We start from the raw sequence: 72,089 nt of genomic DNA, 5'->3' as shown, positions 1-72,089 counted from the left end.
GAATTGCCATTAGCCTGGTATGAAGAGCTTCAATGATCCTTTCCAATAGAGTTTCTTTCTATCGTCAATGTGTTGGATGAAGATCTCGAAAGCAAGACATCAAGATCAATTTGATGCAATGAATCAACACCTTCAAGAATGCAATGGATCATGAAGATTGTGTTCGCTTTGTGTCCCCTGTGTCTTCTTACCTCACGTCTTGAATCTCAGGACGAGATTCTTGTTTAGTGGGGGTGATTTGTCACAGCCCTAGAATAATGCTTGTAATTAGTGGCATTGCATCCATGCACCATGTCTAAGTTTATTTGAAACTTGAAATGGGGATGATTCAAAACCTAGCATCAATAAAATTCAAATAGTTTCAACTAAAATATTTTTCAGTGAACCCAAAATGTCTTTCAAAAATGTTCATTATTTATGGAAAAGGGTGAACACCCTAAGAAGAGATGATGTCCATTTTTCCTTGACATTTATGGTCATTGAATTAAACCAATAGGTATTTGAGTTGGGGTTATAAATGCTTATAATTGTTTTTGTAACTCAAATAATTTTGAAATTATTGTGAGGCTTTGGATTAATCCAACTAGTTCACACGATAAATTACAGAAGCAACAAAATTGAATTTGGTGGTGAAACTAAATTCAAAAACAGACTACAGAAAAACAGAAAATGGAAAAGAATTAGAAAAGGTTAAAAAATAAAAAAAATAAGGTAGCAGACCTGGCCCGACTTACCTAGCGGCCCAGCTGGCCAGCCCAGCCCACCAGGGGCGTTGTGGTCTTCTTCAACCTCTGCCAGTAGGCAGAGGCGAAGCCATGCACACGCGCGCTGCGAGGTCACCACCTCCTGCTTCGCGCTGGAGGCTCATCCTCTGCCTTCTCCGCTCCTGGAGACATCCCGTGACCCCCTGCACCTCTCCCCTCTCTCTAATCATTCTACCTCCTTCCCCTCGTGTTCCCGCAGCCACCCGAGAGCCGTCGCCGCCGTGCTTCGCTCGCGTGGCCGCGTCGTCACCAAGAGCCACGGGCCGGCCCCAGAGATACACCGTGCTGAGCTACGTCCCTCCGCCTAAGATCACGAGCCCGGAGGCCCTGCATCCTCGTCTCTATCATCATCCCCTTCCTCGGGCGCCCGAGATCGCCGTCGTCAGTTTGTTTCGCTCGAGCTTTCCCCGAGCCCGCTGAGACCTCCGCTGACCTCTCTATGAGCTCCTCTACCTCTCCCCTGGGTTCCGCTCTCGTTTGGCCGCTGAAGCCGCCGTTCCCATCCTGGCCGAGAATCACCACCGCCACGGACTCGTTTCTGACGAGCTCCAGCGACCCCGCTCCCAGCCGCCTGCTTCCCTAGATGCGCGCGTGCTCGAGCTACCCCTGGTGCCCTTAGCCGCCGCTCTTGAGGCCTAAAACATGGACTCCGCCGCGACCAGTGGTGGCCGGCGATGAGCCGTTGCCTGAGCCACTAATCAGGGGCCCCTTAGTGACACTAACGGGTGGGCCCTGCTTGTTTAATTAGCGGGCAAAACAATTATTTAGTTTAAATAACCCTCTATTAATACTATGCCACTAACGTGTGGACCCCACACGTCAGGTTTGACCTGGACCAGGTCAACTGACCTGCTGATGTCAGTCTGACGTCATGCTGACACAGTAAGCATTTTCTGGAATATTTCTAATTCAAAAATGATTTGGAAATTTCTCAAAATGTTGGAAACTTTGAAAATTCATATAAAATCAACCATAACTCCAAATCTGTTTATGGCATTTTCATGCATGTTTGAGCAACCTAAAGCTACTGCATATGACAATTTGAATTAATGGCATTTGAAATGCCTTATGTGGAGTTTGAATTTGAATCTTGCGTTTAAACCAACTCCATTTAAATCATTGCTAGCTGCATTAGCTGAAATCACAGCATATTGCCATGTCACATTCATGCATCATATTGTTGCATTGCATTGATTGTGTTCTTCCTTGTTTACCGGTATTTGTCCCCTCTCAATAGACGTGGTTTCGACGGTGAGTTCGATGACACCGATGAAGAGCTATACTATCTTTAGAAGTTCCAGGCAAGGAGAACCACCTCGTTCATTCCTATACAATCCCACTCTCTCGCTCCTGCTCTCTTTTACTGCATTAGGACAACAGCGATCAACTCTTTCATGCTGCGGTAGTTGAACCCCATTCCTCTGCATGACCTGTCATTGCCTCAGTAAATAGATGAAACCCACTAGCATGAGTAGGAGTTGTTTGATCCCTTATGTGCCTACTCATTCATGCTTGTTTGTCATGCCTGCTATTGCTTAGAGTTGTGTCACGTCTGATTCATCGGGGATGAATTGGAAAGTTGTGAACCTGTCCTACTATTGAGAGCTAAGTGTGTGAACACGATTTGGTAAAGGTAGCAGTGAGAGGCCATGTAGGAGTACATGGTGGGTTGTCTCATTGAAACCGTCCTCAGGAGCTAAGTTCTGTGTTTGTGATCCATGAACAGTTACTACCGCACATTGGGCTCCAGGCACTCCAAGCTCTCTCGACTTATTAATCAACCTGATCTCTTTCCAAGAGTTGCAACTAGTTTCTGGTGTTTTTACGTAGTGTTAGTTGTCTACCAAGTGGCCCCCGATACAGGTGGGCTTGGCACAGACTAGGCACCATGGCCGGGTATACAAACCGTCGCCTGTTTGGTGGGCTTGGAACCCTGTACACATTGTTTGGGGCCGTGAGCAACACCCCAGCTAGATCTCCTTGCGGATGGAACCCGAATAGGCGACAAACCTGGACTAGAGACTTGTGTGGTTAGTTAGGTCGTGGCAGACTCCCTCACCAGGCTTCCTCTTGAAGGTTGCCAAGATACACGATGTGTACATGGTGGTAAGAGGCGAGAGCGTGTGTGAAGAAGTACACCCCTGCTGGGTTAACATCATCTATTCGAATAGTCATGTCCGTGGTAAAGGACTTCTGGGTTGCCTGTATAGTTCATAGATAACTTGAAGTTGATACTCTAAAACTCGCAAGATAAGCGCGAGTCCTATGGATGGCCTTCTCGTAGGGAGACGGGAGCAGATCCATAGTGGTGTATTGTTATGGTGAATATGTGGACTATTGTGCGCCATCTCAAAAGAGTTACTTGCAGTCGTATTTCAAGATAGACACCGAATAAAAGTTGGCTTGCTGCAGTTAAACTCCACCACCCCCCTTTGTTGATACCGATGCATATGTAGTTAGTTCTGATGTAAGTCTTCTGGGTACATTTGTACTCACGTTTTCATAATTTATGATTTTCCAGAGAGCTTCAGTCTCGCTAGTAGTTTCATGTGGACTTCGATGTTTAGCTTGTTACCTCAGCTACGATCTTGTGCCCTCGGCAGGGTCTTTTTGATAGTCAGGCTTCTCAGCATTTTTCTTTTATAGTTGTCTGTACTCAGAAAAGTTAAGCTTCCGCTTGTGCTTGTTGCTTGTATGCTCTGTATGTTGGGTCATGAGACCCATGTTTGTAATACCTGGCTCCTCGGAGCCTAATGATAAATACTTTGAGTTGTAGAGTTTTGTTCTGATGCCATGTTGTATTTACACATATCGGGCATATTGTGTGTATGATTGAAATGCTTGGTATGTGTGGGATCCGAGAAACTAGTTGTTTATCCTTGGTAGCCTCTCTTATGGGGAAATGTAGTCTAGTGCTTCCACTGAGCCATGGTAGTCTGCTACAGCCCGGTTTAGCGGAGTCTTGCTAGCCCAGTTACTACTGCTCTGGAACACTTAGACTGGCTGGCATGTGTTCCACTTCGTTCCTGTTTCTGTCCCTTCGGGCAAGTGTCACGCGGTGTCTTCTGGAGTCCTTCAAGCTTGCTACAGCCCGGGTTCCCGAAGTCCTGTTAGCCTAGTTGCTACAGGCCGGATTCACACACTGATGACCGACACGTTCGATGCTGGTTCATGTATGCATGTCCCTGTAAGTTAGCGCCACTTTGGGTTCACGACTAGTCATGTCATCCCGGGTACTCAGTCATATGGATACTAGCGATACTATCATATACGTGAGCCAAAAGGCGCAAACGGTCCCGGGCCAGGTAAGGTGGCACCCATGGGAATACCGTGCGTGAGGCCATAAAGTGATATGATGTGTTACATGCTAGATCGGTGTGACTTAGAATCGGGGTCCTGATAAATATGTATGGGTACGGTGGTGTGTGATGTGTTTAAATCCCGAATGGGCAACTTCGATGGGCCACCAACTACATTACAAACAAAACACCGTACCTGACTCCAAGCCTGGTTCAACACGTAGGAGGTCGGTTTCCCAACTTCGAGGCGATGGGGGGGGGGGGGGGTCATCCCACGCATGTGCTCAAACTTTATTTGGTCTACCATGGGACACATCTATATCTATATCTATACCCCTATATAGTGTGCGAATAACTTTGAAAGTTGGTCGTTGGATGAAGCTAGTCTGACGGTAGAGAGATGGAAAATCCGAGCACTACTGGCCGTTGGATATAATCTACATTCCACCAGATTCTGCCACATGTACAATCTAGAAGACTCCATGATTGAACTTAAGCATAATGCAAAAACCTCAAAACACAAGTGATTCTCCTTTCTTCTCTAGAATCTTCCATATCTTAATTGCCCAAACTTTTTTTTCTAAATGAATTGTCACTTTTTGTTTTTACTTCATGCTTTACGATGCACAATTCCATGAATCTTAAAAAAGATTTTTTATAAAACTAATTTATTTTGGATGAGATCAACTATAAGAATTAAACGAACATCTACATCATGCATATATGACTCAAAGATTAAATGTTATAGTGTGCTATTTATTCATAATTTGGTTACCAAATCTCATGCATGCAATGCACGTGTACCTTACTAGTATCAATAGGAAACCATCATCGTCAAACCTTCACGTTGTTGGGTCAAAGGGATAGATTGTGTGGGCTCCCCTAATTGTCGGTAAAAGATAGTATATAAACTTCGGGGAGCCCACAGATATGTGTCGCGTCTATGAGCCGCACAAGGGAGACATGCTCGAGAAGAACACCCTACCCCATATACCCTGCATGAAACCTAAAAAAGTTTATATAATCGCCATGACAGGTCAAGTCAATCATTCATTAATTTTTAGAGCAAAAAACAACCCATAAAAACATAGTCTACAAATTAGCAAAACAAGGATCCCAAGGTTTATAATCGCCATGATAGGTGACTATAGAGATATAAAATATCTCTATAATGACCGTGTCATGGCATTTAAATGAAGCTTGAGATATGCAATTTCCCACCAGGTCACCCATCCTTGGACTACTCTAGCCCGAGCATGCTTAACTTTTGTGTTCTATTCGACTAGGCTAGCGGAAGGGAAGCCCCCCTTGCTGATAAGAATTGCCTCCTTGCCATTAACGCTAGTCACCCTATGGGATCTACTCCCTCCTATCACACACATTTGTGCTTTTAGAAACTGTGTGGGATATTTACATGGCTGGTGTGTCGCCGCTAGCCTTCAATGAGCACTGCCACTGGTAGCGGGAAAACGATGGGAGAAGAGGTGGGAAACCGATGAGAGGAGTCGCGAGAAATGGTAGCCTGTTTAGAAAACCTAGTAGAGAAGGAAGCGTGAGCTAGCACAATGCATGCGCACAGTTTTTACCCATGTTCTGGCCAATCAGAACGCACGACTCAGATCGCATGTGCAGCAGGGGGGAAGGGGGCATCAGCCACGGTTTGGTAGGCACACGACTTTCGTGAGTGAACTGTGTGCTTTTTAAAAACATTTCGTGAGAATAATCTCGGTTTTTAAATCCCCGTAAATCCAAAACTCATCGGAAAGTCGTGAAACCTGGCATGGTGTCATGACATGGCACATATATGTCGAGGAATTTTTTTCGTCCATTTTGGCGCAAGTTTTATTAGAAGCCTCTTACAAACCGGAGCTTCTCTCAAAGAAGCCTCGTGGTTCCGATAGGGAAACGTGTCCCCCTTGTGGGAGAAACATAATCACTGTCTCTTTTCGCCTTGTATTTTCTTCCACGGGCGACATGGAACGACATGATATCGCTCCTGAAATTTAAACTTATTGTGGGTTCGTTTGGCCTTTTTGTACACTAATTGACTTTCCTAAGCATTTAATGTCCGTAATTCAAATCTGAAGTTCAAATACATGCTCTAGTTCACCAAAATGGCTAGAAAATTTATACATGTGTCCTTGGGTGCATGTTTAGGTCCCATGCTAGGAACGGGAACGAATTACAACCGTACCCGCATCCTGGCTCATCCTCAAACATTAGGAATCTCGGTTTTTAAATCCCCGTAGATCCTAAACTCACTAGAAAGTCATCAAAGGTGGCATGGTATCAAGTAATGATACATATATGTCGTGGTAAAAACATTGTCCAATTTGGGCCAAGAGTTATTACAAACCTCTTACAAACAAGAGCTTCTCTCAAAGAAGCCTCGTGGTTCCAATACGGAAATGTGTTCCCCTTGTGGGTGAAACATAATCACTGCGTCTTTTCTCCTTGTATTTTCTTCGACGGGCAACATGGAACGACATGATATCCATGCTAAAATTTAAAATTATTTAGGGTTCATTTCGCCTTTTTATACACTAATTGAGTTTCATACGCATTTAATGTCCATAATTCAAATCTGAACTACAAATAGATGCTCTACTTCACCAAAATGTCTTGAAAAATTATACATGTGTCCTTGGGTGCATGTTTAGGTCCCATGCCATGAATGGGAACGAATTACAACCGTACCGATGTCCTGCACTAGTAGAAAACAGAGCTTTAAAACCGGTTCGTAAGGGCCTTTAGTGCCGGTTCCATAACCGACACTAATTGGTGGGCACTAAAGGCCCCCCCTTTAGTACCGGTTCGGCACGAACCGGCGCTAAAGTGCCACCACGTGGCGTGAGCTCGCGCCCCGGTATGGGGGACCTTTAGTACCGGTTGGTGTTACCAACCAGTACTAAAGGTTTTTTTTTTGAAAAATTTTGGAAATTTTTTTGATTATTTTTTTTCGATTCTTAATTTTTCTGAATTATTTGGTGATTTAGTCTCTAATCACCTCTCTTAACAACTCAAGTGTGATCACTCATTCTAAATCATCTAACTTCCCGACCGGTCACCCATCCCTCTCACTACTCCAGCCCGAGCACGCTTAACTTTCGTGTTCTATTCTCCTTCGTTTCCAAGTCTGCACTTGTTGTTTTCCTGACAATAGTAAGATGTCAATCCTATTAACCCTCAGGAGTTTAGCTTGAGCATGAAGTCACACATTTCACTGTTTGAGTTTGAAACTATTATTCTAAAAAATAGTAATTATTTAGTAACACTAATATTTCTTGAATAAATTTGACCATAGTTTGACCAAAGTTTGACCATAGTTTGACCACAGTTTGACCATAGTTTGACCAGATTTGACCAAAATTCAAAAAATTGAAATAATTATTTAGTAACACTAATATTCTTGAATAATTATGTAGTAACATTAGTACTTCTTGAATAAGTAGTTTGACCAGATTTAACAAAAAAAATTAAAAAAACTTAAATTTGACCATATCTTTTTTTCCTTTTGGAATTTGAGGATTCTAAAAAATTGCAAATAGGCTGTAGGCGGTCTCCATCGGATGCGGATTTTCGTGCTGAATTTTTTGATATATTATACGTTTTTTTCCGACATCGTATGCAAAAGTTATAACCGTTTTACATTTTCCCTACACTTTTTGCAAAACATGTCCAAATTTAAGTTTTCAAATTTTCCTAACGTGTAGATGTAGTAATATAACTACCTCTCAAAGGATTTTATTTTTTGAAGTTTTTATCATTTTCTCTTGATTTTTTAAAACTGAAATGGCGATACACGGGGGGGGGGGGGTAGAGTTTGAAAATTGCCCTATAGTGCCGGTTTGTGTCTCCAACCGGGACTATAGGTTAAGACTCTTTTGTGCCGGTTGGTGTCACTAAAGGGGCTCGTGGGGCCTTGGCCTGATGCCAGCCTGGCACCACCCCTTTACTACTGGTTCGTGGCACGAACCAGTACTAAAGGTTCATTAGAACCGGCACAAATTCATAGCCATTCGAACCGGCACTATTGATCACATTAGTGCCGGTTTTTTTACAAACCGGCACTAATGTGCTTCACGTTTGACCCTTTTTCTACTAGTGCTGGCTCGTCCTCAAACATTTCGAATCTTGGTTTTAAATCCCCATTAATCCAAAAATCACCAGAAAGTCATCAAAGGTGGCATGGTGGCACATCATGGCACATATATGTCATGCAAAAAACGTTGCCAATTTGGGCCAAGCTTTATTCCAAACCTCTTACAAACCAGAGCCTGTCGCAAGAACCCTCGTGGTTTCGATAGGGAAACGTGTCCCCTAGTGGGCCAAATGATAATTGCTCCCTCTTCTAGCCTCGTATTTTCTTCTACACGCAACATAGAACAAAGGGAGATTCGCTCTGAACTTTAAAATTATTCAGGGTTCATTTGACCTTTTTAATTTATTAAATGAGTTTTCTAGGCATTTAATGTCCATAATTGAAATACAAACTACAAATACATGCTCCAGTGCACCAAAATGGCTAGAAAAACGTACATGTTTCCTTGCGGTGCATGTTTAGGTCCCATGGAACGAATGGGAACGAATTCAACCGTCTTGCGGCGGCGGGGAGGTTGCTGGGGACGCGTGGCAGTGCCCGGATGGCTGGAGGAGGCGGCTCAGCGGCGCCAAGTGGCGTACACGGGATGGAGCTGTGTGGAAAACGAGGAGCAGGTGGTGGCTGGAGCTAGGGGAAGGGTAGGGGTAGGTGGAGGGGCTAGGGATGCCCAAAAATGACATGGAAGGGTGTTTATGTATGTTAGGGGCTAGGGTTAGGGGTTTGAGGTGTTTTTTGGACCGTACGGTCTCGATCGTGTGTCTCCAAGTGGAAGAGGGGGTAGCTGGTCCATAGGTGGCTGTGTAGAGGCACTGGGCTAAGAAGAGAAGAAAGAGAGAGGCCGAGCAACGGGTTTCCGGATACCGAAAACGTCCGACAAATTAACTAAGAATGGTGCCGCTACGGATGATGGTTGGACTATCAAACGGACTCAGAATGCAACGAAATTTGGCAGGCAGTCTACCTACACTATAACTAGACCGCACACCAACTTTCACCTCATTCCGAGAACATTTTTATGCCACTTATAAAAAATATTTCGGAGGTGCTGCGGCCACGTGCGAGCGTGTATGGGCTCAGAACGGACAATGGATAGAACTGGGGGGACCTGGACGGATGCATGTTTTGAAAACATGAGGATGCAATGCATGTGATGACATGGAAAAATGCAACACGCCAGCAAATGACATGGAAACGATGGCGAATAACTAGAAGACACCTAGTGCATCGTTCTCGGGGCGTCACAACTCTCCTCCACTAATAGAAGATCTCGTCACGAGATCTTAGGAATGAGATGGAAGAAAAAGAGGATAATATTAAACAAGAGCACAAGAGAGAAGATGACCAAGGTCAAGAGCACTCATGTAGAAAAGAGAAACGACGATTATGACAAGAATCCAAAGCTCAAGGAATAAGTTAGACTCTGAAACCACTCCGGTTAGAAGAAGATAGAAAAAGAATAAGAACCAATGAATTGTGATAGCATCCTGGTTGAACATGGAATGGAATAGAACATGATCTGACAAGATGGGATGATGCTTGACGAGAGGAACAACACAATGCCTCTACAAGAATGGAAAAAGTGGAATGAAAAGAACAGAGAAGAAGATGACAACTTCTACCACGAATGAAACTCAAAGCATCCTTAGAAGGAAGGATTGAACGGAGTTGTTGAGAAAATCAACAACAAAGGAATTGATTTGGGTGGGCTGATGTAAACATCTCAAAACTTGAGGAAGATTTCTGCCATTACCAAATGATTGAATATATGAGAAGAACGAAGAAATGAAAAAATCCACTTCGAAATAATACGGAAAATTAATTGCACCTCGAGACGCAAGAAGAAAAGATACTTGAGCTTCTCCAACAATAATCTTGATGAACACTTGCAGAATGAATTAAATCTTTAACGAACCATCATGAAGAGCTCCAGTAACAAAAGGATGAAGCAAAATGACTATTTAAAACAACAAGTTGAAGCCGTGCGATGATTTAGATTAAGCTTGGCGATAAGACAACCGAGAAAAACATGGAACTCCGGGTAAGAAAAGTTGAAAAACTTAGAACCGAGAGATTATTCATCATGAACAATCTCCAAAGGAAGAAATTACTTGAGCACGACGAAACGAGAATAAGAATTACATTATGCTTATCCTCATCAAATTTAATTGATGACAAACGGATTTGGCATGGGACTTATTCCTCCTGAAAAGGATTAAGGAGAGATATTACACAACTTGGGAAGGTCTTCATGAACCGCCGGAAGAAATGAAAACGAATGAAGAAAAGAGAATGAATCACCGGGAAGAATTAGAAGAACAGATATGTTCGAGGGTATTTAGATGCAAAAGAAGTCTTGAACAATGCACCGGTACGAATATGGAGACGAACGAAGTGGCATCAGTTTAAAATAATTGCAAAACGAAGCTGAAAACTTCGAACGAAGAAATATTCCGAAATGAAGGCCTCTGGATAATCGAAACAGAAAATAACTCCTGAAATACTTCGGGTGGATAAGAAAAGAATCGCATGATTGGAAACAATTTGAGATGATAACATCGAGCTAGTACCGCGAATCTACGAGAGAACGGACAAGATTTAGAGGAAACTCTTCTTTGGTCTTCAAACATTGAGAATGACGACGAGAAACACCACCAAAATTCTTGAGATACTCCGTGAGAATGAAAAGCGAAGAGGTTGGGCCAACAATGAACATAATTTGAAATCGATCTTGGAAAGGCATCTGACTGATAAAATTCATTCTTACGTCAAACTTGGAAATAATTAAAGAATAACTCCGAAAAAATAGAGGGGTCAGGTAAGATCCTGTGGAAAAACCTGTGGGTTAGGGCCCACTTAAGAGGAGCACCGTTGAAAACGAATGAAGAAGAGATGATACACCGGAGCAATTCAAAGACTTGAATGAGGTGACAACCTAGAAATAGTTGAATGCAAGCAGGAATCTTCTAAGATGTCTTGAGCATTTCGGAATGATAAACTAGCGAGAGGCGAACGAGCAAGGGGAAACACTTGAGTGGAGTAAAAGAATGTGATCAACCTGAAGAAAATTTGAATTGAATGCACCGGAAAGGAAAACGAGACGAACAATGATGAACTTGACGAGAATTCACCGGTTGAGACAATTGAGGAAAGACTGAAGAGGCTCCGCACGAATGAAATTGATGCTTGAATAGAGGCTCAGACCCCGGGAAGAAAAGGGGGGGGAGGGGGGGGAAAACAAAGTCAACTTGGAACGAGGAATCGATGAATAACTTAAAGAGAAAAGAACCAGTTAAAATAATTGAGGAAAGAATGCAAAGGATTCACACGAGTAGGATGGACTCAATTACGGACTCCGGCTCCGAGAAGAAAAAGGGTGGGCGGGTGGGAAAAATAAAGACAACTTCAGATGACATTGTTTATCTTTGGAGGGCATTGTTTATCTTCGGACGGGGAAACAACGCCATTGAGAAAGAATTGAGGATTGATCTTGCAAAAGATGAAGAGGATCGAATAACTTGACGATGAATGCACCGGTTGTAAAGGATTGACAATGCAACGATCGGAAAACTAAGTCTGTGATCCTAAAAAAAATTGAAGGGGGAGAGGAGTAAGTCAAAACACCTACGTCAAGATTTCTCACCAGAGCGACGAAGGGGCTCAGTAGTAAAAAGAATTCCTACTCTCTGATCTAACTAGACTCCGAAAAAGTTTTTCTTCTAGACTCGACAACGGCCAAACTCCGAGCAATCAAGGGGGCTCCTATAGTCAGTCGAGGCTCTGATACAAACTTGTCACGCCCAATATGTGATCCTATCCAAGAGGAACTCGAAGGTCCCACCAAGGATAGAGCCGCATATTGAAATGCTTTTGCAAGGTGGATATCATTACACTATAACTAGACCGCATGCCAACTTTCACCTCATTCCGAGAACATTTTTATGCCACTTATAAAATAATATTTCAGAGGTGCCACGGGCCCGTGCGAGTGTGTCTGGGCTCAGAACGGACAACAGATAGAACTAGGGCGACCCGGATGGATGCAAGTTTTGAAAACATGAGGATGCAATGCACATGATGACATGGAAAAATGCAACACGCCAGCAAATGACATGGCAACGGCGACGAATAACTGGAAGACACCTGGCGCATCGATCTTGGAGCGTCACACCTCAGTACGGCATATTCCCCACCGATTGGAGGTTGGTCAAACGCGAGCAGTATCGAGAAAGCCGATGGCAATAGGCGGAAGCAAGCGGAAGTGGAGAAATGCGGTGGGGTCTGCCGGTAGCCTAGCGGCGGCGGCAGGCGGCGAGCTAAGTGGTTGCCGCCACGGCAGGTGGTGCCACTCATAGATGCGGAGGAGCTTGTGCAGGTGTGAATGGGGACCGAAGGGAGTGGCGGGTGGGGAGAGGAATTTTGTGACGTGGGGATGGTGAGGCTTTTCTTTTTTATTTTTTGAATTGGGTGGTGAGGGTTTTCTATCCCACAAAGAATTTCGGAGGCAATGGTTTGCTAGAGCCAACCATGTGTGATTGACACAACTGGCAAAATAAAAGTCATTGCACACGGTTCCAATGTTGGGAACCGTGTGTGATTGAAGGACTACTTCCATCCCTGTTTATTGGTCCCCTTCATAATTTGTACCAAAATTTGACCAAATATTTAACTAACAAATGTTTATGCGTGTCACCAAAAATTATATCATTGAACACTATGTTCAAATACGCATCCAATGATATAATTTATGCTGGCATATTGTCAGTTAAATATTTTGTCAAAATTTAGCACGAATTACAAAGGGGACCAATAAACCAGGAGGGATGTAGATTCCATCAACCGATCTGATTGCATCCATATCACACATTTAGACATAAGTAAACATAGATTAAACATACTCAGACATATATAATCAGTGTACACAAAGATAGTTCAACCATAAGTACATAGCTCAACCGTCATTAAGACACTACATGGCCATACATAGTTCGATCCCGCATCTCATCTCATCTGCCAGCATGATCCTGAATCTTCTCCAGGTACTCGGCTTACGCGTCGTGCGCCACCCTGCAAGAATACTTTTGCTTGAAGGGTCCAATGGCCCGTCCTCTTGCATGCGCCAGAACACTTTGATACGCGTCATGAAGCTTCTGGTTGCAAAATGGTCATCGATAGCCACCGTCCACGTCCTAATACGCCTGTTATGCATTCCCGGATAAAGCTCCCTCAGGATTTGCCTCTTGTACCTCCTCTGGACATCTTCATCCTCGCTGTCCACATCATCAGACAGCACCTATACAAATAGTAAAACAAATTTGGCATCAAACCAATGTTTACATGTCGTGAAGTAGGATTAGGAATTTATGGCTATTTTTTATACATAGCCAGAGATTATGGTTCAATTTTTAAGCGCAGTCGTCTATGTACAGACCAATCTTGAAGAAAATAATGGCACAAACATATATGTAGGTCATTCAAAATCAACGTCAAGTCTTGGCTAGGAATTATTAGCACGAACACTAACCCTAGTCGGATTACTAGCAGAAATCATTTGCACGGATGAAACAATTAGTCACTTATCACTTGTACCATTCAAACAATCAATACACTACACGGATCTAACGATACTTACACCGATTTCATGGATTGGGAGAACATAACCATAGCATTTCTATTGCAAAAAGGGGGAGGCAGGAGTAACTAGAGAAACCATTAGATCTATTTGACACATAAATGGGTATAGATGACTAACCAGTTGTCCGTCATCATCGGAGTCATCGCCGGAGTGGTCGTCCGAGTCGTCATCGGGGTCGTCGCCCGAGTCATCACCAGAGTTGGTGTGGAACTCCGTCTCCGTCTGTGGAAGCTCGGCGCCGTCGATGACATCAGGATGCAGCGATAACTCACTGGCGGTGACGGTAACCTCTGTCTCCATCTTCATGCCATGCTCCGGTGCTTCAGCAGCCCTGACGTCACCACTCCCTCGATGGGGCGCTTCGGCGGCACCCTCATACACTTATGGCTTTGAGGACTGAGAGTGGTGTCGAGGATGCAAGCTGAGACACAAGATTGTGTGTGTGGCGAGGATGGGGGTTGCGGCGGTCAAACCGCTAGCTCGCCTCCAGTGAGCCTGCGCATCGGACTGTTGGCATGCCTACCGTAATTTCATATAGCTACGTGCATGCCTCTCGATGACACTACGCAGCGAGCACCCCTCCGTCAATTCACACACCTGCATGCACGCCTCCCGGTCTGCCTGCGTGGCGGACTACTCGCATGCGTCCCGTCATCTCACGCCTGGTCGCACGGCACACGGGTGGCGTGGCAGCACGTATATTGTTTTTCTATTTTGATGATTAATGTTGCCGCTTTATTGCTTAACATATCCCTTGTTAGTCTAATGCTCACGATTCGAATAAATAATCCGTTTGGGATAATGGTTCCCAATTATTAATAATCTCCCGTTTGTAATTAGATAAAGAGTACATCAAAACTTGTCTTGAATTTGACAATAAAAGTACAACACGATAAGTTTCATGAACTTCAAATAAGTTTTGGATGTACTAGAATTTAAAAACCAAGATTCTCAATGTTTGAAAATTCTTGCATGGGGAGTATACATGCACCCAGTGAGACACATGTGTTTTTGCAATCCATTTGGGTGCACTGTCACATGTGCATGTAGGTCAAATTAGATTTTTAAAACATTATACTCGTAGAAAATAAATCAATGTACTAAAACGTCTTAATGATCTCTCTTTTTTTGAAATTACAACGTCCCTCCTTTGGTAACATATGTTCACCGCGGGATAATTTAACATGCATCGTAGTGGCGGTGGATTCGCAGTGTGTGTGTGGGTGTGTGCGTCTGGGGGTGGCGGGTGGCTCGCAGTGCACTACGAGTTGTGAGCCACCGTGTGGGATGGCCGTTTTGTTAGGCAGGTGCCACATCAGAGTCATGAATTCGTTAATTAATACATTACACAACCCTTTCATACTTACATATTTTGGCCACATGCAATCGATGGTTGTCCTACACGATACTCGATACTCGCGTGTGACGCTTTCTGTGGGCCCGCGAGGTCGTCATCCATCACTTTGATGAACAGCCGGCAGTGAGGTTAATTTGACCAGCAAGGTAGAATCTTTTTTGGTTGTGTTATGGTGGGAGTATATATATAGTACGCGTCGAAGAGGTGGCAGGGTACTAGCATATATACTATACGTACATGTCCGTGAACAAGTACACCTCACTCAGTGTCGGGACTTTTCGGTTTCCGAGGCATGTGCCACATTAAAGTTGTGAAATTGGCTATTGAAACATCACACAACACCTCTTTGGGCCACATGCATGCATGTGGTGGTTATCCTAGCTAGGACACTCACGTGTGACGCTTCCATCTATGGGCCCACGAGGCCATCGTCGATGCATGCATCACTTTGACCTACATCAGGAAATGTTAATTAATTTCACCATCAAGGAGGATTCTTTTTGGGTTATATTATGGTAGGAGCATATAGTATGTGTCGAAGAGTGGGAAGGGGACCATCATATGTAGTACGCTCCATGAACCTCGCTTTGTGTGGGGGCTTTACAGTTTTGAGGCATGTGGCACATCAAAGTTGTGAATTTTGGGTATTCAACATATGTTTGGCCCACATCAAAGCGATGGTGGTTGTCCTCTCGCACCCACTTAAGTGGTTATCAGCGATATCGATGCTGTCCATCTGTGGGCCCACTTGGTCCATCACTACTTTTTACCTGACAAGGAGAGATGTTAATTTGACTTAGGAGGGGTTTAATTTTTTGTTTGTAATACGACGTATATATAGGTCATGCTCTGGATGACATGATATAGTTTGAGCACACACACATGCATGTGTACGCATGATCCCTCCCATCTAGTCGAAGTGGCTAGTACAACGACACATCATGAACCAATCTCTCTCTGTGTGGGGCTGTACGATTTTCGACGCACGCGCCACATCAATGTTGTGAAATGGTATTCAAATATGCATGCACGCATCACCTCCATACATATGCATGTAGTTGTAGTCTTCGAACTGTACACTCCCCCGCGTGGTTATCGGCGACAAGCCTATATATTCGTGGGCCCGCATGGACATCCATGATCACCTTGACCGACAACACGATAGTTCACCATGCCAGATTCTTCCTTTGGGTTGTGTTATTGTAGTATAGGTCATGGTGAGATTCAGACCTAATTAAGTTTGAGCGCATATACTATGCACGCATGCATGCATGAATCCCCATTGTCGCTTGAAGTGTGGTGTTACATACATATGCATCGTCAACCAAACCCTCACTTAGTGTGAGCATTTCTAGTTTGAGAGCACGTGCCACATCAAAGTTGTTCCATTGTGTATTAAAAAACACACCTCTCCATAGATATGTTCGGGCCACATGCATGTAGTGGTTGTCTTCGGGGACTTGTTACTTTCGTGATTATTGGCGGGCTAGCCCTTCTCCAGGGTCGCATGCACATCCATCACTTCGACCAACAACAAGTGGGAGGTTGTGCGACCAAGGTGGATTATTCTTGGTCTGTTTCACGATCCATCTGTGTGAGATGCCTCTCTAGCCCGCCGACTGAATGTGGGTGTGTCGGGGGGGGCTGCTGCTTCGCACTTTGCTAGGTGAACCTCGGTTGGGGGGTGGGGGGGGCATGCATTCATAGCTTAGGATTCCCATCGTACTGACATGAAGGGGGACAAGAAATACTGTGCGCTTTGCGAGATAGGTGCCACATCGAAGTTGCATTTTATATTTGAACATGAAACGACCCTTTTCATATATAAATTTGGTCCACATATAAGTGTGTTCGTGTTTCGACCCTCTCCTACGTCATTTTTCGCCAAATTTATGAACGTTAGACAAGTCAGATGACGCAACAGACACGGTTCACTCAAACTAACCATGTGCCACGCCGGTGCCCCTGTCACACACATCCGCATAGTACACTGGGCTCCACGATGCTTCGACTCTAGAAAATATCAACCCGCCTGCAACTTTTTTCTGTTTGATAACACACTGTTATTATGTTTCGACCATGTGTGATGCTTCTTGTTCCCAATCTCGCCTGCAACCCTCAAAAATATATGCCAGCCTCGAGGGTTTTTATGTTTCATAACATATGGCTGTTATCTCCAGACCATGTGTGATGCAACATCCTCAAAGTTTTTGATATGTCTCCAATGTATCTATAATTTATGAAGTATTCATGTTATTATAGTATCAACCTTGGATGCTTTATATGCATTTATATGCTATTTTATATGATTTTTGGGACTAACCTATTAACCTAGTGGCCAGTGCCAGTTTCTATTTTTTTCCTTGTTTTTGAGTTTTACAGAAAAGGAATATCAAACGGATTCCAATTGACGTGCCAATTTCGAATGATTTTTTATGGACCAAAAGAAGACACCAGAGTAAAAGAGTTGCGCGAGAAGAGTCCCGGGGTGTCCACGAGGGTGGGGGGCGCACCCACCCCCCTAGGCGCGTGGGCCTACCTCATGGATGACTTGGGGACCTTCTTGACGTGAGACCGACGCCAAAAATTCCTATAAATACAGAAACCTCCAGAAAATAACCTAGATCGGGAGTTCCGCCGCCAGAAGCCTTCGTAGCCACCGAAAACCAATCTAGGCCCTCTCTAGCACCCTGCCGGAGGGGGCCATCATCACCGGAGGGCATGGAGGAGGATCCTAGAGGGGCCATTATCGTCATGAAGGCCAAGGACCAGAGGGAGAACCTCTCCCCATCTAGGGGGGAGGCCATGGAGGAAGAAGCACAAGGGGGAGAACCTCTCCTCCTCTCTCTTGGTGGCACCGGAGTGCCATCGGGAGGGGAATCATCGTCGCGGTGATCGTCTTCATCAACATCACCATCCTCATCTCTTTTACGCGGTCCACTCTCCCGCACCCCGCTGTAATCCCTACTTGAACATGGTGCTTTATGCCACATATTATGATCCAATGATGTCTTGCCATCCTATGATGTTTTGAGTAGATATCCTGTGTCTTTGGGTTGATTGATGATCTAGATTGGTATGAGTTGTATGTTTTAATTTGGTGCTATCTTATGGTGCCCTCCGTGTCGTGCAAGTGTGAGGGATTCCCGCTGTAGGGTGTTGCAATACGTTCATGATTCTCTTATAGTAGTTGGTGAGTGACTGAAACACAAATCCGAGTAAGGGGGTTGTTGCATATGGGAATAAAGTGGACTTGATGCTTTAATGCTATGGTTGGGCTTTACCTTAATGATCTTTAGTAGTTGCGGATGCTTGCTAGAGTTCCAATCATAAGTGCATATGATCCAAGTAGAGAAAGTATGTTAGCTTATGCCTCTCCTTCATAGGAAACTGCAATAGTGATTACCGGTCTTGTTAACAATTGCCTAGGACAATTCCGCACACCGATCCACCATTATTCCACACTCTCTATTTATAATGTTTAGTAATATATTCTAACTTTATGCTAAAATCACTACTTTTATATTTTAGCTCTCCGATATCATACAAAGTTATCCACTTGATACCAACAACGTAGTTTTATTTCTCGTTTCTAGTTGGAAGCAAACATTCAGTGTACGTAGAGTCGTATCAATGGCAGAAGGGCTTGAGAGAATATTGATCTTCCCTTTAGCTCCTTGTGGGTTCGACACTCCATACTTATCACTTCCACCTTTGGAAATTTCTACGATGATTCCCTGCACTTGGGGATTATCAAGCTCTTTTCTGGCGCCGTTGCCGGGGAGCAATAGCATGGGGTTGATATTCTCGTTTGTGCTTGTTTGCTTACTTCATTAAGTAGATTTTGTTTTTCCTTTTTGTTTCTGTTTAGTTGTGGTTGAAACATACATATTTTTAAAAAAGAAAGAAAATACAAAAAATACTTGCCTCTCATGCCTAAAAAGTTTTTCAAAAAGAGAAGTGATTGGAAAGTTATGCATTGAAGAAGTGAGCGTCGACCTTGAGCACTCGTGTTCATTCTAATGGAAAGAATGTAGAATTTTTCATGGAATTTTCTTTGTAAATAATTATTCCCTTATATATATCCATTGTATTATAAAAATAATGTGCCAAGCTATGGTTTTAGGATGATTAGATTGCTTGTTTACTACGTGCAGAACAAAAATAGAAACTTTGGCTGTAGCGCGTGATTTTAAATTTTTTACTGGAAAGTCAAATGGGTCTGAAACTTTTTTCATATTAAGTATGTATAAATTTTTCAAATTGGCAAATTTATTTAATAATTTTTGGAGTGACAGAAGTTTACTAAACCTCCAGATTACTACAGACTGTCATGTTTCTGACAGATTCTGTTTTCTATGTGTTGATCGATTATTTTGATGAATCTATGGGTAGTATCGGGGGGTATGAACCATGGTGAAGTTGTAATACAGTAGATATAGTTCTAATATGAAATTGGAATGAGTTTGCAACAGTACCTAAAGGTAGTGATTTGCTTTATTATACTAACGGATCTCACAAAGTTTTTGTTAAAGTTTTGTATGGATGAAGTGTTCGAAGAACGAGGAGTTACCGATGTGAGAAGAATAAAGAGAGGAAAGAGCTTAAGCTTGGGGATGACCAAGGCACCCCAAGAAAATATTATAAGGATACTCAAGCATCTAAGATTGGGGATGCCCCGGTTGGCATCCCATCTTTCTTCTTCAACAAATATCACTATACCTCGATTTTTGTTTTGTTCACATGATTTGTGTCCTTTGTGTTTTTCTTTTTCTTTAAGAACCATGATAGTATGAGATGTCCCTTCATCAATTTATAGAATACTTCATGTGCTTAAATTATATCTTCTAAGTATGATCTTATAGAATTTCTCTTTGAGCTTCACTTAAATCTTTTGAGTATGGCTTTATAAAATGCTTCGTGTGCTTCACTTATACATTTTGAGTTTGGATATTGGTTAGTCTATATTAATTGTAGAACGCTCCATGAACTATCATCTAAAGCGGGTTTGGAAGAGTGTCAACTCTAGGAACTAGTGATCCAGCTATTTCGAATGAGAAGAATTTTGCTTATGTGGAGAGTAGAAAAATTTCTATGCTTGTAGATCTTGAAAAAGAATGCTTTATGTGATGGTTATATTGTTGAACTCATTCATGACGCTACTGAAAATTATTATGAGGGAGGAATATATGCTTGTAGGAGTTGCAATAATATCAAGTTTTCTCTCTGTGTGCTTAAAGTTTTGAAGTTATACTAGTTTTGCCCTACTATGCTAGTTGATTCTTGTTTCTACAAATTGTGTTCTCACAAAATCCCTAGGCATATGAAGTGGGTTAGTTTTAAATGTGCTAGTCATATTCTTCATGATGCTCCCTTTATGTTTCAATTCTTATCTTTTATATGAGCATCATTGAAATCATCATGCCTAGCTAAAAGGCATTAAAGGAAAGCGCTTGTTGGGAGACAACCCAATATTTACCCTTACTGTTTTTGTGTGTTTACATGATTAAGCTACTGTAGTAATCATGTTTTATAGCTTTTGTTTAAATAAAGTGCCAAGTAAGACCTTTGGGAAGACTTGGGTGAAAGTTAATGTGATCTTGCTGCAAAAAATAGAAACTATGCGCACACGAGATTAGCTGCAATTTTTTTACAGGAGAGTGCTTCGGTGCTGATTCTTTTTGCAGAATATTAAGAGAGAAATTCCTCACGTCCACCAATTTATTTCATAATTTTTTGAGTAGCAGAAGTATTGTTAGTGTTCAGATCATTACGGACTGTTCTGTTTCTGACAGATCCTGTTTTCATTGCATAGTTTGCTTGTTTTCTAGTTTCTATGACTTATATTTCTCAATATAAATTGTAGAAATGATATGGTACAGTAGGCATTGTGTGATAACAATTATGAGCCTTGTCTTTGACAGTACCAAAGTGAATGGTTTACTCTTTATCATACTAACCTATCTCACGAAGTTCCATTAAGTTTTGTGTCATTGAAGTTTTCAAGCTTTGGGTGAGATATCGATATAAGGAGAATAAGGAGTGGAAAGACCCTAATCTTAGGGATGACCAAGGAACCCCAAGGTAATATTCAAGGAAGACTCAAGCGCCTAAGCTTGGTGATGCCCAGAAGGCATCCCCTCTTTCGTCTTCAAAAACTATCGGTACCTTACTCGGAGCTATATTTTTATTCGTCACATGATATGGGTTTTGCTTGGAGCGTATTTTCAGTTTTACTTGCTGTTTGAATAAAATAATTGGATTTGAAATCTTAAATGAAAAATAATCCTCCCATGGCTAGTTAATTATTTGACTACTCAGTGTCCTTCACTTATATCTTTCGGTGTAGTTTATCATTTACTCACGTGCTTCACGTATATCCTATGAGTAAATGGTTGAATAATTGAATATCATAAATCTGAATTTATATATGTTTCATATGCTTATACCATGGGGAGTAATGACTTCACACCGAATAAGTATAGGTAGTAAACTTATTGAAAGCTAGCAAACATAGAATTGGTCACTTGAACAATTCATGAAAGAATATTGAAGAAAGAGAGATTTCACATATAAATATACTATCTTTGACATCATTTGTAATTGTGAGCACTCACTAAAATATGACATGCTAAAAGGTTGATATCGGACAAGGAAGACAACGTAATGGGTTATGTTTTCTTATATCCGAAATAAAGTATATTGTCTTGGATCATCCAACATGTTGAGCTTGCCTTTCCCTCTCATGCTAGCCAAATTCTTTGAACCAAGTAGATATACTACTTGTGCTTCCAAACATCCTTTAAAACGAGTTTTGCCATGAGAGTCCACCATACCTACCTATGGATTGAGTAAGATCCTTCAAGTAAGTTGTCATCGGTGCATGCAACAAAAATTGCCCTCTTAATATGTATGATGTATTAATGTGGAGAAAATAAGCTTTATACGATCTTGTGATGTGGAAGAAATAAAAGTGACAGACTGCATAATAAAGGTCCATATCACAAGTGGCAATATAAAGTGACGTTCTTTTGCATTAAGATTTTGTGCATCCAACCATAAAAGCGCATGACAACCTCTGCTTCCCTCTGCGAAGGGCCTATCTTTTACTTTTATCTTCTACCCTTATGCAAGAGTCATGGTGATCTTCACCTTTCCTTTTTACATTTTATCCTTCGGCAAGCACATTGTGTTGGAAAGATCCTGATATATTTATCCAATTGGATGTAAGTTATCATGAACTATTATTGTTGACATTACCATTGAGGTAAAAGGTTGGGAGGCGAATCCATAAGCCCCTATCTTTCTCTGTGTCTGATTAAAACTTTGAACCCATAAATATCACGTGAGTGTTAGCAATTGTGAAAGATTAAATGATAGTTGAGTATGTGGAGTTTGCTAAATCAAAGCTTTGACATAGACCGTTCCTGAAAATAAAATGAATTGCAATGGTTTGATGACTGAGAATATAGTTTGTTAGTTTCAAGATAGTTTATGATCTATACATTAACATGTGAATAGCTTGTCACTTGATCATGAAAAGTTTTGTGAAGATGAACTATTGTTATGATATAAAATGATGCTAGAAAAAGTTATTGGAACTATCATTGATGAAACTTATGCACTTTCTAGCATTCACACTTCATAAATTATTTCCTTTATCATTTACCTACTCGAGGACGAGCAGGAATTAAGCTTGGGGATGCTGATACATCTCCAACGTATCTATAATTTATGAAGTATTCATGCCATTATATTATCAACCTTGAATGTTTTATATGCATTTATATGCTATTTTATATGATTTTTGGGACAAACCTATTAACCTAGTTCCCAGTGCCAGTTTCTGTTTTTTCCTTGTTTTTGAGTTTTACAAAAAAGGAATATCAAACAGAGTCCAATTGATGTCCCATATTTTTGATGATTTTTTATGGACCAAAAGGAGACACCAGAGTAAAAGAGTTGTGCCAGAAGAGTCCCGGGGCATCCACGAGGGTGGGGGGCACGCCCACTCCCCAGGCGTGTGGGCCTGCCACGTGGATGACTCGGGGACCTTCTTGAGGTGAGACCGACGCCAAAAATTCCTACAAATACAAAAACCTCCAAAAAATAACCTAGATCGGGAGTTCCGCCGTAAGAAGCCTCCGTAGCCACCGAAAACCAATCTAGGCCCTCTCTGGCACCCTGTCAGAGGGGGCCATCATCACCGGAGGGCATGGAGGAGGATCCCGGAGGGGCCATCATCGTCATGAAGGCCAAGGACCAGAGGGAGAACCTCTCCCCATCCAGGGGGGAGGCCATGGAGGAGGAAGCACAAGGGGGAGAACCTCTCCTCCTCTCTCTAGGTGGCACCAGAGTGCCATCGGGAGAGGAATCATCACCGCGGTGATCGTCTTCATCAACGTCACCATCATCATCACCATTCTCATCTCTTTTACGCGGTCCATTCTCCCGCACCCCATTGTAATCCCTACTTGTTCATGGGCTTTATGCCACATATTATGATTCAATGATGTGTTGCCATCGTATGATGTTTTGAGTAGATATCCTTTGTCTTTGGGTTGATTGTTGATCTAGGTTGGTATGAGTTGTATGTTTTACTTTGTTGCTGTCCTATGGTGCCCTCTGTGTCGCGCAAGCGTGAGGGATTCCCGCTGTAGGGTGTTGCAATACATTCATGATTCGCTTATAGTGGGTTGGTGAGTGACTGAAACACAAACGCGAGTAAGGGGGTTGTTGCATATGGGAATAAAGAGGAATTGATGCTTTAATGCTATGGTTGGGTTTTACCTTAATGATCTTTAGTAGTTGTGGATGCTTGCTAGAGATCCAATCATAACTGCATATGATCCAAGTAGAGAAAGTATGTTAGCTTATGCCTCTCACTCATATGAAACTGCAATAGTGATTACCGGTCTTGTTAACAATTGCCTAGGACAATTCTGCACACCGATCCACCATTATTCCACACTCGCTATTTATAATATTTTGTAATATATTCTAAATTTATGCTAATAGCACCTACTTTACATTTTAGCTCTCCGATATCATACAAATTTATCCACTTGATACCCACAATGTAGTTTTATTTCTCGTTTCTAGTTGGAAGCAAACGTTCGGTGTATGCAGAGTCGTATCAATGGCACATAGGGCTTGAGAGAATATTGGTCTTACCATTAGCTCCTTGTGGGTTCCACACTCCATACTTATCACTTCCATCTTTGGAAACTGCTACGATGATTCCCTGTACTTGGGGATTATTAGTTTTCAATAGCCCCGGCATTTCACTCATGTGTTCGACTCGCGCGTAGTGAAATTTTTACTACCCGCGTCATTTCCTCAAACACCCCCCTCCACATACACACACCTAAACCTCCTCGGGCACGTGTGAGCGCGTGCACACACACACACACCCTCCCTCGCTCTAAACCCTAGCAAGGACCCCGCCATATCCGCCGCAAAGCCTCCATTGTCAACATCTGCCGATTTTCCCAGGTAGCTTCCCAACCGATCTCCATACCCAGGCCTCCCTGAGTTTCTTAGATGACCTCTACCAAATGCCCCATTTGCCACATATCCCCATCCCCCACTCCAAAGCGTCGCAGCCTAAGCCCAGATACGCTTCCCGTGGAGCTCGAGGAGCAACTGGCCCAAAAGAGGTGTATCGCGGTCTCTTCTCCGGACATCGTCGAGGAAGCTAATGACCATTACTGGTCGCATGCACTCAATTAGTGGGCTATATTATGCGGGTATGTCGGGGACGCCGGCTATGAAATCGCGGTCATCAACAGCGACGACCTGAGGTGGGCTATGTCATAGATTTAGTGGCCCATCCCAACCCCTTGGGTTCAACCGCTGTCGATCTCATCCATGGACCCGCCGCTTATCCCCTCTAGCTCGATGTCAAGAATTTGCCATCCTACATCGCCATTGAGACCCTTCTATCTTTCCTGAAGGACACGTTTCGTGACGCTAGCTTGAGATCCACAACTTCTAAGTCAGACCTCATCGACAGTGACCACTAGGAGGGCACCCTCTCCAGCTCTTCCAAGGGGAAAGAGCCTGTCTGCTACATCAGGGAGGGTACCCTACAGTCGTGCTCTTCCAAGGGGAAGGAGCCCATCGGCGACAACATGGAGCACATCCAGGTTCTGTGCTCTTCCCACGGGAATGAGACCATCTGTGACAAGTGACGAAACCCATGATTTGTTTTGATGTGCATCTTCACAGGGCGAAACCCATGATTTGTTTTGTCGATTCCCTTTTGTAGTGTAGTGAGAATATGTCCAGTTCTAATTGCTATATTTGGTTGTTTGCAGTATGCCTTGTTTATTTTAGTTGTTCACAATGTGATGCTCTATATGTGCAATTATATACTTTGTAGTACATTTCATCAATCTAGTTTTAAAACATATCGATAGGATTGCATATACTTGCTTGCTGTTAGCCTGTTATAGCTAGCATATGCCTCTTTTAATGTTTTTTAATTGTTCGGTTGTTTTTTGTTAGCATATGTCTAGTTTCAACTGCTATCTTTGGTTGTTCATAGTATGCCTTGTTTATTCCAGTTATTCAGAATGTGATGTTCTATATGTGCAAGTATGAACTGTGCAGTTCAATTTCATCAATACCAGTTTCAACAATACCACTATGAATGACTACATTTGGTTGTTGTGTCTTGTAGTTAACACGCCTTTCCATTTAACAATAACCAGTGTACTTAAACCGGCACAATACGAGTTTTAATGACTATGTTTGCTTGTTGTTAAATGTTAGGCCTGTTGCAGTTAACACACCTTTCCACTTATTTTAATTTACTAGGGTGATTAAACCTACACACTGAAGCTATCTTTTGGAGATTATTTTGTCTTCCACGTATAATTTTGGTTGATGTTTAGCCCGTTGTGCTTAACATGCCTCTCGATGTACCTACACAGGACAAGTTTAGGAACGACTCTTGTTTTCCATCGAGGTTAGTTTCATCCGATGGCTTATATATACTCACTGTCCAGGATATCGGTAGGTGGTACCATATATGTTGGGGGCTTATAATGGACTAATCGATGAATCAGACTTTTAAGTGAATATATCTGTAACCCATTTATCATTAGGTTAACTAGGGCATACATAATATATCTAAGGCTACATAGCAACATGCACTGTACTTAATGTCTAGATATGCAATCCTAGGCTACATAGCAACAAGGAAGAGTGTTACCTTAACATTATGATGATGTCTAGATATACATAGAAGAGTAGCAGCAGCAACAACACAACCCTGTTTGGATATTCAACTTAGCTAGAGGCTAGAGTTAGTTTCTAGCTCACGACTAACCCTAAACTAACTCCATCCAAAGAGGTGTTTGGATGTCAGGGTTAGATTGACAATAAATGCACTAGGAGAACTAGCTCCAATTAGCAGCTCTTGGGATAGATAGGTTTTTGGGTGGGTTAGATGCAACTAGCTCAAACTAGCTCTCATGTTTGGATATACTTTAGGGCTATTTGAGCCCGAATGAGCTCAAACTAATTCTAACCCATGGATACAGCAGGAGTTAATAAGCCGATAATTTGTAAGAATGCCATAAACTCCTTCCGGCCCATAATATAAGATGTTATTTCATCTAATATGTGAGTATATTGTATTTGTTAAGATATTACAAAAGAGTGCTGTACTAAATTAGTGTACAATTGCTGTTTAGCTTCAAAATATTAACTTGGTGCTTTTAGGTACATATGTAATTGGTAACGATCCGCGCTTCGACCCTTTCTGCATATGGGGATATGAGATATCGATGAACCAACATCAAGTGAGGAAGCTGATAAAGATTGTTAGTAAAATATGTCAAAAGATGGAAATTGAACTACTTGTTTATATTTTATCCAAGACAACAGCGAACTGCAGGATAGTAAGTAAGAACTCAGCAGCCTTCTTGTTACTGCCTATAATGAGTTGTGCTAGATGACAATGTCTGAATCTTTTTCCTTTGTAGTGGTTCCCAAAGCAGTTTACTCAAGATTACCTCTCAAACTACTGGCATGCAAAGGTTAAAGTATTTGTACCAGAATACGATGATTATCTAGATGTTTTCAGGAAGACTATGAAGGATGGGCGGTCGACCATAACAAGGGGTTGGACTAGAGTCGTGCGTGCCTTCTGCATGGAGGAGGGCACAATATGGGCATTTTGCTTCACTTTGTTCAGCAACGAGAATGCATTTCACGTGTTTCTTAACCGTCTTTAATAGTACAAGTATACAAATGTGGTTCATCATTCTTTATTTGGTTCTTATGTAATTCTTGAACATATGTACCCGTGAATCGAATAATGCGTTCGTTATTTAACCCGATGGATATGAATAAAGCTATATCATACATTCAAATTCAAATTCAAATCCGGTACAAATTTGAAGTAGCAGCAATTAAATTACGGTGAAATTACGCTCTCCACCTCGTTACGGCAGCCACGGTTGGTGAAACACAAACGGTTGCGATATACACCATAATCCAACATGATTAAACAGAGAGGAAACGTGTGCAAGCATGCACACAGTTGCTGTTTGCAAAGCATGTGTGATGTCAGACAATATCACAAATGGTGCGGGCAAACTAAACGTTTGAGATAGTTGCCTTATCGTACAAGATTCAGAACCATGAGCTATTTCTGATGAAATATGCATCACAAGAAATGTTAAGCCACATAATAGTGCGTGTGATAGTTGTCGTGTATGACGATGTTACGACAGTCTGAGGTTTCATAATCATGTCCGACACTCGTACGACGATTACCTAATCTTCTTAATTAGTTATCGCATACAGTTTGGGAAAAGTTAATGTGTGTGATTGTCTGCTTATCATACATGTTCTATAATAGTGAACCGTTTGTGATGGACCGTGCATCATAAATGTAGCACCACATAATATCGAATACGATGGCAATGCGAGCACAAACGTGTAGGAGTATTGTATATGCTTCTTGGCTCCCTATCCTTGACGGTTTCTGGGTCGTGTGGGAAGGACCCCCCTATCGCCCACACTCACTTGGCGACTGTTCCAAATGCCATCGTGGAAAGGGGTTAAAAACCGTTTGTATAGCACCAACACGTACCAGTGTTAACTAGGGCCATATGTAATATATCTGAGGCTATATAGCAACATGCACTGTACTTAATGTCTAAATATGCAATCCTAAGCTACATGGAAACAAGGAAGAGTGTTACCTTAATGTTTTGATGATGTCTACATATACGTAGAAGAGCAGCAACAACAACAACACAACCCTATTTGGATACTCAACTTAGCTAGAGGTTAGAGTTAGTTTCTAGCTCATGACTAATCCTAAACTAACTCCATCCAAAGAGGTGTTTGGATGAATAGGGTTACATTGACAAAAAAATCACTAGGAGAACTATCTCCAATTAGCACCTCTTGGGTTGGATAGTTTTTTTTGGGTGGGTTAGATGCAACTACCTCAAACTAGCCCTCATGTTTTGATATACTTTAAGGCTATTTGAGCCCGAACTAGCTCAAACTAACTCTAACCCATGGATACAACAGCAGTTAATAAGCCGATAATTCTAGGAATGCAATAAGCTCCTTCCAGCCCATAATATAAGATGTTATTTCATCTAATATGTGAGTATATTGGACGTTATAAGATATTATAAAAGAGTGTTGTACTACATCATTGTGCAATTGCTGTTTAGCTTCTAATATTATCTTGGTGCTTTTAGGTACATATGCCATTGGTACAGATCCACGCTTTGACCCTTTCTGCATATGGGGAAATGAGATATTGATGAACCAGCATCTAGTGAGGAAGCTGATGAAGATTGTTCATAAAATGGGTCAAAAGATGACAATTAAACTATTTGTTTACACTTTATCCAAGACAACAGCAAACTGCAACATTCTTTTTACTTCCCATAATGAGTTGTGTTAGATGACAATGTCTGAATCTTTTTCCTTTGCAGTGGTTCCCAAAGTAGTTTACTCAAGATTACCTCTCAATCTACATGATTGGTGGGCATGAAAAGGTTAAAGTGTTTCTACCAAAACACGATGATTATCTAGATGTTTTCATGAAGACCATGAAGGATGGGTGGTCGGCCATCACAAGGGGTTGGACTACAGTCGTGCATGCCTTCTGCATGGAGGAGGGCACAGTATGGGCATTCCGCTTCACCTTGTTCAGCAACTAAAATGTATTTTGCCTCTTTCTTTACCGTCTGTAATAGTACAAGTATACAACTATGGTTCATCATTCTTTATTACGTTCTGATGTAATACTTGAACATATGTACGTATGAATGGAATAATGCACTGGTTGTTTGAACCTGATGGATATGAATAAAGCTATAACATACATTCAAATTCAAATATGGTACAATTTGAAATAGCGGCTTTTAAATTCCAGTGAAATTACTCTCTCCAGGTTATTATGGCACACACGGTTGTTAAAACATGAACGTTTGCGATATACACCATAATCCGACACGGTTCACAGAGTGGAAACGTGTGCAAGGATGCACACAGTTGCCGTTTGGAGAGCGCATGTGATGTCAGACAATATCACAAACGCTGCGGCCAAACTAAATGTTTGTGATAGTTGCCTTATCATACATGATTCGCAACCATGAACTGTTTTTGATGTGGCATGCATCGTAAACGTTGCACCACAGAATAGCGTGTGCAGTAGTTCTCGTGTACGATGCTCTTACGACGGTCAGACGTTTCGTAATCTAGTCCGACACACGTACGACGATTAGCTAATCTTCTTAATTAGTTATCGCTTATGGTTTGGGAAAAGTGAATGTGTGTGATTGTCTGCTTATCATACACGTTGTATAAATCATAAACCGTTTGTGATGGGTCGCGCATCATAAACGTAGCACCACAGAATACCGACTTTAATGGCAATGCGAGCACAAATGAGTAGCGAGTACCTTATATGAATCAAGGCTCCCTATCCCCGACGGTTTCTAGATTGTATGGGAAGGACCCCCCTATTGCAGTCACTCACTTGGCGATGGTTCCAAATGTCGTCGCGGAGAGGGGTTAAAAACTGTTTGTATAGCACCTCGCTGTACTAGTGATTCAGACTAGGCCCACTCAATTTTTTAGAAAACTATGCAACTGGTTTAACATCTTGTAATAACACACGTCCTAATCCAATTCCAGTAGCATCACATTCATGCTCAAAAGTCTTATTAAAATCAGGAAGTTGGAGTAGAGGCGCATGTGTCAACTTATCTTTCAATACAGTGAAGGCTTCTTCCTGTGTGGTACCCCAAACAAAAGGCACATCCTTCTTTGTAAGCTCATTGAGAGGTGCAGCAATGGTGCTGAAATCTGTCATAGGACATCTATAGAAACCAGTGAGACCAAGGAAACTCTCACTTGTGTGACCCTTTTGGGTTGCTGCCAACTTTCAATAGCTTCAATCTTGGCTTTGTGAACTTCAATTCCCTGTGGAGTAACAACATAGCCAAGAAAAGATACCCAGTCGGTGCAAAATGTGCACTTCCTGAGGTTACCAAACAAACGTGCATCACATAGAGCAATAAAAACAACACGTAAATGTTCCAAATGTTCTTCTAAAGATCTGCTATAAATCAGTATATCATCAAAATAGACTACCACAAATCGTCCAATGAAAGCATGTAAACTTCGTTCATTAATTTCATGAAAATACTAGGTGCATTAGTTAATCCAAAAGGCATGACTAACCACTCATATAATCCAAACTTTGTTTTAAATGGTTTTTTCCATTAATCTCCCAATTTGATACGAATTTGATGGTATCCACTATGCAAATTAACTTCGGAGAATATTGTCCGGTTAATTCATCAAGCATATCATCTAGCCTAGGAATACGATCATGATAACGAATAGTAATATTATTAATGTCTCTACAATCAACTCACATATGCGATGTACCATCTTTTTTTGATACTAGTATAATAGGAACAACACAAGGACTAAGAGATTCGCGTATATAACCTTTGTCGAGCAGCTCCTGAACTTGATGCATAATCTCCTTCGTCTCCTCTAGATTAGTACAGTATGACGCACAATTTGTGTTGGTGCAACAAACCCCAGCTTGTGTTTCCCGGACTGTACACATGCTCAAGAGCAAGGTTGCAGCATCCAAGACAAGGCCATGTAGAAGAGATAGTTGTTTGGGAAACCAAAGGGCGGATCAAGAAGACCAATACCAACCAAATGAGAAAGATATCATTAAGGAAAAACCTTCCTTGCCGGGCAGGCCAGCCTAGTGAGGTCGAGGTCGCCCAGAAGACAAGTCTCAAGACTCCCCTGGCAAGCTTGCATGGAGCGCCTGTCGGATTTCGGATTCCGGCCAAACCCTTGAGGTTTGAACACTTGGGTGCACACGAAGATCTCTCTTCCCTCTACCTCACGCCCTCACCGCAATCTCAAAGTTCAACATGTCGAACTCGCAAAACAGAGGACACAGGGTTTATACTGGTTCGGGCCACCGATGTGGTGTAATACCCTACTCCAGTGTGGTGTGGTGGATTGCCTCTTGGGCTGAGGATGAATAGTTACAAGGGAAGAACAACCTCCTGAGGGAGGTGCTCTTGTGCTTGGTGAGCTTTTACGTATGAGGGTGGAATGGATCTATTCCTGGATCAGTTGCCTCCTACTATGGTGGCTAGTCCTATTTATAGAGGCCCTGGTCCTCTTCCCAAATGCTAGCGGGAAGGGATGCCACAACGGCCAAATTTGAAGGGAGACAACTAGTACAAGTTATCCTGACTAAAGGTGGTTTTCGCCTGCCAAAGGCTCTGGTGGTCACGCCATCCTGGGCTCGACGGTGACCTCCGTCCTGCTGGTCTAGGTCTTGTTGCACTGATATGGAAATCTTTGCCTCATTCCTCGGGACTCCTCACCTACGCTTGCCTCTATAGCACCAAAGAGGAAACGAGGACATTGTGCCAGCTGGCGCCCGCCTGGCCCAGGTCGTCATGGCTTGCGTCGCAGGAACCTCGCGAGGTGCCGATTGCCTTGATCTCTCCGCCCCTCGCGAGCTAGCATGGTGAGGCCGCCCCCGAGGAGTTCTTGCATCGTCCGCCTAGAGAGGCTCGTTCCCTCGCGAGGGTCTTGAGTGTTTGCCGGTGAATATGGACCATACGGGGATGCTGGTGGAGCCACACAGTGGGCCGCAGGCAGGCAAGTCTGGGGACCCTCGTTCCCAGGAGGCCGACAGTAGTCCCCGGGCCCAAGGCGCGCTCGGACTTGGCTTCGAGGCGAAGCCAAGAGGCAAGTGCGGAGCTGCACGGGCCCCAACAGCCTGCGGGATCTGTTGATGCATGGTGATTGATGGGACGTGGGCGTCTCCGCTTCCCCATGCTGCCTTGGCAATTGCCCGACTGACAAAAGACTGGCGTGAGCTATATTTTCCTTCATTGCCTTCCTTCGTCTTGCTCCAGATCCGCTTTCTTGATCCTTGCTTCCGGGGACTCCAGATCCGCCGGATCCTCCTTCAAGCCTGCCGCCAATGGCGCCCAAGAAAGCTCGGGCCAACCCCTCGTCATCTTGGTACGAGCCGACGCTTGATGCGCCGAGTGTTTCGGAGAAGAACCTTGCCGCCGTGCTCTTGATGACAGCAGAGGGTGATAAGAAGAGGAAGACTGTGCTCCGGGCTGGCTCCGACGAGCCGGAGGCCTTAGGCAGCACCTTCTACCCCTTCTTCATAAGCAGCATCATCGCCGAGCTGGTTCCCCCCTTCTCCAACTTCTTCTACTCCATCCTTAGCCATTACAAGATGCACGCTCTCCATGTTCATCCCAACCGCATCCTCCTCATGTCGATCTTCGCCTTGTACTATGAGGCGTATGTCGAGGTGATGCCGTTCGTGGCGCTGCTGCACCACTTCTTCTTCCTCCGGATCAAAGAGCGTCATTGCGCTAGGTGCGTTGGCTTCATCGCAGCCAACAAGACCAACGCCATCTCGAAGGCCGAGGGATTTGGGGGCAAGTGGGTCTTGATGGACGCCAAGCGCGCCCACCCCCGGCTGGTCCAGCCGACGGAGATGCTTGTGTCCCACGAGGAGTGGCTTCGCGCGAAGCTCACCGAGTCCTGGGCGGCGCAGGTGTTGGAGAGGATAACCGCCGACCTGAGGTCTGGTGATTCAAGGGCGGCGAAGTTGACAGGAGCCATGATACTCAAAGAATTCATGAAACAACACGTTGCTTCCCTCCAGTCGCGCCCGCGCCCCTTGTGGAAGCTTGGAGACGAAGGGGATGACCTCTGCCTGTGCCCGGAGACCCTTTCTGACGAGCAGCTGCGCTCGACCCTCCACTCCTTGGTTGGGGATGACCAATGGTACCCACAGGACTCCTTCGTTCCCTTGTACCACCGTCGCCGCTCTGCTTGTCTTTGACAGGCGTGGGCTTGTGCTGCTTGCGCCCTCGAACATCCCGGTGACGACGACTCCGGTGGACGTGTCTTCTGACGAGTCTTGGCGGAGGAAGAGGAGGAAGAAGGGATGGAGGAGGAGCACGACTCGGAGGCGGCCCGCGAAGGGGCGGGGGAGACCACCCCTTTGCGCAAGGCTGACATCCTCCGCACCCTGCCTGATGACGTTGATGAGGCCGATGACCTCCTGGAAAGTAGGGAGTTGCATGCGGCCAGTGGCTCCTCAATGTCCAAGGCGAGTCCTCGGAGGAGGCCCCCGGCTGCGATTCTGATGAGAGGGAGGTTGGCGCTGATTTCCCGAGACGGCACCCCTGTGTGATGCTGCCCGGAGCTGCTTCCGACCCACCTGCTGCTTCTTCTTCTGTTCTTGGTGCTCACTTGCCTGCGCCTCAGGCAGCGAAGCTTTCAGGCTTCAAGCTTAGGAAGCAGAGAGATTACACTACGGTGGACTAGTAAGTACTCTTGTCCTGTATTGTTTCTGCTTCTGCTGTTGACTCTTAATGCTTCTCTATTGCACCAACAGGCCTACACCCGCGGCGAAGAGGAGGAAGGAGGAAGTGGTGGTATTGCTCGGGACCCAATCGCCTGCGGCAGTTGCGGACCTCTCCATGGAGAAGGGCAGTGACAGCGCTCGCGTTTCTCCGGCCTGATCATCCTTGCGAGGCTTGGGGGAGCGTCCTCAAGAGGAGGTGGCCCCTGCTGCCCCACTGGCTCGAGAGGTGCTAACGCACAGCTCGGTTGCTGGGATCCCCAAGGATCAGGAGCCCCTAGCCTCCTAGGCCATGGTGGCGAGGCTGACTCCTCCTCCCGCCGCACTACTGACATCAAATCCTTCTCCATCCCCTGACGTCCTGGAGCGTGCTCTTTCTGCGATGACCCTGCTGTGAGAACATCTTCAAGGCGCCGACCCCCGCCTGGTACCTGGGCGCCTGGAGCTGGTCTCTGGCTGGCTTCACTCAGACGTGTCTTTTCGGGCGGCGCTGAGCCAGGCGGTAGCAACCTCCGAGAAGGACAAGCAGGCCACCGCCTAGGCTGCGGCCGCTCACGAGGTGGTGCTGAAAGATGCCGGGGCCGCCCAGGATCACTGTCAGTCACTGGAGGCCGAGCTAGAGACAATGCGCAATGAGCATGTGGCCGAGGCGCGAGGCCGCAAGGCGGAGGAGGAGAAGATGAAGGCCCGGGAGGACGCCATCAGGGGTCGCGACGCCGAGCTGGAGCAGTTGGGGAAGGTGCAGGCTGCGGAGCCCAGTCGGCTGGAGAAGCTGAACCGGAAGATGGAAGCGGAGAAAGCCGAGCTTGACGCCAAGGCAAAGGTCCTGGCCGAGGACCGTGCGGCCTTCAAGTCCCTCGAGGAGTGGTACCGTGTGGCGCTGCGGGCACTCTATGAGAAGGGCTTGGAGGAGCTGCTAGTCACCGTCGATGAGGGCCCCACCCAACTGCTTCCTCATTTGGTCGGGGCGCTTGAGGAGGTCGTGGGCGGAATCGGCCACTTGGTAGAAGGAGATGCCCGCACACTTTCCTCGGCTGCGCTGACGCGTGTCTTCAGCCACCTCTATCTTTGTGATCCTCCCACCAACCTCGACGAGCTGCTGGAGCCTATGGACGACAAGCGCTGCGCAGCCGCTGCCGAACCCATGAAGGGCCAGGTGGAAGCTTTGCTGAAGAAGTTCCACCCCTTCGACCCTGCACCCCCAACTGGTGACGCTGCTGAACCTGCAACTCCAGCCGGCGGCTCAGGTGAGGGCGGCATCACCATCGAAGGGACGCCTCTTGCAAGCGACGACGGTGTCCAGGGATGTTGGGATGACTTGCCGGTGGCTCCTTTTCCTGCGTTGCTTCTACAACATGAACCATGCCTCATGGAGGCGTTTAAACTTGTGCTTGGTGATTGAGAAACAATATGTCTTGTAATATTTGTTTGAAATTCCGCGATTTCCTTTCCGTTTGCTTTGGTGTTCTGCGTCGGCATGGCCCGATCCCGCGCATACCTCAGCCGCAATTGGGCCGTCCGGATCACCAGGATGGACCAAGGAGTGAGGGGCTACATGGCTAGTTAGGCTCTTGAGTCACGATTCTCAGGAGTCCCCCTTGACGCCCAAAAAGCTTATAGAAAGGAGATGCGAGAGTAGGCCTAGTGTTCTATGTCGGCAGGGCCCGACCCCGCGCATACATGAGCCGCCATTGGACCATCCGGATCCCCATGTGGACCAAGGCGTGAGGGGCTACGCGGCTAGTTAGGGTCCTGAGTCGCGATGCTTAGGAGTCCCCCTTTACATCCAAACGACCTTCATACCTTGGTTCCGCTTGGGAGGGCGCGCGACGACCAGGTCCGAGGGACCTGGTAGGGTGGCGTACGCTCAGGCGTGACCCAAGCGCAGCCTCCGTGCCCAGCCCCCTTGCACGACTCTCCCGAGGGGAGGTGTTGCGATAAGGCCAAACACTGAGCTCGAAGGATCCCTGAGGTTGATACGGCCATGATGCCGCCCTTAGTTGTTTATCACCAGTGCGGAGCATAGCGCTTCCGCACTTGCATGGGCATAGCCGCTCCTCGGCAGTGTCGACTGCCAGCACGGAGCATGGTGTTTCCACTGTTGTGTGGGTGAGGGATCCCTCTGAGTGGAGCCCCCGGGGCATGTACAACCCCGCCCTGACATGTGGCTTGTACGACAGGGCTAGACAAGGTGTGTCTGGGCACTTGTGAGCTAGCGTGGGACTTACTAGGCTCTACGTCAAGGCGGGTTGCGCCTGGTCTTGGCTCTTGATGGCTGTGGTGTTCCTGCGAGATGGTTAGGAAACCTGCTCCAAGCTCATCTCCTGAGGATATCTCATGAGGAGGCCAAGCACCAACGACCCCGGGAGGTGACGTGAATGGGGCCGGCCCGCCAGACAGAGCTCAACCATTGGGTTTATTGATGCTGCAGGGACAGACCCGAGCACAAGCGTCGTGCCTAGTCTTCTCATGCGAAGCAACCTTAAGAAAAACGATCGGCGCGCGGCTCCAGTGGTGGGTGGCAATCAAGAAGGTGATGACTATAAATTACTCATGCATGGGAACTGGCTAGCTTAGACAAATGTGAGAATGATACATGCCGCTGGGACGGACCCGAGTGGCCTGGGGATGATGCAGCTCGAGGGGCGCCCGTAGTAAGGTAAGCTGAAAAATGCGGAAGGATACACGCCGCATGGACAGGCCCATGCGATCTGAGGATAATGCAGACCGAGGGGCGCTCCCAGCTGAATGAACTTGGAAAATGTCACCTGGTTTTGTTGTCGATGGAGCATTGGGGTAGCTGAAGACGCGCACTGAAGAAGTCGCTCCTCATGACCCACCAAGACCCTGAGCCTCGAGAGGCCCTGGGGGCTCAGGTGGCTCCTTGAGGACCGTCTCCATCTCCGCCAGGACCGCATGATGCCTGGCCTCCTGGGTTGCCAGGATGCTCCGTAGGTAGCACTGGAAGGCGGCTGCCATGCTCGCTAGGACACACTGCATGTGAACATAGTTGTGAGGTGGACCCTCGCACCGGCCAGCGCGCGAAAGCCAGAAGCGCTCCTGAGATGCGTCCTTGTTGAGCCCTGGGATGTCGATGCAGATGCGCAGCTCGCCACCCTCGCCTCGATGGGGAGCTGCACTAGGTGGGTGGCGGTCGCCGCATATCGCTCTTACTTCCTGAATCTCCTGGGTGTCCTTGACGATGAACTCCTGGGTGCTAGGTGCTCCTTGCCTGGTGCCCTCCCGAGGGAAACGTGCCGCGAAGAACACCTACACGCGGTGCCCGAGCGCCTCCCTCGTGATGTCGGCTAGGTCTGAGGCCCTCCAAAAGAGAGCACTCGAGCCCCACCCAAGCGAGGGGAGCGCCTTCCTATGCGAGGGAGGGAGGCGCCCCAGGTGCGGGTGCCGCTCCCCTGAGGCCCTGAGCAGAGTAGTTGCTTCTTCTTCTTGGGGGTGGCCTCAGGAGGGTACTGCATGCCCTCGCTATCAGGGTCTTCGATTGCTGCGGCTTGGAAGGCGTGCTCGAGGGAGCACACTGCGTCTCTTTCTTTGCAGGGGACTATGATGATTCCACCGCTTCCTGGCATCTTGAGGACGTTGTAGCCTTGGTTGGTCACTTCCATGAATTAGGATGGCATTGTATGGCAGATGGTTGTGGGCGACGTCGAAGTCGACAAGCTTGGTATGGTAGTTGTCGCACTGACCGAAGGTGATAGGGAGAGGAACTTGCCCTATCGGGGTGGTGGAGCCGTCAGTCACTCCTGAGAAGGGCTTGGTGGGCTGAAGCTGATCGTATGGCACTTGGAGGTTGTCGAATGTCTCGACGGGCAGGACACTGAGCCCCGCGCCACCGTCGATGAGGGTCTTGGTGACTTGGACATTGTTGATGATGGGTGAGCAGAGCATCGGGAGGACGCCGGCGGTCTCCGTGCATTTGAGCTGGTCCGCCGAGCTGAAGGGGATGGCGTACTTGGACCACCTGAGCGGGCGCATGGCCTCAAGCCTGGGGAGGGCTGCATTCACCTCGTGAGAGAACTGCTTAAACATGCACTGGGAAGCCAGGGCCTGAGCACCACCCAAGATGCAAGCGATGGCGCGCGGTTCCCGGAAGCCCCCAGCCCCCTCGTCCTGATGGTGGTCGTCATTCCTTCTTAGTGGTGGCCGTAGCGGAGGGAGGCCAGGATTGCCTTGAGGACAGTCCTCGCGAGGCTGGTCGCGCCAGGTGCCCTCACGAGGCTGCTCCTGCCAGTGGTCCTCAAGAGGCCGGTCGCGGCACTCCTGGCGGGGGCCGCGGTCGTCCCAGCGTCCTCCACCTCATCCTCCTCCATGGCCATAGCCCCGGTCGTTGCACTTGGGGCGTCGACCGAAGCATCCATCTTGATAATCATTCATGTTGTGGTGGTGTACATTGTGGAAGGCGCAAAACGGACGGCTGCCCTTGGGCGACTCGGGGTGGTCCCGGCCGCGCTTCTTGTCCTGCTCTGCCGCGAGTATGGCTACTCCCTTGCCCTTCACATCCTTGACCTTGGCCTTCTTCTTCTCTAGGTCGGCAGCAGGGAGTTCGAGGAGGGAGAGACACCCCTCCTCAGCTCTTGCACACTTGGTTGCTATGTTTAACAGCTCCAGAGTCGTGCATAGCTCGTCGTGGATGGCGAGCTCCTCCTTCATCTTGATGTCGTGGACACCATCGGAAAACGCTGAGATGATGGCCTCGTCCGTCACCTTGGGGATCTTGAGACGAACGCTGTTGAAGCACTGGATGTACTTCTGCAGGGTCTCTCCCGGCCGTTGCTTGATGCGTCGCAGGTCACCCGCGACCGGAGGGCGGTCACGAGTGCCCTGGAAGTTGGCGACGAAGCAGTTGCTCATCTTACCCCAAGAGGAGATTGATCCCGCAGGCAGGTTCAGGAGCCATGAGCGGGCACCATCCTTGAGAGCCATGGGAAACCAGTTCTCCATGACCTTTTCGTCGCCGTTTGCCACCTCGATGCTCAGTTTGTAGAGCTGCAAGAACTTCGCGGGGACGAGGGTGCCATCATAGCGCGAAGGTAGGTCCGGTTTGAACTTGCCTGGCCAAGCGACGGTGCACAGCTCGGGAGCGAAGGCGCGGCAGCCTGCGATGGCCACCGGGGCCCTCTATAGGGGCGGAGCCTGCCCTAGATGTCCGCGCACCACCGCCGCAGGTGGCATGCGGTTTTGTCGTGGTGGTGCCGGAAGCGTTGGAGCATTTTCTTGCGGCCAGGGAACCTCTTGGCAGATCATGCCGCGGGACCGTGCGTCTTGGGGCGAGGACACCATCTTGATGCGGAGGGGGCGGTGGTGCTTCGTGAACTACGCGTCTTGGAGCAAGGGCCCTTTCTTGATGCGGATGCGGTGGTGGCGCTCCGTGAGCTAAAAATCGCCCGCGGCTGGAGGTGGACGAGGCAGCGAGAGGGATGGTGTAGGCGAGCCCCCAACGGCGCTGATGTGCTCGGCTACCGGGAGGTAGCACAGGAGCTCGCGTTCCATGAGCAGCATAGCCTGCACGTCCGTGGGTGCGCGGTGAGCATGAGACAATGAGCCGGCCGGAGTCAGCGACGAGGTGGCCGTGCGGCCGTTCCGCCGCATGGAGGGGTGCAGTGAGGATTCTTGCTGCTCGTTTCTTGCCAGACCGGTAGCGGCGTTGGCAATAGGAGATGGAGAACGACGGGGAGGCCTGCCAACAGGGGCTGTCTGAGCGACACGGGCGGCGAGGGTGGCCCGGCACTTTACGCGGGCTCGATGCGCGTCTAACATGGATGCGGTGGAGCGGTGGAATGTGGATCAACGGAAGGAAAGCTTGAGTGCACCCCTACCTGGCATGCCAAATGTCGGACTTTGGGTTCCGGCAAAACCCTTGAGGTTGGAACACTGGGCTGCGCACGAAGAACTCTCTTTCGTCTACCTCACGCCATCACTGCAATCTCAAAGCTCAACGCGTCGAACTCGCAGAACAGAGGACACAGGGTTTATACTGGTTCGGGCCACCGATGTGGTGTAATACCCTACCCCAGCGTGGTGTGGTGGATTGCCTCTTGGGCTGAGGATGAACAGTTACAAGGGAAGAACAGCCTCCTGAGGGAGGTGCTCTTGTGCTTGGTGAGCTTGTGCGTATGAGGGTGGAATGGATATGTTCCCGGATTAGTTTTCTCCTACTATGGTGGCTGGTCCTATTTATAGAGGCCCTAGTCCTCTTACCAAATGCTGGTGGGAAGGGATGCCACAATGGCCAAATTTGAAGGGAGACAACTAGTACAAGTTATCCTCACTAAAGGTGGTCTTCGCCTGCCAAAGGCTGTGGTGGTGATGCCGTCCTGGGCTCCATGGTGACCTCCGTCCTGCCTTCCTGCTGGTCTTGGTCATGTTGCACTGATATGGAAACCATTGCCTGATGGCTCGGGACTCCTCGCCTGTGCTTGCCTCTTTAGCACCAAAGAGGAAACAAGAACACTGTGCGCGCTGGCGCCCGCCTAGCCCCGATCATGATGGCTGGCGTCATAGGAACCTCGCGAGGTGCCCCTTGCCTTGATCTCTCCGCCCCTCGTGAGCCAGCCTGGTGAGGCCGCCCCCGAGGAGGTCTTGCATCATCTGTCTCGCGAGGCTCGGCCCCTCGCGAGGGTCTTGAGTGTTTGCTGGTAAAGATGGGCCGTATGGGGCCGCTGGTGGAGCCATGCCGTGGGCCGCAGGCAGGCAAAACTAGGGAACCCCGTTCCCAGGATGCCGACAGCGCCGAGTGCAGGTCGCTCCGCCAAGGCTCCACCGCTCCACATCACAACAATGCCAGCCACATATCAATGCGGTGTCGAGCCCCCAGGTGATTAAGTGGTTTTCATTTGGCACATGGCAGCCATTTCTGACGAAAAACACCCCTAAATGACACCCGTCTAGAAGACGTGTCACACAGACAGGTGAGAAGTTGGCTGAATAGCACGGCAAGCCATGCCGTGCTACACCTGCGCTGTAACACTAAGCGGTGCATTTAATGCACCTTTTCCTATTTGCAGAGTTACGCATGATAGCACTGTTTGCTATCTATTCAGTACGTAATGACTGAATTGCCATTGTGGTAACCCCTTGACCTATAAAAGGAGTGTGGTGGCAACCTTAGAAGGGATTCAGACATTTGTACACTCATACGCACATAGCTGCTCTCGTCCCGAGGAGACCTTGTCGGGCCAGAGCATCGCTTCTCCCCATGGTCCTTTTATCAATCCACCAAAGCAGGAGTAGGGTTTTACGCCTCCCTGTGTCCCGAACCTGAGTAAAAACTGCCCGTAACATCACTTTTGTGCTGCTCTACGCTCTCTGCTCTTCATGCAACACACTCTTCCCCCTTGCCGAGCCACAAGGGGCTGATGGCCCCATAGGTGGCCGTGTTATACCACGACATCTTTGGCGCGCCAGGTAGGGGACAGTGCTTCCGTGAACACACGGGTGTAAGGAGGGCGTCATCTTCAACATTGTTTTCTTCATCAACGGATCCATCATCCAGGGCACCCAAGAAAAAATCTAGTGCTATAGCTCACCTGTCCACCTTGAAGGCCCCCCGCATGCGGCCACTGATGCTATGGGGGCCACAGGGATGCACGGGGATGTGGACACTGTGGGGGACGTGACCGGAGCAGCCGGTGGCATCAATGTTCCCCCTGCAGCCGAAACGGGAGCAGGAGGCGCCGGAGGAGGACACCGCCAGCAGCATCCCGGTGGCCATGCTCCAAGAGATGCGGGTGAGGAGAATATTCCATTTCCGCCTCTCCACCCCACTGAAGGACGCAACCGCTGGGATGGTGCTCCTTCCGGGGCGAACCGCAACCCTCTTGCTGCCCCTGGTGCAGGTGTGGCTACAGGGCACATGCCGTCCCCAAGAAAAGCTAGCTGAGACAATGCGACAAATGGGGACGCCACTACTAGGAAAAGGGCTATAGATGAAATTGACACTAATGACGCACCAGACATGTGGTGCGCCACTACTATATACTAATGGCGCACCATGTGTTGGTGCGCCATTAGTGTCCAAATAATAATGGCGCACCACATCCACGGTGCGCCATTAATAACAGGATTTTTTTAATTTTTTTTCAAAACTAGTAATGGCGCACCAGGGGATAGTGCGCCATTACTAGTTAAACTAGTAATGGCGCACCACATCCATGGTGCGCCATTAGTAAATTTTTTTCAATTTTTTTTTCAATTTTTTTATTTTTTTTCAAAACTAGTAATGGCGCACCAGGGGATAGTGCGCCATTACTAGTTAAACTAGTAATGGCACACCACATCCACGGTGCGCCACTAGTAATTTTTTTTTCAATTTTTTTTATATTTTTTGAAAACTAGTACTGGCGCACCGTGGGGGTGGTGCGCGAATCCCCAAGTGCATCCACCCCATCGGCACGCCACCCTGGCGATCGGCTCATGGCGACGAGAGCAAGGCGCCATCACTACCGGCACCGTCAAAAGCCAGGCGACGTCGCAATCTGCATCGTCGTCTATGCCAAGCACCACTTCCGAAGCCATGGCGCGTGCCCAACTCCTTTTGAGATTTCCACTGGCGGCCGATCAGATGGATGAGTGGAGAGACACCATTCAGAGCCTGATTGTTTTCACTAAGGTGGGAAGATCACATCGGGTAGGCCCGCCATGGTCTCCACAGGTGAAGACAACGGCCCGAGCCGCTAGCCATACCCAAGGGGAGACCCCTACGGTGCAGTCCCCTCTGCGGCAGCAAGCGAAGGGGCTATAGCTAGAGCCACGCGAACAAGAACCCGACGACGTGTCGATGGCTTTGTCTGATCCTCAAGCCCATCGAGACCAGCGACAAGTCCTCGAAGATAGGCAGAGGGAAGACACGCGCATTACCATAGAACAACAACGTGAAACCCTCCACCAATTTGATAGGCGCAATGGCCCTGATGTCGATGAGCCCATTCCCGGTGGAGACGGATACCTACCCTTCGAGGTTGGGTGCCATGCCTTCACTCGCAAGCTATGGAAAGTCGGTTGGCCATCAGCACATACGTTCAAGCTGGAGATACCAGAGAAGTACGATGGAAGACTGAACCGGGCAGAGTTCTAGAGCATCTACACCATCGTTGTTCAAGCCGCTGGAGGAAGAGATGAGAAGGTATTCGCCAACAACTTCCTTTTGGCACTCAAGCAAAACGTGAGGTCGTGGCTCGTGCACCTATCGGAAAACTCCATATCGACCTGGACTGACCTATGCCATGAGTTTGTTGGCACCTTCATGGGCGGCCATCGAAAACGAGGGCGGCCCAACGATTTGCAGCTCCTTCCACAAAAGTAAGGGGAGAGTTTGCAGAAGTACATGCAAAGGTTTTGCCGGGTGCACAGGAACATTCCAGACATCCACCCGACAGCTATACTAGCTGTGTTCTAGTACAACGTACGCAACCATAAGATACGTTCCAATATGAACATCCGGTTGCCCAAGACTGTGAATGAGTTGTACACTTTTCGCGGATAAGTGTGCTCGAACAGAAGGGAGGCGACTCCCCGGAGAAGAATATGGCGTCGACATCAATTCAGAGGACGATGATGATGGTACCAATGAGAAGAAGAAGAACAAGAAGCGCAACAAAAAGCACAAGGATAAAGTAGTGCTGGCTGTTGAAGGATCAAGCACTCCTAGTATCGACAAGAAGACAAAGACCGAGGCTCCCGGCAAGGAAGTTCTCGCATGCACTGATTGCTGAGAAGCCGCTACTGTCGAGAAGGCTGGGAAGGCTGATGGGCCATACTGCAAGATCCATTGGGTCAAGGGCCAAGATCTCCAAGAGTGTCATCAAGTTGAGAAAGTCGTCAAGAAGCGGAAGGCTGAGTACGAGAAGCGTGATAAAGAGAGAGACCAACATGGCATTAGAGGGAAGGGCCGTGGTGGCAGAGGAGGTCGCCCCGGCAAGGCCCCTCAATATCGAGTGAAAGCCGCCAGAGGCTGTGAGAAGAAGGAATTCGATGACGAGGGCGATGAAGAAGATGGAGAAGAAACCAGCGAGCGGGAGTTCCAGAAGGTGACTAATGCCCTGTGCATAGACGGAGGTGCATCCTTGCACTCCTGTCACTGCCAGCTTAAAAAGTGGGGGCGCGAGGTCAATACTTTGGAGCTAGTCGCGGATTCTCGGAAACAACTCAACTGGTCTCGCATGCCCATCATCTTTGATGAAGAGGATCACCCTGACCTCACCACTGTGGCAAGGTGGTTTCCATTGTTGGTTTCACGGACGATCCACAACCTCATGGTCACAAAGATGTTGGTTGAGGGCGGTGCCAGGTTGAATCTGATTTCTCCCCAGGTCCTCAGCAAGCTTCAGATAGCAGATGAAGAGCTCAAGGTTACTAGTACTTTCCAAGGGATCAACCCCGGCAGGAGTCGTCCTAAGGGAAATATCACACTACTGGTAACATTCGGGGGAGAATTAAACTACCAAATTGAGAAGGTCATGTTTGATGTGGTTAATCTCCCCCTGTCGTGCAATGGAATCCTTGGTCTCCCAGTCCTAGCAAAATTCACAGTGGCATCATACTATGCGTATAACACGCTGAAGATGCCAGGACCGATGGGTGTCATTTCCATTCGATCGGACAAGAGGGACGCAATTATATGCGTGGATAAGATGTACCAAGAAGCAGTTGCTACCGAGGCCACGGAAGTTGCCGCTCCCGCCAAGGAAAGCAAGAAAGGGAAGAAAGCTAGCAAGGAATCCGGGAAGCATACATCTTCGGAGAGCACTGCGCCTATTCATCAATTGCGAAGAGTTCCAACAGCAAGAAATCAAAGGTTTCTACGCCTCTTGTGAAGAAGTTCCCAACAGGGCTACTTGGCACTACTGGTACATTTACTGTCAGCTCTACCCTTGACGACAAATAAGAAAGCGCACTCGTTGCCTTCATGCGGGCGAATGTCAATTCGTTTGCTTGGCAACCATCTAACACATACTGTTTCATACATATGCCCTTTTGGTTAAAAAGAAGACCATGTTCATAACACCATGCAGCACGTACTATTTTGTACGGATGCCCTTTGGGTTAAAGAGCGCTAGATCCACTAATGCAAGAGCAGTGCAAATTGGTTTTGAAGCCCAGCTACATAGGAATATTGAAGCCTACATGGACGACATAGTGGTCAAAACCAAGGATAAATCAACTCTCGTTCAGGACTTGGAAGAGACCTTTGCAAATCTGCGCAAGATCAACTTGAAGCTGAACCCAGAGAAATGTGTGTTTGGCGTTCCTTCCAGCAAGCTACTTGGCTTCTTTGTGTCTCACTAGTGGATAGAGTCCAACCCCAACAAGATCAAGGCGATTGAGCAGATTCAAGCCCCCAAGACAGTTAAAGATGTGAGGCGGTTGACTGGATGTGTTGGCGTGCTAAGTAGGTTCATCTCCAAGTATGCCGAGCACGCCTTGCCATTCTTTAAAATCATGAAGGAAGAAGGGCCAGTATACTTTGTCAGCTCCCTACTGCAGGGAGCTAGATCAAGGTATTTTGGCTTGTGAAAGTTGATCTTTGGCCTCATCATGGCCTCAAGGAAACTGCACCACTACTTCCAAGCCCACGAGATCATGGTTGTCACCCGCTTCCCCTTGCAACGCATACCGAGGAACCCTGAGGCCACTGGCAGAATAGTGGAATGGGCTTTGGATTTATTCAGCTTTGGTTCGAAGTTTGAGAGCACGTCAAACTATTCAAAGCAGAGCACTGGCGGATTTTATTGCGGAGTGGACGCCTAACCCTGACGAAGAAGCACTGGAGATAGTTGTCCCCGACAAGGAAGCGCCCCAAGGGTGGAACATGTACTTTGATGTTTCCTTCTCCCTCCAAGGAGCAGGGGATGGCATGCTTGTCATCACACCCAATGCAGAGCACCTCAAGTACGTGGTTCAGATGCATTTTCCTCGAGAGAAGGCCACCAACAACACCGCAGAATATGAAGGACTCCTTGCCGGGCGCAGGATCGCAACAGAGTTGGGAATCAAGAAGTTAATCATTTGCGAAGACCGACAACTTGTGGTGAGGCAGGTGAACAACGATTATCAAATCCCATTTATGGAGGAATATGTGGAGGAAGTGAGGAAGTTGTAGGAGCGCCTTGATGGATTGCAAACCAAGCACGTGCCACACGCGGAAAATAGCATTGCTGATCATCTTGTGCTACACAAAAAATCCCTGTGGAACTAGGGACTTCTGTTCTCCATCTGACTCAACCCTCCATATCCCCAGCAATGATGGCCAGAAAGAGGAGGAAACTGGACTCTGTTAACCTCTCCCGGCAGAGCTTCCCGAAACACTGGCAGAGAGCTTGGCAGGAATGACTCCACTTCAGTCGGTGAGCAGCACCCTCCCGCCAAACTACTAGTCCTTACGGTTGAGACATGCGCTCCCGGGAATGAGGAGGTGTCACTGGTCCTTGTTGCCAAGCCTCAGGCTCCAATAGGAGAACTTCCCGAATAGCAAGAAGGTGCTGAAAGAGTAGCCCGAAGGTCCAGTATGTATCAGTTCGTCGATGACACGATACACAGAAGGAGAACCAACGGTGTGAAACTGATGTGCATTTGCCGGGAAGAGTGGAAGGAACTGTTGGCAAAGATACACAAAGGCTTGTGCGTCACCCATATTGGATCAAGGGCACTGGTTGGAAAAGCTTTCCAGCAAGGTTTTTATTGGCCAATGACCCTTGAAGATGCAATTGAGCTAGTCACAAGATGTGAAGCCTACCAGTTCCACTCCAAGAATATCCATCAGCCTGCTCAAGCTCTCGAGACGATCCCTTTGTCATGACCATTTTTGGTCTAGGGGCTCGACATCTTGGTCCCCTTCCCCCGTGCTACCGGGGCTTTGAATTCTTGTATGTTGCAATTGACAAGTTTACAAAGTGGCCAGAAGTGAAGCCGGTGACGAAGGTGACTGCACAGTCAGCTATCAAGTTATTAATAGGATTAAACTACTAGGGAAAAGTCTAGCAGTAGCGCGGGTGCCTGCGCTACTGATACGGCGCTACAGCTAACAGGTAGTAGTAGCGCCAGTGCCACCCGCGCTACTACTACGTCCGTTAGTAGTAGCGTGGATACCACCCGTGCTACTACTAACTAGTAGTAGCGTGGTTCTAGACCCTCCCTACTACTAACTAATTAGGAAATAAAAAATAAATTCCAGCCATGGCTGCTGCTAGGCGTCATCGTCCTCTTCATCCATGGTCGATGCTGATCCTGGAGGGGATGAAGTCATCCATGGAGATGGTGCTTCCCCATCCAACACTTCTCCACACATCTCCTTTGTTGCTGCTATAAACAGAGAGACAAGGATTAGAAGAGGAAGAGAGAGATAGAGAGGAGTAGGTGCAGCAACTCACCAATGGCCGCCGGAGTTGGAGCCAAAACCCTAGATGACGCTATGGGTTGCGCCCATCAGAGATCTGGCCATCGTCATGGGCGCCGCACTGGTGGATCTTCCTCTCCTTTCAGTAGCAGAGGACGAGGAGGAGGAGGAAGGAGGTGCAGCGGAGGAGGAGGAGGAGGGAGGAGAGCCTAGCGTGGAAGAGGAGGTCACCGGATTTGAGGGAGAGAGAGAGGACGAGGAGGAGAGGGACGGGGGAGAGGAGTGATTGGGACGAGGAGATGGAGATTTCAGGGCTGTTAAAATACCCAGTACTTAGTAGTAGCGCGGGTTTTACCCCTCGCTACTACTATGGCATGTCCGGGGGGGCACGGTAGAGACTGCTTAGCAGTAGTGAGGGATAAAAACCCACGCTACTACTTTCAACTTAGTAGTAACGCGGGTTTATAACCCTCGCTACTACTATGGCATGTCCCAGGGGCATGGTAGAGACCTCTTAGTAGTAGCGAGTGTCGGATTTCGGGTTCCGGAAAAACCCTTGAGGTTCGAACACTGGGGTGCGGATGAAGATCTCTCCCCCTTTAGCTTTCGCCCTCACCACAATCTCAAGTCTTAGCGCATCGAACTCGCAGAACAAAGGGACACAAGATTTAGACTGGTTCAGGCCACTCTTGTGGTGTACTACCTACTCTAGTGTGGTGTGGTGGATTGCCTCATGGGCTGAGGATCAATAGTAACAAGGGGAAGAACGGCCTCCTAAGGATGTTCTTGTGCTTCGAGAGCTTGTGTGCTGTCCGGTGGTCTGAATGATCCTCCCCCCTTTGCTAAGGTGGTGGCTAGTCCTATTTATAGAGGCCCTGGTCCTCTTCCCAAATATTGAGCGGGATGGGATACCACAACGGCCTGGTTTGAAGGGGGACAACTAGTACAAGTTATCCTAAAAAAAGTATTCTTCGCCTGCCAAAGGCTCAGGTGGTGACGCCGTCTTGGGCTCCATGGTGACCTCCGTCCTGCCATCCTGCTGGACTTGGTCTTGTTGCACTGATATGGAAACCTTTGCTTGATGCCTCAGGACTCCACGCCTGAGCTTACCTCTGTAGCACCAAAGAGGAAACGAGGATAGTGCGCGCTGGCGCCCGCCTGGTGCCTGCCTAGCCTTTGTCGTCATGGCTTATGTCACGGGGACCTCGCGAGGTCTCCCCTGCCTTAATCTCTCCGCCCCTCGTGAGCTAGCCTTGTGAGGCTGCCCCCGAGGAGGTCTTGCATCGTCCACCTCGCGAGGCTTGGCCCCTCGTGAGGGTCTTGGGTGCTTGCTGGTAAAGATGGGCTTCACAGGGCCGCTGGTGGAGCCATGCCGTGGGCCGCAGGAATGCAAGTCTAGGGACCCCCTTTCCTGGAACGCCGACAGTAGCCCCCGGGCCTAAGGCGCGCTCGGACTTGGCTTCGAGGTGAAGGCATGGGGAAAGTGCGGGGCGCCGCGGGCCCTAACAGGCCTGCGGCCTCGGTTGACGCGTGGCGGTTGATTCAGCATGGGCAACCCCGCTTCCCCACGTTGCCTTGGAAACTTCCCGACTTGACGAGTCCTTGCTGCATGCAGAAAAAAGGTCATCATTACCATAGATCATGGAGGCCGGCGGTTAGCCTCCTCTTCGCTATAAATGGGAAGGGCAAGGTGAGCCCCGTCACCCATCACTTCGTTCGCTCCTTCTGCTTCTTCTTCCTCGCTTCCTTGCTAGCAGCGACACTCATGGCGCAGGCGAAGAGGTTCTCGGCCGCGGAGAAGGGGAATGATTCAGCTCCTGCGGTTCATTGTCGGCGAACTGCCGTCAGCAGGTCCAGGCGGTCTTTGGCTATAGGTAGACGGTTGTTGTAGCAAGGCTTCGTGGGTCGTGGTGGAAGTCTCCGCGGTGGGAAACGCAGCCTTAGCCTGCGGCTGCCAGACATTCGCCTGTGCGCGCGGACTGGGCAGGCGGTGTGCCCTCCACTTCAAGTACGATGGCGATGCGACCAACTTCCTGAGGATATTTGGGGAAGATGGTCGCCGCGTCGGTTGCTGCCCCGAGGACAACGACGGCGACGAGGTGCTCGGCCTTGGTGATGGTCGTGACGAGGAGGAAGGTGGCTTCGTCCTCGGCGCTGGCCGCGGCTCGTCCTTCGGCGACAGCTCTAGCAGAGGCGACTATGACCAGCCGCCACGCTGCAGCGCCCGTTTAGAGGGAGGCAGCAGGTCATCTCGTCGCCGTGCTCTAGTGAAGCGCGAGGAGGGGTCTGGCTGAGCTCGGGGAAGCGCCATGGATCTGCCCTCGCCTACTGCTGTGGGGGCACGCGCCACTTTTGTGTTGCTCTTTCCTTCCCGCATTTAAGAAGAAACAAGTATGGGCCCTGCAGGGGCGTGTAACGAACCATAATTTCCGAGTTGCTATGTTATGTGTATCGTCCCTACGTCGTGTTGTGGTACCAACATTTTATGTGCGCGTGTAGAGATAGCTTAGCTTGATGTGCCTAAAGTAGTTTCCGCCTCGCAAGGCGCGCATTCCCCAGTGCCAGGCGAGGCCTCCTTTGCTCGGAAGGTGTCTGGGAACTACAAAAATTCGTTAGGAAACTCTTATTCTTCTGAATCCTGGTCGTAGGCGCCGCCGGCCATGACCAAGCACTTCGCATCGCGGTACCCGAGGGGCACTCGTTGAGAGAGGTGTGCCAGCTTGCGGGCTCGGGTGAGGGTGCCTTGCGAAGAACAGGAAAAACGCTCAAGAGGGCACCTCCACAAGGGCACCTGTCCAGCCCCCTCGCGAGGCATGCGAGGGTGAGCTCGGACCGAAACAATAATACAAGGAAGAACAAAGGGGAAGGCGATCAAACAAAGAGGACAACAAAGGCCAGAATGCAAACTTCCATTAAGAAAAAGTGGGAAGCCAACTACGGAAAGCAAATGAAAAGCCGCATCCGGCACCTAGTCTAGTCTTCTTGTCTTCTCACTAGCGCGGAGCTAAGTGCTGCCACTAAGACGTGGGAGGTAGCCCCCGAGTCCAAAGGGCGGCACTGCTGAGACTCCAGGGCATGTATAGCCCACTCATTATTACATGAGAGTGTCACGAGCGGAGATCTTCACAGTCACGGGGCCTTGCTTCAAAGGCGTCGGGCCTTGCTTCATGGGTAGAACCCCCGGAGGTGCTGGGTGTTCCAGGCGTTCTGGACGGGGATCCCGTCCTGTGTCTCTAGGCGCGCGGCGCCAGGCCTGGAGACACGGGCAATCCTAAACAGGCCCTCCCACCTGGGCAAGAGCTTGTGCAGCCCTTCCTTGGAGAGCACCCGCCTGAGGACGAGATCGCCCACCTCGAGCCTCCTGGAGCGGACACTGCGACCCTGGTACCGTCGCAGCGCCTGCTCGTACCTTGCCGCTCGGAGCGAGGATTCACAGCGGCGTTCCTCCCCCAGCACAAGGTCAATCCCCCGCATGGCGTCCTGCTATGTCTCATCGAACGTCAGGACCAGTGCGGAGCGATGCTTGACCTCGTGAGGGAGAACCGCTTCTGCTCCGTAGACGAGGAAGAACAGGATCTCGCGTGTTGGCTTGGTGGCGGTGGTGCGGATGGACTACAACACAGGCTGGAGCTCGTCGTGCCAGCCCTTGCCACATGCCTCAAGCTTGTTCTTGAAGGTCCTGGTCTTGAGGCCACTTAGGACCTCGGCGCTGGCATGTTCGGCTTGATCGTTGCTCCTGGGGTGTGCCGCTGAAGCGTAGCAGATCTGCATTCCAAGGTTAGCACAATATGCCTTGAAAAGATTGCTAGTGAACTGCGAGCCGTTGTCAGTAATGATGCGATTAGGGACCCCAAACCGGCTTCCGACACCCATGATGAACTTGACCGCAGATCCGGTCGGGATGGTGCGGACGGCTTCTACCTCCGCCCATTTGGTGAACTTGTCGATAGCGACGTAGAGGTAGCGGTAGCCCCAGGCGCTCGAGGGAATGGGCCTAAGATATCCAGCCCCAAGACTGTGAATGGCCACGAGAGCGGGATGGTTTGGAGGCCCTGAGCTGGGTGATGGATCTGCTTGCCGTGGAATTGGCAGGCCTCGCGGGACTTCACGAGCTCGGTTGCGTCGTTGAGAGCCGTAGGCCAGTAGAACCCGTTGCGGAACGCCTTGCCGACAAAGGTCCATGATGATGAGTGGTGCCCGCAGTCCCCGCCGTGTATGTCGGCCAACAGCTCATTCCTCTGCTCCCTGGAGATGCATCCTAAGGTAACATCATTTGGCCGCTTCCTGTATAACTCACCGTCCTAGATGCATTATGTCGTAGCCTATCGGCTACACGCTCCGCGTCCTCCTCCTTCTCCGACAGCATCCCTTGTGTCAGGTATTCCTTGAACTCCTTGGTCCAGTACCCCTCCCGAGGCTCGAGCACCCGGATTAGGCACGCTCTCGATGTCGGGCCGCAGGCAGGGGCTCATGAGGCAGGTGGTTGGGGGAGTTCCTCCCGAAGCGGTGCTGGCTCCAGGAGCGAAGGTGCTACCGACGGCTTGAAGAGCTGCTCCTCAAAGACGACAAGCTCTTGGGGTTGTCGCTTGGACACCCTCTTGGCGATGTCGTCGGCCTCCTTATTGGTGCCACGGGGTACGTGCTGCAGCTCTAGACCTAGGAAATGCTTTTCCATTTTGCGTACCTCCGCGAGGTATGGCTCCATGTGTCCGTCCTTCGGCTCGTATACCTTGTTGGAGAAGTTGACGAGGAGCTGCGAGTCTCCCTTGATAGTGAGGCGCTTCACCCCTAGGGCCACCACAGCCTTGAGGCCGGCGATGAGGCCTTCGTACTCTGCAATGTTGTTGGAGACCTTCTCGCCTTGCTAGAAGCAGAGCTGCACGGTGTAGAAAAGCTTGTCTTGAGTGGGCGAGATGGGCACTGCTCTAGCCCCCGTGCCCTGGCCTGCGAACGCGCCATCGAAATACATGACCCAGCCATCTGGTGCTTCACTTCCTGGTGAGAGAGCTTGGTCCTCGCTGGCTTCAAACCCCGGCGCGTCGGTCCATTCTGGCACGAAGTCGGTGAGCGCGGCCCCCTTGTTGACCCTAGTTGCGCTGAACTCTAGCTGGAATGCTTGCAGCTCGATGTTCCATTCAGCGACTCTTCCAGCAGCATTGGGGCTCCTGAGTAGCCTCTCTAGCAGGCAGGCCGAGACGACCTTGATTGGGTGACCTTGGAAGTAGTGTCATAGCTTGCGTGAGGCCACCAGATATGCGAGCAATAGCTTCTGAGGCATGGGGTACCATGCCCTTGCATCCCATAGTACCCTACTGACGAAATACACCGGGTGCTCAACGCACTACTAGGAAAAGGTCTACTAGTGGCGCACCTGTTTTGCCTACTAATGGCGCACTACGGGTGCGCCACTAGCACCACGCCATTAGAATTTTTTACTAATGGCGCACCACAGGTGCGCCATTAGTATCCCACAATTGCGCCATTAGTATCTGGTATACTAATGGCGCACCTCATGGAAGTGCGCCATTAGTAACAATTTTTTTAATTTTTTTTCGTTTTTTCTTAATCTCAGTTCACTATTTCACATATGAGATATCCAACACATATATATACAACAAGCATCCATATAACAATCATATCCAACACACAAGTTTCATCATATATACATACATAGCCAACACATAGTTCCATCGTTACATATTGCAAAAGTTTCACATTGTTCATCCAACACCGTTATCAATCAATTCACAAAATTTCACATTGATACAAAATAAAAACACAAATGGAAAAGAAGCACTCCATCCATGCAAGCTTCCGTGAATTAAATCAAATCTGCAAAATGATAAACAAGAAGTTAGAAGAAGAAGAAGAAGAAGAAGAAGAGAAGAACAAGAATAAGACTAGAAGAATACTAGAAGAAGAAGAACACTAGAAGAAGAATAAGAAGACGACTATAAGCTTATTATGTAAACTTGATCATTTTGTGATAACATAAGTAATTTGGGAGCTAACCTATAGGAAACTAAGCATATAAGCTCTCTAAGTTAGCATATTAGAGCCAACTTAGGTAAAATGAAGCTAAACTATGTCATTTTGGAAAAGAAGAAGAATAAGAAGAAGACTATAAGCTTATTATGTAAACTTGATCATTTTGTGCTAACATAAGTTATTTTGGAGCTAACCTATAGGAAACTAAGCATATAAGCTCTAAGTTAGCATATTAGAGCCAACTTAGGTAAAATGAAGCTAAACTATGTCATTTTGGAAAAGAAGAAGAATAAGAAGAAGACTATAAGCTTATTATGTAAACTTGATCATTTTGTGCTAACATAAGTTATTTTGGAGCTAACCTATAGGAAACTAAGCATATAAGCTCTAAGTTAGCATATTAGAGCCAACTTAGGTAAAATGAAGCTAACATATGTCATTGGAAAAGAAGAAGAATAAGAAGAAGACTATAAGCTTATTATGTAAACTTGAACATTTTGTGCTAACATAAGTAATTTTGGAGCTAACCTATAGGAAACTAAGCATATTAGAGATAACATAGGTAACTAAGTATATATATATATATCATTTTGGAGATCTGACATACCTGACATAGTTCAGTTCTCATTGTTCTTCTCCTTCTCCTTCCTCAGCCTGATGCACCAAGAGCGGCGAGGCGGTGGAGGCAACTGTGGGATGTAGTCTTCTACCAAAATTGGTGTGGTCATGTCGCCCAGCTGTGGGATCGCCGACGCCACCACCGGTGCGTGGTCATCGTGAGGCACCACCACCACCGCGAGGCCACCTTCAGGCAAGACGGGCACGACCATCGCTAGGTCATCCTCAGCCACCACCATCTCTTGCCCATGGTCAGCCACCACCATCCCTTGCCCATGGTCAGCCACCACCATCTCTTGCCCATGGTCAGCCACCACCATCTCTTGCCCTTGGTCAGCCACCACCAGCGCTAGGTCATCCTCAGCCTGATGCCCATTGTCATCCTACAGCTCCTCATCCCCACTCTACTCCTCTTCTCCCCCACTCCAGTCCGGATCATCCTTCTTGTTGTCTTTGCTGCTACTAGAATCGCTGCTGCTTTCGCTAAAGCCAGAATCGTTGTTGCTTTTGCTACAGCCATAATCGCTGCTGCTTTGGCTGTAGCCAGTGTCGCTGCTGCTGCTCCCATTGCCTATCCAAATGCAACAATGACCATTAACAATCGATGTGAGACAAAGCCAAATGCAGAGGAATAATAAGAGGCAGAATGCACTGGCATCTTCGTCGTCAACGTAGCGCATGCGACACATAGTCGCGTTGAAAATCTTCGCGATGTGCATTGTGGCGTCATCGTCGTACCTGAAGGGAAGGAAGTACCCGGTCCATAGGTCGTAGGCACTGTAGAACTTCTCCCAGCCACGGCACAGGTACTTGTGGCCCTCCTCGATCATCAACTCCACGTCCCACAGCCTGTGAACCCCGCTGCCGGCCTGTCGGAGCTTCACATTATCTGGCGGATCTTCACCCAGCATGTTCATAAAAGTGTCAGGTAGCCTCTGCAATTTGGGACAAGGAGTGATGTAGCAAACAACAGAGTTATCATAATGAGATGGGTGAAGGGGAGATCTCTCATTTTATATACCTGCCTCGTGGCTGATACTGAAGTCCCAAGTATGATACTGAAGAACTCGAAAGCATCCAACTCGTACTCCGGTGAGGCAGAGCGGCGGTGGCTGCTTCCCCCCATCTCTGATAAGCAGCAAAAGAGACCAATTAGTACCCTTACAACATTATCATACAACATTATAGCAGCATAAATTTTGAGCAGAAGATAATGAACTACACCAATGCACTTTCGAAGTTCCCGCTTCCCACCCATGATGTTGTTAAGCGAGGACTAGTGCCAAATGCATTTTCGGTACGAAAATACATCACATGCCACTATGTTATTTAATATCATTCTTCTCGAAGACTAATGATTGTTACATCCTACTAAAATGATGTTTTGTCCTCAGATGTCTCGTTGCTTACGATGAAGCAGCAAATAAACAGTTGAAAAAAGCTCTCGTCCTCGAAGATGCATTCTTGGTTATATTACCGTTCTGAGTTATGTAGTTCTATTATTTTATTTGAAGACATGAAGGGTTACTTATTTGAAGATGCTACTCCTAAGAAAGGTCAACATTTCGATCATCAGCCTCTACAATTAAACAATGATGCATTCTTCCTTTTCCTTTCCATCTTCTTCTTCTCCACCTCTCTTCTTTTCTTGTTCTCCTTTTTCTTTCTTCTCCTTCCTCCTCCTCCTCTTCTCCTTCTTCCTTTCTTGTTCTGTTTTTCAACTTTCTTCTTATTCTTCTTCCTTTTTTTCCTTTTTCCTCTTCTTCTACTTCTTCTTCTTTTTTTCAACTTTCTTCTTCTTCTAATTATCTAAACCTAAATCTAGCACTAACCTAAACCAACCACTAACCTAAACCTATCAATAACCTAATTAAACCTAAACAGCAAAGAAAACAGTAGAAAAAAACAAAAAAATGCTCACCTTGGCTCCGGGGGCAGGGGGTGGTGGTGGACGGCCGCGGTTAGGGCAGCGGCGGCGGGCCTGGCTCCGAGGGGGGCGAGGCGGACGCAGGGGGCCCGCGGCGAGCCTGACTCCGGGGGCGGCGCGGGCGCAGGGGCGGCGGCGAGCCTGGCTCCGGGGGCGGCGCGGGCGCAGGGGCGGCGGCGAGCCTGGCTCCGGGGGCAGCGCGGGCGCAGGGGCCGACGGGCAGGTGGTAGTGGCGGCGGGGCACCAGGGGGGTGCCGTTCGGGTGATGGGTCGGTGGCAGGTGGTGGGGGCAACGGGGCGAGGGGCGGTGGGGCCAGGGGGCGGTGGCGGGTGGCGGCGGTGGCGGGTGGTCGGGACGGTGGGGCAACGGGGCGAGGGGAGGTGGGGCAAGGGGGCGGCGAGGGGAGGGGGGGCGACGGGGCGAGGGGAGGTGGGGCTCGACATTACTAACATTCTTTTTTCAAAACTACTAATGGCGCACGGTGGGTGTGGTGCGCCATTACTATGTCAACTAGTAATGGCGCACTATACCACCATGCGCCATTAGTAACAAATTTTTTTTATTTTTTTTCAAAACTACTAATGGCGCACCGCACACCAGGTGCGCCATTAGTAATATATTACTAATGGCGCACCAACACATGGTGCGCCATTAGTATATAGTAATGGCGCACCACATGTCTGGTGCGCCATTAGTGGCCATATCATCTATAGCCCTTTTCCTAGTAGTGACGAGGGCAGGAACATTGACGGAGCTTGTGCTTGATGGCAGTTGGGGCGCCTCCTGAGATGATGGGACATCAAGAGCCCGATCGCCTACAGGGGGCCCTGCCGGCCCGCGAACGCCGTCCGGCTAGGCCTGGTCACCCGTTTGCCTTGCGTCAGCCCTTGTAGTGCCCTCCTGGTCCTACATCACCTCGGCCGGTGACGCGACGTGGCGCGGTAGCCCCCTGGCCTGAAGCTCCTCCCGGACCGCCACCAGAGCTGCGCTGGTGGAGTAGGGAGTGGCGGCAAGGTAAAGCATCAGGGGCTCATGAGGGCAAGGAGCCACCATCACCGGGGGGCTGGCCAGGTATCTTTTGAGGTCTTGAAACGCTTGGTTGGCTTCCAGGGTCCACTCGAATGGGCCCTTCTTCTTCATCATCTTGAAGAATGGTAGGGCGCGTTCTCCCAGCTTGGAGATGAAGCGCCCCAGCGAGGTCACGCAGCCTGCAAGCTTCTGCATCTTCTTAAGAGTTTGCAATGGGCTCATGTCTTCTATCACCTTGACCTTCTCTTGGTTGGCCTCTATCCCCCTGTGGGACACGAGGAAGCCCTGCAGCTTGCTGAAAGGGACACAAAACACACATTTCTCTGGGTTGAACCGCAAGTCCACCTAGCGCAGGCTCGCAAAGGACTCCTCCAGGTCCTGAATCAAAGTTCTTGCCTCCCGAGACTTCACCACAATGTCGTCGACATAGGCCTTAGCATTTCTCCCGAGATTCCGTCCCAAGGCAATGTGCATCAGCCGCTGGAAGGTTGCTCCTGCGTTGCGTAGTCCAATTGGCATGCAAGTGTAGCAGTATACCCCACATGGGGTGAGGAAGGCCGTCTTCTACACATCCTCCACCACCATCTTGATCTAGTGATAACCCGAGAATGCATCCAGGAAGCACAGCAGGTCACATTCGGCGGTGGAGTCGACAATCTGATCGATGCGCGGGAGCGGGAACGGGTCTTGGGGACAAGCCTTGTTGAGGTTGGTGAAGTCAACACACATGCGCTCCTTCCCGCCTTTCTTCGGTATGATGACAGGGTTCGCTAGCCACTCGGGGTAACAAACCTTGCGAATGACACTCGCTGCCTCCAGCTTGTTGGTTTCCTGGACAATGAATGATTGCTTCTCCGTGGATTGTCCCTGCGCTTTCTACTTCACGGGGCGCACATTGTGGCACACCCTTAAGTGATGCTCGATCACCCCTCTTGGGATCCCCACTAGCTACTTGGCTTCCCAGGCGAACACATCCTTGTTCGTGCGCAAGAACTTCACCAGTGCCTCCTCTTGATTTGGGTCGAGCTCGGCACCTATGATGAAGGTGGCTCCCGAGGACCCATCCTGCTCGACCGACACCTTGTTGGTTTCGGCCCGATCTTGAGCGAACAACTGCTTCTTCTTTGCTGGCGCGGCCTCCTTAGCCCCTGGGACGGCCTCGTTAGTCGGTCGTGCCGCTGCGGTGGTTTTGAGGGTGCACCTGAGCGCCGCTAGGGCCTCCTTGTTATCCACAACCACGGTGAGGACGTCTTTGCTCCCAGGCATATCCAAGAGGTTGTATGCAGGATGGGTCACAGCCATGAACTGGGCCAGAGCTGGGAATCCGACGATGGCGTTGTACGGGAGGCTGATGCGGGCGATGTCAAATTCGATCAGCTCTGTGCGGTAGTTGTCGCGGGTCCGAAGGTCACCGGGAGGAGGATCTACCCCAAGGGGCTAGCGGAGCCACCGCCGACCCCAGAGAAGGGCTTGCTGGGTCGGAGCCGTTCAAGCGGTACATGGAGAAGGCTGAAAGCCTGCACAGAGAGCACGTTGAGACCGGCGCCGCCGTCGATGAAGGTCTTGGTGACGGCTATGCTACAGATGGTGGGCGTGCACAGCATTTGGAGTACGCCTGAGCCAATGGTGGTGGCGGGGTGATCCCCCGCGTCGAAGGTTAGGTCGGCCTTGGGCGCCGCCCAACCTGGGGGAGCTCCTTGGCGCGCGGAGGTGGTGCCAATCTGGCGAAAGAACGGCTTGGTGTGACGGTCCGAGAGTAGTTGTTGCGAGCCGCCGAGGAGGGCCGCGACGGCGTGTGGCGCCGGTGCCGCGAAGCGCGTGACGAAGAGACCGCGCAATCCCTCCCAGGAGGTCATCGAAGATCCCGGCATGCTGAGCAGCCAGGCGCGTGGCGCGCCGTGCAGGGCAAGGAGTAACTAGGTGGCCATGACCTGGTCATCGCCTCCGGCTTCGAGGACAACGTCCTCATACGCCTGCAAGAAGGCCGCCGGATCTGCCGCGCCATCATAGCAGGGTAGCATCTCTGGCTTGAGCTTGCATGGCGACCGCACCTGTCGCAAGGTGAGGGTGAAGTTCCGGACGCCCGCGGTGCATCTGCAGGCGCATGCCGGCCTAGTCGGAGGGGTGGCGTACGCCATGAAGCTAGACGAAGCAAGCGGAGAGGTGGAGCTTCGGCGCACCCCGTACCTGGCGCGCCAAATGTCATATTTCGGGTTCTGGCAAAACCGTTGAGGTTCGAACACTGTGGTGCGCACGAAGATCTCTCCCCCTCTAGCTCTCACCCTCACCAATCTCAAGTCTTAGCGCGTCGAACTCGCATTACAAAGGGACACAAGATTTATACTGGTTTGGGCCACCGTTGCGGTGTAATACCCTACTCCAGTGTGGTGTGGTGGCTTGCCTCGTGGGCTGGGGATGAATAGTTACAAGGGGAAGAACCGCCTCCTGCAGAGAGGTGTTCTTCTGCTTGGCAATCTTGTGTGGTGTCTGGTGGTCTGAATGATCCTCCCCCCTTTGCTAAGGTGGTGGCTAGTCCTATTTATAGAGGCCCTGGTCCTCTTCCCAAATATTGAGCGGGAAGGGATCCCACAACGGCCAGGTTTGAAGGGGGACAACTATTACAAGTTATCCTGATAAAAGTAATCTTCGCCTGCCAAAGGCTCTGGTGGTGACGCTGTCTTAGGCTCCACGGTGACCTCTGTCCTGCCGTCCTGCTGGTATAGGTCTTGTTGCATCGATATGGAAACCTTTGCTTGATGCCACAGGACTCCACGCCTGAGCTTGCCTCTTTAGCACCAAAGAAGAAACAAGGACACTTCGCGCCGGTGCCTGCCTGGCGCCCGCCTGGCCTTGGTCGTCATGGCTTACGTCACGGGAACCACGCGAGCCTTCTTGGGGAGGCTGTCCCCGAGGAGGTCTTGCATCGTCCATCTGACGAGGGCCTTGGGTGGTTCCTGGTGAAGATGGCCCTCACAGGGCCGCTGGTGGAGCCATGTCATGGGCCGCAGGCAGGCAAGTCTGGGGATTCCCATTCCCAGAACACCGACAGCGAGGGTTAAAAACCCGCACTACTACTATCAACTTAGTAGTAGCGAGGGGTAAAAACCCGCGCTACTAGTAAGTAGCAGTAGCGAGGGGTATAAACCCGCACTACTAGTAAGCATCTATGTATAAGCTTTTCCCTAGTAGTTTTGGTGTGCCATTTCGGAGTACCCGCCAGAGTTATCTCTGACAATGGAACCCAATTCACAAGCTGCACCTTAATGCAATACGTTCGCGCCCTCGGAAGCAAGGTCTCATTCACCTCTGTTTCCCATCCCAGAAGCAACGGACAAGCTGAAAGGGCGAACGCTGAAGTGCTATGAGGACTGAAGACAACTACATTTGATAGGCTGCAATAGTGTGGCAGGCGATGGATCGACAAGATGCTGGTGCTTCTTTGGTCCCTCCGTAGGACACCAAATTGAGCTACCGGACAGACTCCCTTCTCCGTAGTCTATGGGGAGAAGCAGTGATCCCCACAGAACTAATATACGGGCCACCTCGAGTACCTTCCTATAATGAAGTAGTGCAAGAACAACACTGGTGTGACGACAATGTGCTACTTGAGGAGAACTGTCTCCGGGCTGCTACGCGTGCTGCATGCTACCAGCAAGCCCCACATCGCTATCACTGCCGCAAGGTTCATGCCCAAAGCCTTGAGGAAGGCGACCTTGTCCTTAGGTGCATTTAGTCTTCCAAGGGTACAAACAATTTGACGCTGAAGTGGGAATGCCCTTACCAGGTAGTACGAGTCACCAGACCTGGCGCGTTCCGTATGGAGACCGGAGATGGCATTTAGTTGCAAAACTCATGGAACATTGAGCATCTCCGTAAGTTCTACCCGCAAGGTGCAGCTATCGGGCATGCCCGGCAGCCACCTTTTTGTACAAGCCTTGCTGCAGTTGCATGTAACCCTTTGTACTAAGCCAGGCGTAGACCCTGAGCAACAGAAAAATAAACGAAGTGCTTGGGGCCCCAAAAACTTGCATGCATGCATAAGCATATCATGAGCATAGCATGATCATGTGGATAAGATCATATGTAGCTTTGTTTTCATCAACACTAAGCTGCAGGGTTCTTGCCGCGGACTTGGTCCCGAAGAGAAGAAATGGAGACAAGCCTACATAGCAGTCCCCGGAAAGCCAAACAGATAACTTCCTTCTCATCCATACGTGTTCTGTAAAGTGCAAACTCATGCATATGAAAACCTCGTCGCCTTCGAAGCATAGGTGCTCCCATCCTATGTCCCGAACATTTCATCGGTCAAGGCGATTGTAGTGGCCTTTGACGGAGGAGGTTCAACGAGGAGCTGGTCCCTTTCCATAATTTTGTGCTCGGCAGGCCAAGCCCCACGGCAACAAACAAATGGCACTGGTAGGATAGCTTGCTGGAGGAAACTTGTTTTGCTTAAGCGTATAGAGGCATCTCACCTCTGCATGGGCATGATACATGCACAAGTACCTGGCAAGGCTTGTATATTTATTAATATGCAGATAAGCAAGTATAGATCTTACAAAACACAAACGTGGATAAAGAAGATTACATAATTTAGACTAAAGTTTGGCAAATTTGTACACATTTTAAACTGAAAAAAGGCAAGTACCCTATAATCCCTTTCTTGTCCCACTCCTCCTAGGAACTACGGTGGGAGGTGAAGAGGGCAAAAGGAGAGCCTAGGCAGAAGCCCAACCTGACCCCGTCAGGACCCAGGGCAAGGAGCCTGACAAGATCCGTAGGGTGCAGATGAAGGTGATGGTGAAGAGAGCAGCGGAGACGGCCCCCTGGTCACCGCCACCTGGGTCAGCAGGACGCGGTAGGGAGAACGAAGTTGGAGCCCATGAGGAAGCATGTCGGGATCCAACTGGAAGGCTGCTGGAGGAGCCGGAGACACCATTGCTGGTGTCAAAACCGGCGATCTCGGGTTGGGGTTCCGAAACTGTGTGTCTGAGGATTCAAGGTAACAGGAGGCAGGGGACACGATGTTTACCCAGGTTCGGGCCCTATTGATGGAGGTAATACCCTACTTCCTGCTTGATTGACTTTGATGATAATATGGGTTACAAGAGTTGATCTACCTCGAGATCTTAATGGCTAAACCCTAGATGTCTAGCCTGTATGAATTCTGATTGCCTCTACGGACTAAACTGTCCGGTTTATATAAACACCGGAGGAACCTAGGGTTATACAGAGTCGGTTTACAGAGAAAGGAATCTTCACATCCGAATTCCAAGCTTGCCATCCACGCAAAGCAGAGTCCCATCTGGACACGGAGGAATGCCTTCTATCTTATATCTTCACGGCCCATTAGTCTGGCCCATGCCACATAGCCCGACCATCCGAGGACCCCTTAATCCAGGACTCCCTCAGTAGCCCTCGAACATGCCTTCAATGACGATCTAGTATCCAGTTTTCGTATCTTTGGCTTTGTAAGTCGGGTTCTCCATTATAATTCGGACTGACGATAGTTCGGCTCCATATTAAATATCATGTCTTTTGCCGCCGCCGCTCCGGCTTCCACATGTCAGACGAATGCAAACGGTTCAGGTTTTTTTTTACAAATAACCCCTCGTCCATGCAAGGATGGAGTTTATTTAAGGGGATTGGATATCAGATGCCATTCCACACCACGCAGAAATCCTTAGAACTCGCCACAGGAAATCATCCAAACATGGACAGCACTCCTAGCTCCTCGTCACGCCCCTACGACCTTCAAATAGGCGACTGGGAAAGCTGCCCTGTGTTACATGCCCATCTGAATGAACTTTAGAGGCAGGGTTATCTCCCTCCCGCGGATCTAGTCTCCGTTCCCGCAGAGTTAACTTCCCTTAATGGCGAAGCCCTGGCAGAAAATTCCCCCCAGTCCTTCTAAAGAGGAGAGGGTGTGCTTCGTTTCTTTACTTCTGAGAGGCATAGGATTCCCTATCCGCCCTTTCCTCAGAGGTCTCCTGGAGTATTATGGCCTCCAACTGCACAATCTAACGCCAGGCTCCATCCTGCATATCGCGGGGTTCGTTGCTCTCTGTGAGTTGTTCCTGGGCTGCGAGGCCCATTACGAAATATGGCGGAAATTCTACTACCTCGTCCCCGGCTCCCAAAAGGGATCTATATTCGAGGTGGGCAGCGCCGAAGTATGGCGCATAGCCGGGACACGATACCCATCTGGCACTCCGAAGAAGGCATCCGAAGAGTGGCCTTCGAAATGGTTTTATATCAAAGACGTCGTTCTTCCGGACCCAATCTGGCACGTCCTTCCCAAATTCTCTAGCACTCCTTTAAAGAAGCGCACTAGCTGGCGTCCACGGACCCTCGAGGAAAGGGACAGTGCGAAGGTCGAGAGGTTGGCAAGCAAAATCAGAATACTTGCCAACTCAGAGCTATCAGTAATTGAGGTAATGGCAATTTAAATAATGCGTTGTGTTCAGCCACTCCAATCTAGGGGGCTTCCCATGTGGCATTACAACGGGGAGGTTGATTTATCCTGTTGTATATGCCATGGTCCGGACAACTTTGCTACCCTGGCCACCATCCTAGCTGATCTTTTCAAAGGGGAGAAGGAAGACTTCACTCGATTGAGGTGTCGGGAAGGCTTTTCCATGTACAATCCCATACATTGGGTAAGTTTCAACGATTGGCTTTACTTTATCCTTTTCCAGAGTTATGCTAGTAGAATCTATTTCGGCTGCTTTTGACAGGAATGGAGAAAGATTGTCGAGGGGATTTACAGCCCCTCTCCCCAGCTGGAGGACCATATCCCGGATATAGATCCCGGATATGATGAAGATTCGGACATATTTATAGAGCTTAAGGAGGGAGTTTTTTATCAGGCGAGCTATGACGGCACGGAAGTAGCCATCATAGCCGATTACCCCGGCCTTCTCCCCTCCTCCCATGTAAGTACTCAGGAGACGTCTTCTCCAAAAGAGTTTTCTCATTGCGCCTCACCCACTGCACTATCTCTTGCTCCAAAGGGGCGGCGCTCGTCCCGCCGAGCTGCATCAACGGTGTCTTCCAAGAAGGTGACACCTGCACAGTGCGAGTCTTTGAAAAGAAAGGCAAACGGTGACAATATCGGGCCCCCGCCTTCACCAAAGAGGTATGGTTTTTGACATGCACTTGGTGGGTAGGCCGAGTTGTAACATTCTCCACTGGACCATTCTTCAGGAAGAGCATACGCCGGACTATTTCAGGGACCTCGCCGGTCGTGCCTCGACCAATCTGGCCCCGGACCCTGCCACATGGACTAGGGTTGATACGGGAAAAAAGTTGGACTGTCATTTCCAAGAGGATTTAGATGATGTATCGGTCACTAATTCTGAAATGGCAAGTGCAATGAATCATCGTTGGCGGAAGGAGTCCATGCGCGATCCTAGTTTTACGGCATAAGTACTCCATGCCCTCAACTCTACGGATGCGTATATCCGAGCTGCTCGGGACAGGCTTGTTGGAGCCACACACTAGCTTTCAAAGGATATGAGAGTAAGAGCTTTTCATAGATTCAATACTGATGGGCCAGTAACCCCCGAGACTTGAAGCAATTCGGCCCAACTGATTTAAGGATCGTTGTATTATCAGGTACTTATGGAGAAAAACGACAAGCTATCCAAGGAGCTTGAAAAGTGTTGTTCCCAGCTAATTGCTATCATCGTCTAACTAGAGGAGTCCAAGAAGGCACCAAATGGTAAGGTCAATTACTATCCAGAAAATACGATTATGCGCTAGCAATGTTTGTGACATATGCACTATTTTTTAGTGGCGGCAGGATCACCAAATCAGCTAGAGGATAGACTGAAGGCCGCGCAGGCAGATAAACGGCATGCCGAAAGGCAAGAAGTCGCTGGTCGATGTATACTGACACGGACCAGGGATGAGAAGAACAAGCTACAGGATGCCAACATCAAGCAGACCGAGGAACTGAAGGACGTAAGAGCCCAACTGTCAGATGCCTTGAAAGCGAACTGAAAGTTGAAAGGCGACATATTTAGTATGTCCCTGATGCTAACTTTCATAAGATTGCCCGATGGAATTTTTTTATGAGATTTGTTCCTGTAGGTTTGTTAACTGGGAAGCCCGAAGGAGAAGTGTCTGGATTTCAAGGTGACTTGCTGCAAGAGCTATCCAAACTGCATGAGCGAGCTCGGAAAGCAATGAGGAATATGGCCAAGGCTTTATGGCCATCCGATTGTCCTCCTGGGCTGATGGGTGAGCTCGCGGAGCTATTCAAAGGAGCTCGTCTTCGATTTGAGTTGTGGAAGGCATCGGCATGTCGAGAAGCTACACGAGAGGCCTGGGCCGTGGTGAAAACATGATAAACCGGACTTGATCCGAATCATATGGCCCGGGTCGGGCCCCGGGGACCAGTCAGACAAGAAATTCCAGTTAGCTTGGTCTATGATCAAGTAAAGATAGCTGGCAAATTTTCACAGCAGGACTGTAAACTAGACAGCCTGATAAATGGCATAGATAAGGAATAGGCATGTGATTTTATGTGACAATGCACTCTATCAACAAACTATTCTCTGGCCCAAACATAAAAGATTGTCATAACAGACTTTCCGCTTTAGCCTCCAAAACCCAAGGGTGGAGTGTTTCCGAATACTATATCGGTAGAAAACACCAAGTACGTTTGGAAACCAGGAGATCCAGTCATAATGCTTGAACAGACAATCTATATTCGGGGAGTGTTATATTACTTTTAAATTTAAGAAACATCTTCCAGGAAGAATAGTTTCGTTAAGGGTTCCTCTACTTGGGTCACATGCATGTAGGCATGACTAGGCTGTGAAGTGAAAGAATCACAAGCGTCTTTGTATTTTTTTGTTAGTTTATAGTGCTATGAAGGCAGTTCATCATTTGTCTGCCGACCAGTTATTCCCTTAAGAACGCTAGCTTTCGGTTTCACCCCTTTGAGGTAAATATCTGGATGACCCGGTTGTAACAATCGCAGAGATGCTCCCTTTATGCCCTAGCCGAACAATCGGGAACGTAGGGCATAAGCACAGGAGCTAGGCAACCCAGCTTGGCAAAAACTTAAGTCATAGAGGTGCATATAATGGCAAAGACAAAATGTATATGAGTAAGCAATACACATATATATGGTGAGCCTTATGCTCGAGATAATAAAGAGCTTCTATTTGAAGGAAGCCCCAGTTATAGTGGGGTGCGTACATTTAAAGATGTATTCCCACAAGTGTCCGGCTTACCCGAACACACGCTAGAAATCGTAAAATAAACGAAAAGAAGAGAGGGAAAAAGAGAAAAAGGTAATGAAAAATGTGTCCGGACATAGGCGTAGAATCATCAGAGTCTGGCACCGTTCCATGGGTTCAGCTCTAGGCGATTGTCCAATGCATTATGAAGGCGACAGGCTCCTCAAGTGAGAACTTCATCTATAGTGAAAGGACCCTCCCATTTGGGCTTGATCTTCTCCTTTTTATTCTCTAGTAGGCATACAACAATTTTACCGACATTATAAGTCTTGGCCCACACTTCTCTGCTTTGGTATCTTCGAGCTTGTTGTTGGTAGAATGCGGAACGAGCTTTTGCGACATCGTGCTCCTCCTCCTAGCCATCTAAGTCATCTTGCCGATTGAGCTCGGCCTCTCTCTCTTCGTACATGCTCAAGGTGAGTCATGAATAATATTGCAGGGCAAGACGACCTCTGCGCCATACACCATGAAGAACGGTGTGTATCCGGTCATGCGATTGTGTGACATGTCCGCAACCCCTAGAGTACAGAGTCGAGCTCCTCAACCCAGTGTTTATCTTACTCCTTTAATGATCACACTATTCTGGGTTTAATGCCGCTCATTATCAGGCCATTGCCCCGCTCGACTTGACCATTTGTTTGAGGGTGATATACGGAGGCATAATCGAGTTTAATGCCCATATGAGCAAACCAAGTTTTTACCACGGCGGCTGTGAAGTTAGAGCCGTTGTAGGTGAATATGTTGTGTGGCACACCATAACGGAGTACCACACCGGATATGAAATCTATCACTGGTCCGGCTTCAGCCGTTTTGACTGGTTTGGCCTCTATCTACTTAGTGAATTTATCTACCATGAGCAGCAGGTACTTTTTCTTGTGGCTTCCCCCTTTAAGTGGTCCGACCATGTCAAGTCCCCAGACCGCAAAAGGCCAAGTAATGGGGATTATTCGTAGGGTGGTATGTGGCATATGGCTTTGATTGGTGAAAAGCTGGCATCCTACACAATGTTGAACGAGGTCTTGTGCATCTGCTCGGGCCGTAGGCCAGAGAAACCTAGTACGGAAGGCCGTACTTTCAAGGGCCCGAGCTGCAGCGTGATGGCCGCCAAGACCAGCATGGATTTCGGCCAAGAGCTGCCGCCCCTCTTCTTCCGAGATACATCTTTGAAGGATTCTGATAGTACTTTTCTTGTAGAGCTCTACTTCATGAACCTTGTAGGCTTTCGAGCATCAAACGATGCAACGAGCCTCATTCTGGTCCACAAGGAGCTCCCGCCTATTAAGGTAGGCCAGGAAGGGTTCGGTCCAAGGGGCGATTACTACCATGATTACATGGGCTGAAGGTGCTGGTTCTGTGCCCGTGCCCCCGATGATATCTGAATTGTGTTCGGTATCTGGGGGCATGATCGGCGCCGCACTGGTGGTTCCGCTCTCGTCCTGCCATACTACGGATGGTTTGAAGAGCCGCTCCACAAAGGTGTTAGGCGGAACGGGGTCGCGTTTAGCGCCCATTCGAGGAAGGATGTCCGCTGCTTGGTTACTGTCTCGGGTCATGTGGTGAAACTCAAGCCCCTCCAACTGAGCTGATATTTTGAGCACGACATTGTTGTAAGCTGCCATCTTTGGATATTTTGTGTCGAATTCCCCGTTTATTTGGGATATTGCGAGATTTGAATCCCCTCGCACCTCGAGGCGTTTTATTCCCATAGAAATAGCCATCCGGAGACCATGCAGTAGGGCCTCATATTCGACTGCGTTATTGGAGTCCGTATACATGATTTGCAATACATACACTTGTAGAAAAGAGGTCTTTGGTTCAGGCCGGGTCAGCCCATTAGTCCAGGTTCAGTCCAGAACCGGGACCAATGGGGGCATTGGTCCCGCTTCGTGAGGCCAGGTGCCTGCCAGGCCTCGTGGGGGCATTGGTCCCGGTTCGTCTGGCCCCTTTGGTCCCGGTTGGTGCGACGAACCGGGACCAATGGGCCTCGCTCCTGGCCCACCGCCATTTGTCCCGGTTGGTGGCTTGAACCGGGACCACAGGCTTCCCTTTGGTACCGGTTCATGCCACGAACCGGGACCAATGAGGTGCCTATATATACCCCTCGCCCGCGAGCAGAGCAACCTAGTGCTTTGTTTTTCTCTGGCCGGCGAGCGGAGGGCTTTGTGGTGCTCTAGCTCACCTCTTATGCACATGAGGTGTTCGATGAAATGACCGAGCCACACTAGTTAAGCTTTCTCCTCTCGAAGCTCGACCTCAAAGCTCCATTTTCCTCAAGATGTGTCTAGGTTTAGCGGCCCGTCACATCCTATTCCCATCTTCACCGCTGTCGATCGCCCGCACCGATCTCGTCGCCGGCACCACCGGGGTGAGCCTCTGGTTCTTACCTTCTTTCTGAAAGAAAAAAATTCTTACTTTAGATAGATACTTGTCTATTTTTCTTACTTTTATTATTGCTTGTTATTATATAGTGCGATGGTTTTTGTATCCGCCCCCGTCGGCCCTCGTCCCGGCTATGATTCGGATGTGGTATATATATATTATATTTTTATAACTATTTGGTTCATTTATTGTTTATGACAATTATGCCGACCAACGTGACATACATTTTAATTATCTAGGAGGTAGTTGAACCGGAAATTCCAACCGACCCTATTGTCGAGAGGTTAAATTTAGTTGAAGAAGAAAACAATTACTTGAAGGAAAAAATAAAAAAATTGAGGAGGAGAAGATGATATTGGAGTTGCATGTTGTGGATGTCGTCGATGATCACAAGATCAAGATGGATGCAATGCGGTTGAAGATGAGAAAGATTAGAAAATATGCCATTCATACCGAGGCTTGGTATCATTATGCCGTTGTATCAATTGTTACCTTGGTTGCGATTATGATCGCATTTGTTTTCGCATTGAAATGTTTTACATAGTTTCAATGTATGGTGTAATTAATTAGATGCTCTGGAGAGCTATATGTTGTTAGATGAGAACTATGTATGTACTTTTGTTTTAATGTGATGATGAATGCATGCAGATGAACCAGCAATGGATGTACGGTGACAGACACACCTCCGAGTACGTTAAGAGCGTGCATGATTTTCTCGAAGTGGTTGAGGCAAACAAGCATAATGGTTTTATGTGTTGTCCATGCCCTAAATCTGGGAATACGAAGTCTTACTCTGACCAGAAAATCCTTCACACCCACCTGCTTTACAATGGTTTCATGCCACACTATAATCTTTGGACGAGGCACGGAGAAATAGGGGTTACGATGGAAGACGACGAAGAAGAAGAGGACGATAACAACTATGTGCCCCCTGAATACGGTGATGCTACAACGGGGGAAGCTGCTGAAGATCAAGAGGAACCAGATGATGTGCCCAATGATGCTGCAAAGAGGGAAGCTGCTGAAGATCATAAGGAACCAGACGATGTGCCCGATGATGATGATCTCCGTCGGGTCATTGTCGATGCAAGGACACAATGCGAAAGTCAAAAGGAGAAGCTGAAGTTCAATCGCATGTTAGAGGATCACAAAAAGGGTTGTATCCCCAATTGCGAAGATGGCAACACAAAGCTCGGTACCGTACTGGAATTGCTGCAGTGGAAGGCAGAGAATGCTGTGCCTAACAAATGATTTGAGAAGCTACTGAAAATATTGAAGAAGAAGCTTCCAAAGGATAACGAATTGCCCGACAGTACATACGCAGCAAAGAAGGTCGTATGCCCTCTAGGATTGCAGGTGCAGAAGATACATGCATGCCCTAATGACTGCATCCTCTACCACGGTGCGTACAAGGATCTGAACGGATGCCCGGTATGCGGTGCATTGTGGTATAAGATCAGACGAGATGACCCTAGTGATGTTGACGGCGAGCCCCCCAGGAAGAGGGTTCCTGCGAAGGTGATGTGGTATGCTCCTATAATACCACGGTTGAAACGTTTGTTCAGAAACGAAGAGCATGCCAAGTTGATGCGATGGCACAGTGAGCACCGTAAGAAAGATGGGAAGTTGAGAGCAGCCGCGGATGGGTCGTAGTGGAGAAAAATCGAGAGAAAGTACTGGCATGAGTTTGCAAGTGACCCAAGGAACGTATGGTTTGGTTTAAGCACAAATGGCATTAATCCTTTCGGGGAGCAGAGCAGCAATCACAACCCCTGGCCCATGACTCTATGTATGTATAACCTTCCTCCTTGGATGTGCATGAAGCGAAAGTTCATTATGATGCCAATTCTCATCCAAGGCCCTAAGCAACCCGGCAACGACATTGATGTGTTCCTAAGGCCATTAGTTGAAGAACTTTTACAGCTGTGGAATGGAAACGGTGTACGTACGTGGGATGAGCACAAACAGGAGGAATTTAACCTGCACGCGTTGCTGTTTGTAACCATCAACGATTGGCCCGCTCTCAGTGACCTTTCAGGACAGACAAACAAGGGATACCACGCATGCACGCACTGTTTAGAAGAAACTGAAAGTATATACCTGGACAAATGCAGGAAGAATGTGTACCTGGGCCATCGTTGATTTCTTCGGACCAACCATCATTGTCGAAAGAAAGGCAAGCATTTCAAAGGTGAGGCAGATCACGGGAAGAAGCCCGCCATGCGTACCGGTGATCACGTACTTGTTATGGTCAATGATTTACACGTAATCTTTGGAAAGGGTCCCGGTGGACTAGCTGTTCCGAATGACGCTGAGGGACACGCACCCATGTGGAAGAAGAAATCTATATTTTGGGACCTACCCTGTTGGAAAGACCTAGAGGTCCGCTCTTCAATCGACGTGATGCACGTGACGAATAACCTTTGCGTGAACCTGCTAGGCTTCTTGGGCGTGTATGGGAAGACAAAAGATACACCTGAGGCACGGGAGGACCTGCAATGTTTGCACGAAAAAGATGGCATGCCACCTAAGCAGTATAAAGGTCTTGCTAGTTACGCCCTTATGAAAGAAGAGAAAGAAATCTTCTTTGAATGCCTGCTCAGTATGAAGGTCACGACTGGCTTCTCGTCGAATATAAAGGGAATAATAAATATGCCAGAGAAAAAGTTCCAGAACCTAAAGTCTCATGACTGCCACGTGATTATGACGCAATTCCTTCCGGTTGCATTGAGAGGGCTTCTACCGGAAAACGTCCGATTAGCCAATGTGAAGCTATGTGCATTCCTCAATGCAATCTCTTAAAAGGTGATTGATCCAGAAATCATACCAAGGCTAAGGATTGATGTGGCGCAATGTCTTGTCAGTTTCGAGCTGGTGTTCCCACCATCCTTCTTCAATATCATGATGCATGTCCTAGTTCATCTAGTCGACGAGATTGTCATTCTGGGGCTCGTATTTCTACACAATATGTTCCTCTTTGAGAGGTTCATGGGAGTCCTAAAGAAATATGTCCGTAACCATGCTAGGCCAGAAGGAAGCATCTCCATGGGCCATCACACAGAGGATGTCATTGGGTTTTGTGTTGACTTCATTCCTGGCCTTAAGAAGATAGGTCTCCCTAAATCGCGGTATGAGGGGAGGCTGACTAGAAGAGGCACGCTGGGAGGGGCCTCAATAATATGAATGGACGGATATTCTTGGTCTCAAGCACACTACACAGTTCTACATAACTCTACCTTGGTGACCCCATATGTCGATGAACACAAGAACAATCTGCACTCCAATCACCCGGAGCAGTGCGACGACTGGATTACATGTGAACACATCAGGACTTTCAGTAGTTGGTTGGAAACACGTCTCAGAGGTGACAACACTGTTTGTGATGAGCTGTACTTGTTGTCCAGGGGACCATCTTTGACTGTATTGACTTAAAAAGGATACAAGATAAATGGGAATACATTTTACA

The sequence above is a fragment of the Triticum urartu genome, chromosome 5 (genome assembly GCF_003073215.2).
Source record: "Triticum urartu cultivar G1812 chromosome 5, Tu2.1, whole genome shotgun sequence".
Lineage (NCBI taxonomy): Eukaryota > Viridiplantae > Streptophyta > Magnoliopsida > Poales > Poaceae > Triticum > Triticum urartu.
This window is presented reverse-complemented; position numbering follows the sequence as displayed.